At 49.0% G+C, this 70,573-nt stretch overlaps 4 protein-coding genes and 1 pseudogene across 4 annotated transcripts; 2 read left to right on the top strand and 3 right to left on the bottom strand.

The window, feature by feature from the left end:
- The first annotated feature begins 10,248 nt into the window (after window positions 1-10,248).
- LOC142068841 (cathepsin G-like) lies at window positions 10,249-15,928 on the top strand. Its single transcript, XM_075118912.1, has 5 exons — window positions 10,249-10,306; window positions 13,542-13,689; window positions 14,230-14,365; window positions 14,536-14,808; window positions 15,147-15,928. Exons 1-5 carry the CDS (start codon window positions 10,249-10,251, stop codon window positions 15,294-15,296), a joined length of 765 nt encoding a protein of 254 aa, XP_074975013.1. The 3' UTR covers window positions 15,297-15,928.
- Window positions 15,929-34,231: 18,303 nt separating this feature from the next.
- LOC142068898 (olfactory receptor 10S1-like) lies at window positions 34,232-35,176 on the bottom strand. The gene has a single exon (XM_075119022.1). It carries the CDS (start codon window positions 35,174-35,176, stop codon window positions 34,232-34,234), a length of 945 nt encoding a protein of 314 aa, XP_074975123.1.
- Window positions 35,177-37,500: 2,324 nt separating this feature from the next.
- On the bottom strand, window positions 37,501-38,436 carry LOC125622556 (olfactory receptor 10G6-like). Its single transcript, XM_048820632.2, has one exon. The coding sequence runs from the start codon at window positions 38,431-38,433 to the stop codon at window positions 37,501-37,503; it is 933 nt and encodes a 310-aa protein (XP_048676589.2). The 5' UTR covers window positions 38,434-38,436.
- Window positions 38,437-45,182: 6,746 nt separating this feature from the next.
- Window positions 45,183-46,113, top strand: LOC125622554 (olfactory receptor 10G6-like; annotated as a pseudogene).
- A 5,233-nt stretch (window positions 46,114-51,346) lies between these two features.
- On the bottom strand, window positions 51,347-52,345 carry LOC125622553 (olfactory receptor 10D3-like). Its single transcript, XM_048820630.2, has one exon. The coding sequence runs from the start codon at window positions 52,343-52,345 to the stop codon at window positions 51,413-51,415; it is 933 nt and encodes a 310-aa protein (XP_048676587.2). The 3' UTR covers window positions 51,347-51,412.
- Between the last annotated feature and the right edge of the window lie 18,228 nt (window positions 52,346-70,573).

Here is a 70,573-nt window from a genome sequence, read left to right as displayed (position 1 = left end):
CTGGGCTTGAGGATCTTTGGTGTGATTCCGGTGCAATGAACTGTAATCTGTTGGGGTTCTTGGGGCAGTTGGCCTTTACATGCCCCAGCTCGTTACATTTAAAACATCGTCCAGCTGACGGGTCACTGGGGCGAGGTGGGTTGCTGGAGAACGGGGTGGTGGGACGATAAGGTGTCTGGAGGGTTCTTTGGGAGGTAGGTGGGGCCTTGGGCAGCCCCCGGTAATAGAGTGTGGTCTGGGGTTGTCCCTTCTGGTCTCCGCTCCAACTGCGACCAGTTTTCTTCTTCTCTGCCACCTCCACCCATCTGGCTCCAATCTCTCCTGCCTCGATTACAGTTTTGGGCTTCCCATCTAGGATGTATCTTTCTATTTCCTCAGGAACACCCTCTAAGAATTGTTCCATTTGCATTAGGAAGGGCAAATTTACTGGAGATTCAACACTTGCTCCCGATATCCAGGCATCCCAATGTTTCACAATGTGGTAGGCATGTCGGGTAAATGACATGTCTGGTTTCCACCTTAGGGCTCTGAACCTCCAATGAGAATGCTCGGGTGTTATCCCCATTCTGACTCTCGCCTTGGATTTAAACAGTTCATAGTTGTTCATGTGTTCTCTAGGCATTTCAGCCGCCACCTCAGCTAAGGATCCACTGAGCTGCGGCCTCAGTTCTACCATGCATAGATGCTGTACCCAAGGCAGGCCCTTTTGAAGTTTTCTAAGAAGGCCTCAGTATCATCGCCTGCCTTGTAGGTGGGGAACTTTCTGGGATGGGAAGTGGTACCTGGAGAAGGATTGCTAGGGTTTGTTGGTATATTCTGCTGAGCCTTTACCTTCTCCATCTCCAGTTCATGCTTCCTCTCTTTTTCCTTCTCCTCCTCCACATGCTTCCTCTCTTTTTCCTTCTCCTCCTCCACATGCTTCCTTGCCTCCATTTCCCTCCTGTGGGCAGCCTCCTGTACCTCCTTCTCCAGCCGCATGAGCTCTATCTGTCTTTCATGTTCCTTTTGTTTTTCCTCAGCCTGAAATCTGGCTAATTCCAGCTCTTGTTGAGCCATGGATTCTGTCATCCTAACCTCTCTGTTTTTAACTAACTTTACACCCGAGTTTATTTTCGAGGTTTAGAAATAAACAAACAAAACTTGGCTGTAAAATTTTGCTGTGCTGGAATAGGATACCTATTCTCTGATAGTGAGTGTCAGCCTACAGAAAAAGACAATTCCCTTTGTCTCTGCTCGGCCCCAAATCAAAGCAAAAAACCTCCAACTACTTGGAAACCTGCTTACCAGCAGCCCAAAGGAAAAAAAAATTCCTTTTCAAACCTGTGCTCCTTGTAAAAAAAAATCAAAATCCTATAAAAAAAACAAAAAACCCTGCCACTTTTGTCTCCAGGCAAATGGGTAGAACACCCCCCCCCCCTATTTACTTTTAGGGAAAAAAAACCTCAGGTTTGTGAAGACTGTGAATTTCCCTGCAGGAGATTAACTACTCTGCCTCCAGGCAAAGAAAACCTGCAATTCACAAAGATAATCCCCTTTTGTCTCTGCTCTGGCCCCAAAGCAGAGAAAAAAATAGCTGCTTTCAGTTGGACCTCCTTTCCAGCAACCCCAAAGGAAAAAAAAATTTCCTTTTTAAGATCTGTTTTTCTGGTTCAAAAAATCTCAAATTGATCTCAGAAGGATTTCAGGTTAATCCCACCACTCTGCCACCATGTCAAGGTTCCTTCCCCACTCTGAACTCTAGGGTACAGATGTGGGGACCTGCATGAAAACCTCCTAAGCTTACTTTTACCAGCTTAGGTTAAAACTTCCCCAAGGTACAAATTAATTTTACCCTTTGCCCTTGGATTTCCACTGCCACCACCAAACTTTATCTGGGTTTACTAGGAAACGTAGTTTGGACACGTCTTTCCCCCCAAAATCCTCCCAACCCTTGCACCCCACTTCCTGGGGAGGTTTCGTAAAAATCCTCAGCAATTTGCATACGTGACCACAGACCCAAACCCTTGGATCTTAGAACAATGAAAAAGCATTCAGTTTCCTTACAAGAAGACTTTTAATAGAAGTAAAGGAATCACCTCTGTAAAATCAGGATGGTAGATACCTTACAGGGTAATTAGATTCAAAACATAGAGAATCCCTCTAGGCAAAACCTTAAGTTACAAAAAAGACACACAGACAGGAATAGTCATTCTATTCAGCACAGCTCTTTTCTCAGCCATTTAAAGAAATCATAATCTAACACATACCTAGCTAGATTACTTACTAAAAGATGGGATGGGGGTGGTACCTGACATATCCCATAAATGCTGGCACATGATGGCGTAGATTACATTAGTGGACCGGCAGGTGAATAAACCGGTGACAGTGTGGCTGATCTGGTTAGGTCCTTTGATGGTGTCGCTGGTGTAGATATGTGGGCAGAGTTGGCATTGAGGTGTGTTGCATGGATTGATTCCTGAGTTAGAGTTACTATGGTGCGGTGTGTAGTTGCTGGTGAGAATATGCTTCAGGTTGGTGGATTGTCTGTGGGCGAGGACTGGCCTGCCTCCCAAGGCCTGTGAAAGTGGGGGATCGTTGTCCAGGATGGGTTGTAGATCACTGATGATGCGTTGGAGAGGTTTTAGCTGAGGACTGTATGTGATGGCCAGTGGAGTTCTGTTGGTTCATTCATTCACCTGCCCGTCCACTAATGTAATCTACGCCATCATGTGCCAGCAATGCCCCTCTGCTATGTACATTGGCCAAACTGGACAGTCCCTACGTAAAAGGATAAATGGACATAAATCAGATATTAGGAATGGCAATATACCAAACCCTGTAGGAGAACACTTCAACCTCCCTAGGCACACAGTAGCAGATTTCAAGGCAGCCATCCTGCAGCAAAAAAACTTCAGGACCAGACTTCAACGAGAAACTGCTGAACTTCAGTTCACTTGCAAATTGGACACCATCAGCTAGGGTTAAACACAGACTGTGACTGGCTCGCCAGCTACAAAAGCAGTTTCTCCTCCCTTGGTGTTCACACCTCAACTACTAGAAGAGGGCCTCATCCTCCCTGATTGAACTAACCTTGTTATCCCTAGCCTGATTCTTGCTTGCATATTTATACCAGTCTCTGGAAATTTCCACTACATGAATCCGATGATGTGGGGATTCACGCACGAAAGCTTCTGCTCCAACACATCTGTTAGTCGATAAGGTGCCACAGGACTCTTTGCCACATTAACATTTAGCCATGTTAAAATGCATAAAGTTTGCTTGTGCCCAGTTTACCAAACAATCCAGATTACTCCTTATCAGTGCCTGTCCTCTGCATTATTTATCACTCCTCCAATCTTTGTGTCATCTGCAATTGTTATCTGTGATCTTTTGTGTTTTCTTCCAGGGCATTGATAAAAATGGTAAATTGCATTGGGCCAAGTACCAATCCCTCACCTCACAAGAAAAACACCCATTTGCTGATGATTCCCCAATTACAATGTCATTCTGAGATCTATAATTAAGCCAGCTTTTAACCTATGTTAAACCTATGTTAAAACCTACCATGGATCATGGTAATCTTATATCATTCTAGATCTTTCTTCAACCTGTGTAGTATCAAGTCACCTAACAGTATATTACTCCAATACTGTTATCTGTATCAACCACACTTGTAATCTCATTAAAAATAAAAAAGACAAGGTGGTTATATCTTTTATTGGACTGACTTCTATTGGTGAGAGAGACAAGTTTTGGAGCTTACATAGAGTTCTTCTCAAGGGCTGGAAAAGGTTCTCCGGGTGTCACAGCTAAGAACAAGGTGGAACATATTGGGTGGGTCCCATCTCTTCCTAGCACTCCTCCTTCCTGGACCAACATCCCATGGTCGAAGAATCCAAAGCCAACACCACCAGTGCAACCACACATTTCCCTCCAGAACTCGATGGTCCCTACCTGGGCCTTTTCCTTCAATGGGGAGGATGGACGAGAACACGACTTGTGCCTCAAACTCCTTTATCCTTCTTCCCAGAGCCACGTAGCCTGCAGTGACCCGCTCAAGGTCATTCTTGGCAGTATCATTGGTGCCCACGTGGAGAAGCAGGAAGGGGTAGCGGTCCGAGGGCTTGATCAGTCTCAGCAGACACTCTGTCACATCCTGGATTGTCGCTCCAGGCAAGCAGCAGACTTCTCACGTTTCCCGGTCTGGACGGCAGATGGATGACTCCGTCCCCCTTAGGAGCGAGTCCCCGACCACCACCACCCATCTCCTCCTCTTGGGAGTGGTGACCATGGAACCCCCATCCCTAGGACAATGCATCCCCTGCCTTCCGGGCCATGGGGTCTCCTAATCCCTTCCCTCAGATACCTCTGGGAAGTGGATGGGAATCTGGGAGGCAGTGACCATGAGTTGGTTGAGTTCAGGATCCTGACACAGGGAAGAAAGGTAAGCAGCACGATACGGACCCTGGACTTCAGGAAAGCAGACTTCGACTCCCTCAGGGAACGGATGGCCAGGATCCCCTGGGGGACTAACTTGAAGGGGAAAGGAGTCCAGGAGAGCTGGCTGTATTTCAAGGAATCCCTGTTGAGGTTACAGGGACAAACCATCCCGATGAGTCGAAAGAATAGTAAATATGGCAGGCGACCAGCTTGGCTTAATGGTGAAATCTTAGCGGATCTTAAACATAAAAAAGAAGCTTACAAGAAGTGGAAGGTTGGACATATGACCAGGGAAGAGTATAAAAATATTGCTAGGGCATGTAGGAATGTTATCAGGAGGGCCAAATCGCACCTGGAGCTGCAGCTAGCCAGAGATGTCAAGAGTAACAAGAAGGGTTTCTTCAGGTATGTTGGCAACAAGAAGAAAGCCAAGGAATGTGTGGGCCCCTTACTGAATGAGGGAGGCAAACTAGTGACAGAGGATGTGGAAAAAGCTAATGTACTCAATGCTTTTTTTGCCTCTGTTTTCACTAACAAGGTCAGCTCCCAGACTGCTACGCTGGGCATCACAAAATGGGGAAGAGATGGCCAGCCCTCTGTGGAGATAGAGGTGGTTAGGGACTTTTTAGAAAAGCTGGACGTGCACAAGTCCATGGGGCCGGACGAGTTGCATCCGAGAGTGCTGAAGGAACTGGCGGCTGTGATTGCAGAGCCATTGGCCATTATCTTTGAAAACTCGTGGCGAACCGGGGAAGTCCCGGATGACTGGAAAAAGGCTAATGTAGTGCCAATCTTTAAAAAAGGGAAGAAGGAGGATCCTGGGAACTACAGGCCAGTCAGCCTCACTTCAGTCCCTGGAAAAATCATGGAGCAGGTCCTCAAAGAATCAATCCTGAAGCACTTGCATGAGAGGAAAGTGATCAGGAACAGCCAGCATGGATTCACCAAGGGAAGGTCATGCCTGACTAATCTAATCGCCTTCTATGATGAGATTACTGGTTCTGTGGATGAAGGGAAAGCAGTGGATGTATTGTTTCTTGACTTTAGCAAAGCTTTTGACACGGTCTCCCACAGTATTCTTGTCAGCAAGTTAAGGAAATATGGGCTGGAAGAATGCACTATAAGGTGGGTAGAAAGCTGGCTAGATTGTCGGGCTCAACGGGTAGTGATCAATGGCTCCATGTCTAGTTGGCAGCCGGTATCAAGTGGTGTGCCCCAAGGGTCGGTCCTGGGGCCGGTTTTGTTCAATATCTTCATAAATGATCTGGAGGATGGTGTGGATTGCACTCTCAGCAAATTTGCGGATGATACTAAACTGGGAGGAGTGGTAGATACGCTGGAGGGGAGGGATAGGATACAGAAGGACCTAGACAAATTGGAGGATTGGGCCAAAAGAAATCTGATGAGGTTCAATAAGGATAAGTGCAGGGTCCTGCACTTAGGACGGAAGAACCCAATGCACAGCTACAGACTAGGGACCGAATGGCTAGGCAGCAGTTCTGCGGAAAAGGACCTAGGGGTGACAGTGGACGAGAAGCTGGATATGAGTCAGCAGTGTGCCCTTGTTGCCAAGAAGGCCAATGGCATTTTGGGATGTATAAGTAGGGGCATAGCGAGCAGATCGAGGGACGTGATCGTTCCCCTCTATTCGACATTGGTGAGGCCTCATCTGGAGTACTGTGTCCAGTTTTGGGCCCCACACTTCAAGAAGGATGTGGATAAATTGGAGAGAGTCCAGCGAAGGGCAACAAAAATGATTAGGGGTCTGGAACATATGAGTTATGAGGAGAGGCTGAGGGAGCTGGGATTGTTTAGCCTGCAGAAGAGAAGAATGAGGGGGGATTTGATAGCTGTTTTCAACTACCTGAAAGGGGGTTCCAAAGAGGATGGCTCTAGACTGTTCTCAATGGTAGCAGATGACAGAACGAGGAATAATGGTCTCAAGTTACAGTGGGGGAGGTTTAGATTGGATATTAGGAAAAACTTTTTCACTAGGAGGGTGGTGAAACACTGGAATGCGTTACCTAGGGAGGTGGTAGAATCTCCTTCCTTAGAGGTTTTTAAGGTCAGGCTTGACAAAGCCCTGGCTGGGATGATTTAACTGGGAATTGGTCCTGCTTTGAGCAGGGGGTTGGACTAGATGACCTTCTGGGGTCCCTTCCAACCCTTATATTCTATGATTCTATGATTCTATGATTCTTCCAAACCATTCTCCGCCATAGTACTTGGGCAGCGAGCCTGAAAACAGTTTCTTACCTCTGTCTGCACTGGGGATACCTGAGTTCTCCTCCTCCTGGAGGTCACACGCTGCCACTTTTCCTCCCCGTTCTGCCCTCTCTGACTCCTCAGCATGCTGTGCCTGCAGGACTACACGCCGGCTTCTATGCAGAAACTCTTCATTCTCTCTGACGCATCGCAGGGTTGATACTTGGGTCTCTAGTCCCTTAACCATCTCTTCCAATATGGAGACCAGCTTGCATTTCGTACAGATGAAGTCGCTTCTATCCTCTGGGAGTAAGACAAACTTGGAACATCCTGTGCAGGTCACAACAGCTGATTGCTCACTATCCATATGTTGTGTTTACTGCACACAGAAGCCTGAAAGGCAAACAACTCCGTGGGAACTCCCACCAGGCGAAATCCCAGGCAAACTCCCTCTGTTTGCCTGTCCTGCTGTTCACTGTCCTGGGCCATGGCTGGGGCACATAGGTGCTACCGTAGTACACCTAATAAATAATGTACAGCACCTGGCACAATGAGATCCTTTGCCATGACCTGGTCTTCTACGCGCCACCATAATAAATGTAATAAATATAGTACAGCTCCAGCACAATGGGGCCCTGCTACTCTGACAGTCCCGGCCACGCTGAATGTCTCAGGTTGAACACCCAAAACTGGCATCACCCCAGTGTCTGAGCTCAAGCTGCCATCAGTTCTGTGAGTGCCACAGGACCGGGCAAAGTGGTATGACAAGGCAGGGGCACGTACAGGGATCAAGCTGGGACGCTTGGTGATCTGAGCCCAGTCACACACCAGGGTGGTGAATCCAGCCAATGAAATGTCCTCCATCTTGGTCCAAGAGACCTGGCCACCTCCCCAGAGCTGGAACTCTGTCCTGGAGAACTGGGGCTCTACAAAGGATCTAGGAAGGTACACAGTGAACAAGCAGTGCCGTGAGCTCCCCACACACCGCTGGGGCAAAACTGGCCAGAGCCTGGGCTGTAAAACCAGGGGCATAGGAGCAGGGAGGGGATTTTGCCTCTCTATGCAGCATTGGTAAGACTAATACCAGCCCTGGGATGGGGGAAAGGCTGGCTCCGGGGGGTGGGGAATACACATGGGACCTTTGCCCTATAGGGATTGCCTGCTGTGAGCCAGCCCCATGGCAGGGGACTGGCTGGTTCAGGGGGTGAGATGAGATGTGGGCCATTTCCCCTCTAGGGCATCTCTGTCCTGCTGTCACTGTTCCAAGCACCAAGTTCTGCCCTTCCCCAGCTCGCCTGTTTCCGTGGGCTGTGGGTAACACTGATTGGCATTGATGCAGGGTGAGAAAACACACCCCTGTCCCACTGCGTGTGAGATAAAAGCAGGTGGCTCTGAGCACCCTGATACCGATGCCCCACCCCAGACATCGTGGACGTGACCCCCAAAATACCTCTGACACCCCCCAACAGATTGTAAGAGAAAGACAACTCCCCGGCTTCTGCTGCAGAGCTGTCCTTGGGCTGTGAGCCCCCCCCCGCCCCGCCCCGATCGGGACAGTGGGCCAGAGCCCAGCTGGTGTCAATGGGATGTAGCTCCACTGATTTACCCAGTGTTGGATCTGGACCACGGTTTGCAGAGGCCCCGAGAGACACTGCAATGCCCCCTCAGCCCCAGGCTCCGCTCTCCCAGCCTGTCGCACAAACTGAGCTTTGTTCCCTTCCGTTGCCCGTTATCTGGAGACCAGCTAGCCAGGGGCCAGGCAGTTATGAAACATCACACCGAGAAAACAAAGCTGGTCTTGAAAGTTTTCTAAGAACCAGGAGAAGAAGGAAATGACTCAGCCCATGGGGAGTGGAGAAATAACAATTTGCAGAGAAAGATGTAGACATTTAACAGTCTTGCTGGTGCAGGCCAGAGGCCGTTCAGTGTGGGGGGATGGTATGTGACCACAAATGCCCCCCCAGATTTGCTGTTTAGCTTATACGGACCATGCTCACATGGACTGAGCATGCTGGATAGCACTGCTGAAACCTGCTGCCCTCATTCTGTGCCCCCACTATGGGCAGGCATGGGTCATCTCTGCCGGTGACCTGCAATCCCGTCCTGCAGACCCACCATCCCAGTCCTGGACTCAGGCCCTCAGAGAGCTCCGTTTGTGCTCCCTAACATCTGACTCTGAGAACTGTTTCCATTCGTGACACGGCCGTGTGTGGGGACACACCTTTCACTGCCAGGGAGACAGGGAGATGTCCCTGCTCAGATGCTGAGCTTGTCAGTCAGGCCTCAGGGCTGACAGCCTGCTGCAGATGGGAGGGTTTCACCCTCCAGGCCATTGCCACTGTGGGTACGTCAACTCCACAAAAAAACCCCACGGCAGCAAGTATCAGAGGCCAAGTCAATTGATCCCGTAGGGCGGACCAGACTGGACACAGCCCCAGCTGTGCAGAGCCCAAGACGCTGAGTGTCTGCAGGTGTTGGGGGCCCGTCCTTTCTTCCTGCCATGTGGCTGGGTGTACATGCCCCAGGACAGCCTCGCACCCACCTATGCACTGGGAACCTGACCCTAAGGTTTCCTGTCCCCACTCAGCTGGGGCTGCAACTCTTCTGGGCCCAGGCAGAACTGCCGCCCCCTCCTTAGACAGGCCATGAAGATGCCGCTTGTGGGCGATTAGAGGACGTCCTCTGAGAGAGAATAGGGGGTTCTCATGCTCTGTGGGTGCTGTCTCAGTCGTATTAGGGCACCCTGAGGGAGTGGGATGGTGGAGGAGAAGACCAGGGGGCTTTATACATTTAGGGATCATGTCTTCAAGCTCTTCTCTGCAGCTTCGTGGGCTCAAAATGTCCAATTTACCACAAGAGAAGCCGAAATTCGCAGGTGATCCCATGACTCCTGATGCTGGGGCTTTACGAAATACACCAAGGCATTTCAGGAGAGCTTGGAGCTTGATGGAGAAATGGGGCCAGGGCCTCAGGGCAATTTGAAGCCACTTTCTGGGGCCCAGAATTGTAGGCACGTGAGATGTTCAAACATCTGGACAGCCAGAGTCACATTTCCAAGTGGTCACCCCTGTTGTGTGGGGACATTTGCACCGCCTGTTTAGGGCCTTCCCCATCGCCCATCACCATGGTATCTGTGCTCCCCCATGTCCACCATGGGTGGACTATGTGCTCCACATCCTCTGGGAGAATTTCTGCCGTGGGCTCGGTGGCTGGGCTACAGGAAGTCCCAGCATGGCCCCCATCCCCTTCTTACTGCTCTGAGACGCACGCTGGGGCAGAAGCGGGGAGCTGAGCCAAGCCAGCGGGTGACTCAGCATCGGCTGCACTCCCCACTAGATGAGCTGCTGGAGCAGAGGAGACGGGCGAACTCCAGATGAGCCCAGCACCAGGTGAGAGATGCCCCGTCCCAGGCTCCTTCCCCTCGAGAGAGGTTATTTTCCAGACCCAGCTCCCTCCCTCGTGCCCCCATGTGTCAGTGGCATGATGCTGAGGTTTCTGAGGGTGCCTGTGTGTGGTCCCAGCTCCCTGCGAGGGGGGCGCGTACGTGACCTGTGGTTTGCTGCTGGCTCTATAAATCCCCCAGGACTGGGGCTTGAGCACTGTCACTTTCCCCAGACGGTGACGATGCTGATCCTGATCCTGCTGCCGGCGGCCTTTCTCCTGCCCCCCTGGGCTGGGGCTGGTGAGTGCGGGGGCATCAGGGATCATGGGGAGTAGAGCCGGGAGCTCCTCTGGGCTGTTTGCAAATCCTGGATCCTCCCCAGAGTCAGATGCTTCTGCCAGGGTGATCGCTGGCTCCCAGGACCTGGCTAGGGACGGGTTTGGAGGTGGGGGTGAAGGAGTCTGGGTGGTGGAGCTGGTGCTGAGATAAAGCCCCCGAGAGACACACAGAGAGCTTGAGAGCAGGAGAGAGACACTGGGGTATCTTAAGTGGGGGCTGGGAGCCAAGACGCCTGGGTTCTATCCCCTGCTTGGGAGTGGGGTCTAGTGATTAGAGTAGAGCTTGGGGGTGACAGCCAGGACTCCTGGGTTCTCGCTCATTCTTCCTTTGTCTGTGCTGTCATTTTAAATCGAAGTTCTTTAGGGAAGGGACTGACTTTCCCTGAGGGTCTGCGCAGGACCCGGCAGAACGGGGCCCTCCTCTGGGTTGGTGGCACCATATGCAAATAACAGCACCAGACTGTCAAAACAGCCTCCTTCATATGGACGTCAAACTAACATCCATGAGTCGTCTGTTAAAACGTTCAGATGTGAGCTGCACACAAACTTGTATGGCTTTAATTAACCTGATTTTAAACCACATCTGTAGTTCAACTGGGTCAGCTCTGCCTGTGGCTGCCCTGATATTGATTTAAACCTGGCCAAAGCATCGGAAACTTCCCAGGGGCCAGTTAACCTCAGAGAACCAGCCTTCAACCCATACAAGTGTCTCAGGACGTGCATTTGCACAAGGTTAAAACAAACCATGCAGTCTGGCAATTCCTAAGTCCTACATCCCTCTGATGGTTAGAGACCCTCTCACTTCCACCTCCATCTATCCCTGCCCAGTTTATCTCCATTTCTTCTTCTACCTACGTTGTCCTTCAGCTTCACCAGCTCTTCCCTGCCCCTCCTGTCACCTCCACCCTGATGTCTTTACACCAATTGTCTAGCTTTGACTTCATCCACCTGGGCTGAGATGTGTTCAGAGTTGGTCTGAAAAGTTTTTCCCTGGGAAATTTCAACTTTTCAGTGAAGACCCCCAAAGTAATTTGTTTTTCTAATAACTTTTTATTATTTTTTAAAAGATATATAGAGAGAGTGAGAAAACAAACAACAAAATATACATAAACTTCTCATAATGCATAAACACCTCATAAGATATTAAGTATTTGCTACCTCACCTTTGCTAAGCTTGAAACATTTAGTTATCTATAATATGAATGGTTAGAATATCAATCACTTATTGTATTCCACAATTTACAAACAAAATATGCTTTATAAAAATCCCGCTAGTTAAAGAAAAATTATTAAAGTAAGATAAAGGCTAGAAGCAAAATTCAAATGAGAGGCATAGATACAGGGAGTGGAAGGAAGTGGGTAGGGAAGCGGGGTGGTGAGGTGGACCCATGAATTTGACAGGATGATCAGATACTTCTAGGAAAGCATCTCATATCTCTAACAACTTCTCTTGGGAATCTCTGTAACAGTCGATAGCTCTTTCCCTTGGCAGCCAAGCTTAGGATGTCTACGCTCTAATCTTTGATTGTTGGTTGTTTTTTTGGATTTCCGTTTTGGCGGTACTTGCTTTTCACTGCTGTTAGTGCTCTGCTTAGCCAAAGCCTTTCTGTTTTATTCTGCTTCCAGTTAACACCCACTAGGTTGAAAATTACAGGTTTAATTTTATTTGATGGGGGGAAAAAAAACACTGTCCCCTTCAGTTCTGCCCAAAGCCTACTGGTCTATGAGCATATGGGTGAAGTCAGCACCTTCTGTGTCACAGCTGACTTAGCAGCACGTGCATTGAACAGTTGAAGAGGGGTCCAATGCATCCTCCATAGGATTTCCTGTGGAATTCATCTTAAATGTAGCTCCAAGGAGCAGTTCGGAGCATGGGCTACAATTTGTTTCCGTTTGGTTAGCAGAAAATTATTGGCCTAGTTCCTTCTCCCAATGCTTTTTCAGAGGATGAGTGTTTAGTTCAAATTTGCTGGCCAGGTCTGCATAACGTTGCCATAGATCCTGGCAATCTTGGTAACATTTGGAGAAACAAAAGCAGTAATGGCTGAAGGGCTGCGAAGGCAGCAGGGCTAAACAGATGGGGGGCAGCATGTTTCCCTTTCATACCTTGCCTCTCCATCTTCGTTTGTAGTGTGACCAAAATTAAAATTGTTTTGGTGACTAAAAACTCACACATTTTCAGCTGAAAACTGGCAAAAACTGGGGGGGAAATAATCAGTTTTCAAAAAAAAAAAGCCAAAATGTTTGAGGAGAGGAGACGCTTTCTGGGAAACTTTTCATTGTCTAGACAATCCGATTTTCTGTACAAAAGCAGTTTGGAGGGGCAGCTTTGGACCAGCCCTGGCTTGTCACTAGGGGTTGGTGGAGAAGGTGAAATGTCAGCAGGGGACCTGTCAGTGGCGTTCTGGCTGACGTTGACACCCAAAGCCGTTACCTCAAGGCAATGCGATTACTGACCCACTCCCGGTGCGTTTTGCACCAATTCTCCATCTCGCGAGGTCAGAGCTTTAGATTTACCCTCCGGCCCCATGGGGTGTCCAGTCTGGGGCAGAGCTCAGGATGTGAAGGATGTGGAAAAATTGGAGAGAGTCCAGTGAAGGGCAACAAAAATGATTAGGGGTCTGGAACACATGACTTATGAGGAGAGGCTGAGGGAACTGGGATTGTTTAGTCTGCAGAAGAGAAGAATGAGGGGGGATTTGATAGCTGCTTTCAACTACCTGAGAGGTGGTTCCAAAGAGGATGGTTCTAGACTGTTCTCAGTGGTAGAAGATGACAGGACAAGGAGTAATGGTCTCAAGTTACAGTGGGGGAGGTTTAGGTTGGATATTAGGAAAAACTTTTTCACTAGGGGGGTGGTGAAACACTGGAATGCGTTACCTAGGGAGGTGGTAGAATCTCCTTCCTTAGAAGTTTTTAAGGTCAGGCTTGACAAAGCCCTGGCTGGGATGATTTAATTGGGGATCGGTCCTGCTTTGAGCAGGGGGTTGGACTAGATGACCTCCTGAGGTGTCCCTTCCAACCCTGATATTCTATGATTCTATGGGGCAGAGTTCCAGGCACAGGGATCCCCCAGGGAGAGCACCACAGGGGGTGGTTTGAGGCTGTGGGGACTCCCCTTTGGGATGGGGAGCTCGGTCCCAGCTCGGCCCAAGGAGATGATGAGACTCTTTATATGAACCTGGTCCCCCCCACAGGTGAGATCATCGGAGGCCGGGAAGCCCAGCCCCACTCTAGACCCTATATGGCCTGTCTGCAAATAAAACACGGAGCCATGAGTTTTCGCTGTGGAGGGTTCCTGGTGTCAGAGAACTTTGTGCTGACGGCCGCTCACTGCAATGGAGAGTAAGCGCCTCTGTGCTGGGGATGTCGGGGCAGGTCGGGGTTAGCGGGTGATGGGGGAGCCGGGAGCTCTGGTGCTGTCACAGGTTGCAGGGAAGGAGCAGTTAGTGTGACAGGCTGGGAGAGCAGAGCCCAGGGGTCTGAGCTGCTCAGGGGGCGTCGCCGTGTCTCTAGGGGCCTCTGCAAACCATGGTCCAGATCCAGCACTGGGTAAATCAGTGGAGCCACAGCCATTGGCACCAGCTGGGGTCTGGCCCATTGCCCAGATGGGAGAGGGAGGGGCTCACAGCCCAAGGACAGCTCTGGGGTGGCGGGAGCTGGGCATAGACCCCTGTCTGGATCTAGCTGGGCGGGGTCCCCTGGCTGGAGGGGAGCTGAGACCCAGGGGTCAAGGGGAATGAAGGTGTCTGAGATCACTGCCTGAGTGTCCCATGCTGCCCTGTCCCCACAAGATCAGTACTTATGTCAGACCAACATGTGCCCACCCCCCACCTCAGTACACTCCTGCCCCAAGTGCCCATGTCTTGCTCTTGGCTTTTACAGCAAGATCACTGTGTGCCTGGGAGCCCATGACATTAACCAAGGGGAACTGAGCCAACAGAAACTCTCCGTGCGCCGCCGGATCCCCCATCCGCAATACAACAGAGAGACCCATAATAATGACCTCATGCTGCTGCAGGTAACACCCCACCCCATCACCCCTCCCGCAGTGACCTCACACTGCTGCAGGTACTACCCTCATCCCATCTACATTGGCTGTAGTTTCTCTCTTCTTGGAGTCTCTCTCTACCCATCATCAGCTCTGACCTTCAGATTGACCCTGGTGCTTGTGTCCTCTCTTGTTTGTAGCTGGAGCACAAGGCAAAGCTCAATGAACAGGTCGGGCTCATCCCGCTCCCCCTGGCTCATCAGGGAGTGCAACCAGGGACCGTGTGCAGTGTCGCCGGCTGGGGCCGGACGAGCGCACAGAACAAGGAGCTCCCCCATAAACTCCGGGAGGTGGATTTGAAGGTGCTGGATGATCAGACGTGTCTGAAGTATCCTGGTGGGACATATTCTATATATAACAGCTACACGATGATGTGTGTGGGGGACCCAAAGGAGAGTAAAGCCTCTTTTAAGGTGAAACTCCCAAGCGTCCTTGATAAATCCTTATTATTAACGAGGCTCCTGCTGTTGCAGCTGGGCCCACAAGCTAAGATCAGAGATCAGGCCCTGCTGCGCTAAGTGCTGTACGAACCAATGGAAAAATATCTGGTCTTCTCTCGGGGGGTGGCGGGGGACAGAGACTGACTGGGAGGAGTTGGGGGTTTGCTGAGACAGGCTGGGCTGTGGGGGGGCCCAAGCAGAGACCATCTGGGTAGCAGGGGGGTGTCACTAAAGTGTCCACCAGTGTTTGAAGAGCGGTGGGAAATGACTCACTGAGCTTTTCGCCATCTGTGGCTTGTTTTGTTTCACAGGGTGACTCTGGGGGCCCCCTGGTGTGTGGGAAAACAGCCCAGGGCATTGTCTCTTGGGGGTCTGCCAGTGGGAGCCCCCCAAGCGTCTACACAAGAGTCTCCACCTTCATCCCCTGGATACAGGCCACGATGAGGAGGCTGCAGCCCTGAGCCGTGCTGGGAATCGCTACATGGGCTGGATCTGCACCGCTTCTGCCCTTTGCATTGGCCCAGATGAAGGGCCTGCTTTGCAGAGGGGCTGAGTCCCCCAGGCTGATCTCCCCCACCCCAGACACCGCTCCTCTTAGGCAGTGCCCCACCCATGAGCATCAAGGCAGGGAGCCTCGGGGAGTTAGGAGCCATGTTCAATTCGAACTCCCACAGCTCCCTTGGCAATCCCAACCCAGGCCCTTAGGCTGCGTCTTTGCTAGGGAACCAGCTGGTTTATTTACCCCGGGGTAACGGACACGATCCAAACCCTGGGGCAGACCCGGCAGTTTGTAGCCCTCCCCCATGTCAGCCAGTCGAGTGACCATTTATGGGAGATCCTCATCATTACCTGACCTGCTAACTTCTGTTAAAACTGCAGCCTGCCCTATCCTCACTGGGCCTTTTCCACATGTTATTTCCCCCGGGGTAGCCACCGCCCATTTCAAAGACACCTGTTCCCTGCGCTGACAAGGAGAGCGGGAGTTTGTTCATGGGAAGGGAAATTGGAAAATTATGCACCGAACTGATTTCAGCTGAAATGACAGCTCTGAGCACCTCCCCCTAACCTCCACTGCCCTGCCCATCCACGCGGCCTGGTGCATTTCGCTCGCTGCTTCTTAGCCAGCAATGAGTAAAAATGAAGTTGCAAAACAATGAATTGGTGCCTTCCTGGGAACTGAATGAATGCCCCCCAACCTCGGACTCCCAGCTAAATTGTACCTAGCAGGTGTAACCAGGGTTTTGGGCCTGGTGGTGAATTCACCCCCTGGGTTTGAGTAATTCATGCCGGATCTGCTAGAAAGACAAGGAAAATCACCAGTGAAAAAGCAAATCACTGTGTGACTGATATTTACTCTGGTATCCCACCACTGACACCTAGGCCAACTCCCTGCCAACAGGAGTGCACTTTAGGCCCACTGGAGGAGAAATCAGTACCAAGGTATTCTTAGTTTCCTTTGTACGTCATTCCCCTTCCACTCTGCACCTGTCTGGGGACAGAGGGGTCACAAACAGCTGGCAGGCCAGTCCCTCTATCAGGCATCTCAGCCCAGATGTCAAGGCCTGATCCCAAAGAGACTCTGTGTGTCCTCCCAGCCTGACTGGCTCTAATCAAGGGCTATTCAGGCAGGAGGCAAACTCCATTGCTGTTTGCAACAGCTCCCCTGCAAAGAAAATGCATCACAAACCTAGCCCAGTGCAGCAGGGATCCATGGACCAGCTCTGATGCTCTGGGAAGAGACGTCTCAGACTGGGATACGGCACCATCTGCCAATGCCTATTAGTGTCATCTCATTGTTCCCCTGGTTCTTCCCTGTCAGCCTGTCTGTAGCCACTTGTTTTCTCCTGTCCTATACCTAGACTGTGAGCAACTGGGGACAGGGGCCATCACTGTGTTTTGTGTTTGTACAGCACCTGGCACACTGGGGTCCTAGGCCATAGCTCAGAGTCCACCTAGGTGTTACTGCAATACACCTAACAAGTCACCTACAGTTGCAATGGGATTATTTGCCCTGACTGGGTCTTCTAGGCGCTACCATAATACACCTAATAAACAGTGTACAGCACCCAGCACAATGCAGCCCTGGTCATCTGACAGTCCTGGACCTGCTCAGGTTGGACGCCAGAAACCAGAGTCACCCCAGGATCCCAGCTCAAGCTGCCACCAGATCTGTAGATGTCACAGTACTGAGCAGTGTGGTAAATGCTGACAAAGCCAGGGCAGATGCAGGGAGCAAGCTGGGGCACTTAGTGAGCTGGGCCTAGTCACACCCCAGCGGTGAGAATCCAGCAGATGCAGCATTCTCCATCTCAGCCCCAGGGAAGTGGACACCTCCCCAGATCCGGGACTGTGTCCTGGAGAACTGGGGCTCAACAAAGGATCTGGGGGGCTTACAGTGAACAAGCAACACCATGAACTCCCCATGCACCACTGTGGCAAAACTGGCCAGAGCCTGGGCTGTAAAAACAGAGGCATAGGAGCAGGGAGGGGATTTTGCCTCTCCATGCAGCATTGGTGAGACTAATACCGGCCCTGGGATGGGGGACAGGCTGGCTCAGGGGAGTGGGGAATGGACTTGGGGCCTTTCCCCTGCGGGGGTGGGGGCTAGCTCTGATCCAGCCCCATGGCAGGGGACTGGCTGGTTCAGGGGGTACAGAATGAGCCGTGGGGCCTCCCCTCTAGGGCATCTCTGTGCTGCTGTCACTGTTCCAAGCACCAAGTTCTGCCCTTCCCCAGCTCGCCTGTTTCCGTGGGCTGTGGGTAACACTGATCGGTGTCGGTGCTGGGTGAGAAAACACACCCCTGTCCCCTGTGTGTGAGATGGAGGCCGGTGGCTCTGATCACCCTGATACTAGTGCCCCACCCCAGACATTGCGTATTGTAAGGGACTGCGGAAGACTCTGTGACGGCCTAGCTAGGGAGGAACGCTTCCTCGTGCAGACGGTTACTATCGGTCAGTGGCGGACATGAGGAACCGGTCGAAACTGCCCACAACCGGCCTCGACTGCCTCGTGTGGCCCCTTGCCAGTAAAGAAGCACAACCCCTTAGTAATTATACATGAGCTAATAATGTTAAATGTATATTAATGCCTGCTATCCGGCCCTTCGTTGGACTTCGTCCCAGGCATTGCTCCGGTGCGCTGGGCTCTCCGCTTCCGTGACAGCAACACTTGGAGTCCCCGTTGCGGGTGTGTCACTTACCTTCAGTAAAACCACGAATTCGCCGCTTTGCCACGTTTGAGCCTCGCTTTTTCGGAGCACCCCTGCCAGGCCTCCTGGGCCTAAAACAGAACATGTATGTGACACCCAAAGTGACACTCCCATTGAGTTTATCAACCCCCAAGGGGGCTCAGCCCCATCCCCTGTCCATGGGGTCCCTGGCCTGTCAGGGGAGGTGCTCTCCCCCTACAGGGATTCAGACACAGAGAACCAGGAGCATCGCTGGTTTAGTCATTCTTGCATCCCACCTTTTCAGGGACCAGACATGGATGCTCCCAGCCAACCCCCCTGCTGGCCCGGAGTCAGGTCGGTGATCCCGACTGTAGCTACCGGCAGGGTACAGACAGCGGGTGGGTCTGGTACTGGTAGGGTGGGGAGATGGATCTAGAATGGATGTATGGGGGTCTAGATGGATCTAAAATGGATGTAGAGGGATGTGCATCAATCTAGAAGGGATCTACAGGTGGCTATGGGGGTATGGATAGATCTAAAATGGAACAGCATCAACTGAAATGAATCCAGCATGAATTTAAATGGAGTTAATTGGGTATTCATGCATCTAAGAACACAAGAATGGCCATACTGGATCAGACCAAAGGTCCATCCAGCCCAGTATCCTGTCTGCCGACAGTGGCCAATACCAGGTGCCCCAGAGGGAGTGAACCTAACAGGTAATGTTCAAGTGATCTCTCTCCTGCCATTCATCTCCACCCTCTGACAAACAGAGGCTAGGGACACCATTCCTTACCCATCCTGGCTAATAGCCATTAATGGACTTAACCTCCATGAATTTCTCTAGTTCTCTTTTAAACCATATTATAGTCCTATCTGTATTGATTTTGAACGGACCTAGAGAGGTTCTGGAATGGTTCTAGATCGTGACACTGATATCTGGTTGGACATATCCCACACCTCATCCATCAGACATACCAATTTCAAGAGAGGGATCCAGAGCCAAATAATGGAATGGCTGAGATTGGATCTACCAAAAGGCTGATACTAAAACAGGAAACAGAGTTAATGCCAGTCGAAATGGGTTTGTGGAGAACAGTCCATGTTCAATGACCATTTTGTCATTTCTGAGCAACATTAAAAGTCTGGTTCATTAAGGTGACTGTGCTGATGTGATATATATGTGGATTCTTTTAGGGAGTTTGCCCAAATACCACACAACATTCAAATTAAGAACATGGCTCCAAAACGGGCTAACTGATTTTCCTCAAAGTGTGATCTTCAAAGGGGAATCAGCATCCACATGTGTGTTGCTGGTGGGTCCCACAAATATCTGTTCTGGGCCTCAGGTTATTCAGTATCTGTATCAATGATCTGGAAGTTCATGTAAAATTGTTGCTGGCAAAGTCTGCAGAGAACACAAACTTTGGTGGGTGGAGGACATCTCCAAGCTACAGAGCTACCTGGGTCACCTGGTGAGTGGGCTTCAATTAGAACTTCATGTGAATCCATCCAAATGCAAGGTCAAACATCAAGGGACAAGGGATGTTGTTCACACTGGCAGGATGGGAGCTGTGACCTGGAGAGCAGGGGCTCTGAAAGGGAGCATGGCGGAACCCATCCAAACAAGAGGTTTCAGAGCAATTCTGGAGCTAAGCAGGCAGATACCGTCCTTGGGTGCATAAACCAGGGGATATTCAGCAAGGAGGTGGAGTCATCTCTGGATTTGGCCCTTGTGTGACCATGACTGGAGATTTTGTCCAGCTCTAATGTTCACACTTCTAGAAGGACTTTGGCAATTGAAAAGAGCTACAAGAACAAGCTGGTGGGGAGAGCTCCAAGGAGAGTGATCTCCTGAGGGTATTGGAGGCGAAGAAGGGACTCGACCCCCTCTGTAGGAACCTCCATGGGGTGGGGGTTTGTGAGAGCAGGGAGCTCTTTAACCTCTCTGGCCAAGGAAGGGAAAGACCCGACGGCTGACAGCCGGAGTCAGAAAAGGTCTGGCTGAGACTAATATGCAAACATTAAACATGGAGCCATGGGAACAACTGACCGGGGGCCGTGGTGGAGGCAGAAGTGGCTGGGTGGGTTCTGGATCTGGGGTGTCCACCAGGGGGTCAGGTTGGAAGGTCACAATGGTCACTCGTGCCTTTGAAATCTATGGGTCTGGGTATCTCAGTGCAGTCCAGGGGAACAGACTTGTGCTCCACCCCTGACACTGAAGGCTGGCTCTGAGTTAAAGCGTTTTCCTGGTGCAGCCTGGCACAAGGAGAGGGTAAGAGACAGGCTAGTCGGAGGATGCTGTCCCTGATTTGAGTTCTTGGGTCAGGGATTTTGGAAGGAGCTGAAGGGATTTCATGGAATCACAGACATGGAGGGTTGGTGGGGACCTCAAGAGGCCAGCTGGTGCAGTGGTTCTCAACCTCTTTTCATTTGCAGACCCCTAAAAAATTTCATTGGAAGTATGGACCCCTTTGGAAATCTTAGACTTAGTCTGTGGACTCCCTGGGCTCCACGGCCCACAAGTTGAAAACCACTGACAACCTTTCACGGGCCCCTCACACACCATCCCCCTTATTTAGGCTCTCAGATTCCATTGAAATTCAATTCCAGTGCCCAAGAGCATCCCTTATGGGAGAAGAGGAGGAGGAGAAAGGTCTGTTTAATGTCTCAGCAGCAGTCCAGAAAGGGGAGGCACCTGGAGAATCTTTCAGAAATGGGAACTGGAATATTACTCACTGAAAAGCAAAATCAGCACCATGGCTGAGCCTGGGATCTTGGCCATTGCCCCAGCATCCCGGCTCTTCTGCAGGACACAGCTGCTTTTCTCTTGCTTGTTCTCCACCTGCAGCGCCAAGTGGAGGAAGGAGAGAGAGCTGTGGTCTGAAGGGTCAAGATTAGAAATCCAGCAGTGATGTCACACAGGAGTGACTCCTGCTGCCAAGTGTAATGCCGACAGACCCGGGGTGTTGGCAGGTGGGATTGAACCTGGGAACCTTTGGAGCTAAAGGCATCGGCCTCTACCGCATGAGCTAAAGGCCAGCTGGCACTTAGCTAAGGCTGTAGAGCGGACTCACTCATCTCCCTCAGTGGTCTCTGTGCCTCTGGGTTACACAAGCATGAACCTTACCTCCCTTCCCCTCAATACCTGCCCTGCAGCTGAGTCCCCCATACCCCTCACCACATAGAAAGGGGGCTGGCAAGAGAACTAGAGCATGGAAGAACCAGGGGCTGGAATGAACTGGTGTGCCCTGTCTATAGAGAGCATTGCTGTTTGTAGCGCAGCGCTGTCTGGAGGGCAACAGCCTGAACTGCAGAGAGATCCAGGACCAGCAGACACCTTACTCACCATCGCTTTCCCAAGGGATGTTCTTTCCAAAAGGTGGCATGGTTTTCTCTTTGCTGCCGGTTGATCTTTCCATGCCGGAGCCTGGGCGGCCAGGCCGAGGTGCTGGCTCCAGGACTGCTTTGCTGGGCAGCCACAAGGTTCCCCAGAGCAGGCAAAGGGGCTGTGGCCCCAAGGATGGGAGTGGGGGTGTTGCCTTAAGTCCCTACTCTGACTCAGAGCTTGGGGACTGCATGGCCAGGGAGGGGTTTCCTCACAAGGTCCTTTGGGACTGCAGCTGCTTCAAAGCAAGGAGAAAAGAGAGTAGCGAGAGCCAGCCAGGCAGCAGCTCTGTTGAGCTAATACGCAACCTAAATCTCCCTGTCTGCAGATTTAGCCCATAACTTTTTGTCTCAGCTTCAAAAGCAGACGGTGGCCAATTATTGTCCATGGCTAAATAACAGCCCCACATATTTGAAGACTAAGTCCATCCTCAACCCCCTGAGTCTTCTTTTCTTAAGACTAACCAGACCCTCACAGGTCAGGTTTTCTAAACCTTTTATCATTTTTGCTGCTCTTCTCTGGACTCGAGTCAATTTGTCTACAACTTTCTAAAAGTGCGGCAGACAGAATTGGACACAATACTTCAGCTGAGGCCTCGCCAGTGCCAAGTAAAATAGGACAATAACCTCCTGTGTCTTACATTTGACACTGCTACTAATACCTCATAGAATCATAGGGCTGGAAGGGACCTCATGAGGTCATGTAGTCCAGTCCCCCTGCACTCATGCCCAGGACTAAGTGCTAGAGAACATAGCGGGGAAATAAAATCAGAATCTTACATGTCTGTATAGTAATGCGAGAAGTATGGGAAATAAGCAGGAAGAACTCAAAATGCTAGTTAATAAACAGACCTATGACATAGTTGGCATCACAGAGACTTGGTGGGATAATATGCATGACTGGATATTGATATGGAAGGGTAAAGCTTGCTCAGGAAGAACAGGCAGGGAAGAAAGGGAGGAGGTGTTGTCTTATATATCAGAAATACACTGGGACTGAAGTTGAGGTAGAAATAGGAGACAGACTTGTTGAAGGTCTCTGGGCAAGGGGAATAGTGGTGAAAAACAAGGGAGATGTCATGGTAGGTATCTACCACAGATCACGTAACCAGGAAGAAGAGGTAGATGAGGCTGTTTTTAAACAACCAACAACATCATCCAAAACACAGGACTTAGTGGTGATGCGGGATTTCAACTACCCAGACACCTGTTGGGAAGAATCATATTAACCTGTTTCACAACTGCATCCTATTATTGACTCATATTCAGTTGGTGATCCCCTATAAACTGAAATAATAATATAATATCATGCTGAAAAAGAGCATTACAACCACCTAGCTAGATACTCCCCATTTTGTAGTTGTGCTTTTGATTTTCTTTCCTAAGTGGAGTACTTTGCACTGGTCTTTATTGACTTTCATCTTGTTGATTTTTAGACCAGTCTCTAATTTGTCAGGGTCACTCTGAATTCTAATCCTGTCCTCCAAAGTCTTTGTAAACCCTTGGTGTCATCTGCAAATGTTATAAACATAAAGAGCTGCCAAGACTTTACGTCCCTGTCTTCCTGAGCTCTGAGGAAAGCCCAGGGGACACTCTATCCACCGCTTCTGCACTTAGGGTACAATTCTCAAAAGCACCTAGGCCATTTAGGATCCTAAATCCCATTGACCATCAGAGGCTTAGGGTCCTAAGTCCAGGTTTTTAAGGGGATTTAGGCATCTAAAAAAGCAAATCCGCATCTAGTGGGATTTTCAAAAGTGTGTAGGAACCTTAGGTGCCTACTGAAGATAATATCTCCATCTTTAGGCACTAAATCCCTTTACAAACTTGCCCCTAAGCCCTTTGTGAAAAGGGGGCTTGTCAGGGTTCCTTCCCCACTCTGAACTCTAGGGTACAGATGTGGGGACCCGCATCTTATTGCAACCAGCTTAGGTTAAAACCTGGTACACTGCCACCACCAAGCGATTTAACAGGGAATCAGGGAACAGCCCACGTGGAGACGTCTTCCCACAAAATATCCCCCCAAGCCCTACACCCCCTTTCCTGGGGAGGCTTGAGAAAAATATCCTAACCAACTGGTTACAAAATGATCAAAGACCCAACCCCCTGGATCTTGGAACAATGGAAAAATCAGTCAATCCTAAAAGAAGGATTTTATTTGAAAAAAGAAAGGTAAAAATCATCCCTGTAAAATCAGGATGGAAAATACTTTACAGGGTATTCAGACTCAAAACACAGAGGATCCCCCTCTGGCCAAAACCTTAAAGTTACAGAAAACAGGAACAAACCTCCCTCTTGACACAGGGAAAATTCACATAAAACAAAAGACAAACTGATCTGCCTTGCCAGGCTTACCTATACTGGTTGCAATATTGGAGACTTGGATTAGGATGGGTTGGAGAAGATGGATTTCTGTCTGGATTCTCTCAGTCCCAAGAGAGAACAACCACATAAACAAAGAGCACAAACAAAAGCCTCCCCCCCCCGCCAAGATTTGAAAGTATCTTGCCCCCTTATTGGTCCTTTGGGTCAGGTGCCAGCCAGGTTAGCTGAGCTTCTTAACCCTTTCCAGGTAACAGGATGTTGCCTCTGGCCAGGGGGGATTTTATAGTATTGTATACAGGAAGGTGGTTACCCTTCCCTTTATATTTATGACAGGGCTCCTAACGCACTTCGGTGCACAACTGTCACTGAACTTCAAAGGGATTTGGGTGCCTAACCCCCTTTGGCACCTTTGAATACACCAGCCTGCAGTTTTTGCCCAGGCTGAGCTGCCCTTTGTGGCACTGCACAGAGGTAGGTGGCTGCGTCTTGCAGCTGCGCGTCGCTAATGTTCAGGTAGCTGTGCTTCTCTTTGGTATGGAGCTCAGCTCTGATGTTCATCCCCGGCATGGCATGCTCGTTCTTGAACAAAATCCCCAGGAAGGCAGCGTGTTCCCCTGGGTCCTGGGTTCCCCTGGGTTCTCTCCATGCTGGAGTAACGGCAGGTGAGGCTGGAGTCCTGTCCTTCAGAGCCACTCAGGGTCAGCGGGCTCTGCTCCTGTCAAGGTTCCTTCCCCACTCTGAACGCTAGGGTACAGATGTGGGGACCTGCATGAAAACCTCCTAAGCTTACTTTTACCAGCTTAGGATAAAACTTCCCCAAGGTACAAACTATTTTACCTTTTGCCCTTGGACTTTTGCTGCCACCACCAAATGTCTAACACCGGTTACTGGGAAAGAGTTCGCTTGGAAACGTCTTTCCCCCCAAAATCCTCCCAAATCTTAACCCCCTTTTCCTGGGGAAGGTTTAATAAAAATCCTCACCAATTTGCATAGGTGACCACAGACCCAAACCCTTGGATCTTAAGAACAATGAAAAAGCAATCAGTTTCTTAAAAGAAGAATTTTAATAGAAGAAAAGGTAAAAAGAATCACCTCTGTAAAATCAGGATGGTAAATACCTTAGAGGGTAATTAGATTCAAAACATAGAGAATCTATCTAGGCAAAACCTTAAGTTACAAAAAGACACAAAAACAGGAATATCCATTCCATTCAGCACAGCCTTATTTCCTCAGTCATTTAAAGAAATCATAATCTAACGCATATCTAGCTAGATTATTTACTAAGTTCTAAGACTCCATTCCTGTTCTGTCCCGGGCAAAAGCATCACACAGACAGACCCAGACCCTTTGTTTCTCCCCCCCCCGGCTCCGGATTTGAAAGTATCTTGTCTCCTCATTGGTCATTGTGGTCAGGTGCCAGCAAGGTCATCCTAGCTTATTAACCCTTTACAGGTGAAAGGGTTTTTCCTCTGGCCAGGAGGGATTTTAAAGATGTTTACCCTTCCCTTTATATTTATGACAGCTCCATATTAACCTGGCAACTTACACCTAGTGGGAAAGGGACTATATGTTTCTAACCAGAATGATCAACGAATCAGGTCCCTGTATCATCCTTAAATCCCAGGAGAACAGAAGACCGCACTGTTTTCATGTTGTTCTGGCATTCATTGCCTCCCCAGGGTTAAGATTTACAAAAGTGACTCGTGGTTCTTGGGTGCCCAATGTGAGGCACCATCGAATCTGATTGCCAGCCGGTCAGAAAAGAGCTACAAGAATGATTTGAGGTGACTTTCAGACTGTGATCCCAAGAATGACTTACGAATGGGATGTCACTGTGAGCCGTTGTCATAAATATAAAGGGAATGGTAAACCCCTTTAAAACCCTCCTGGCCAGAGGAAAAATACTCTCACCTGTAAAGGGTTAAGAAGCTAAAGGTAACCTCGCTGGCACCTGACCTAAATGACCAATGAGGAGACAAGATACATTCAAAAGCTGGGAGGAGGGAGAAAAACAAAGGGTCTGTGTCTGTCTGTATGCTGCTTTTGCCGGGGACAGAACAGGAATGGAGTCTTAGAACTTTTAGTAAGTAATCTAGTTAGGTATGTGTTAGATTATGATTTCTTTAAATGGCTGAGAAAAGAGCTGTGCTCAATAGAATGACTATTCTTGTCTGTGTGTCTTTTTTGTAACTTAAGGTTTTGCCTAGAGGGATTCTCTATGTTTTGAATCTAATTACCCTGTAAGGTATCTACCATCCTGATTTTACAGAGGTGATTCCTTTACTTCTATTAAAAGTCTTCTTGTAAGAAAACTGAATGCTTTTTCATTGTTCTAAGATCCAAGGGTTTGGGTCTGTGGTCACCTATGCAAATTGCTGAGGATTTTTACCAAACCTTCCCCAGGAAGTGGGGTACAAGGGTTGGGAGGATTTTGGAGGAAGACGTGTCCAAACTACGTTTCCCAGTAAAACCACATAAAGTTTGGTGGTGGCAGTGGAAATCCAAGGGCAAAGGGTAAAATTAATTTGTACCTTGGGGAAGTTTTAACCTAAGCTGGTAAAAGTAAGCTTAGGAGGTTTTCATGCAGGTCCCCACATCTGTACCCTAGAGTTCAGAGTGGGGAAGGAACCTTGACAGCCGTAGTCTAGGCTAATTAGATTGTAAGGTCTCTGGGACAGGGAATCTTTTGTCCCATGTTGGACAGCGCCTAGCACAATGGGGTCCTGGTTCATGGCTCGGGCTCCTGGGTACTAGGGTAATATAAATAATGAATAATAATAGTTACATCTGATTTAAGCTCTGGAAAATCAGGTATAGAGCAATGCTCTAGTTTGTGACTACAAGAATGATTTAAGAATTAATACAAGAATGGCTGAAGGCAGTGGTTCTCAACCAGGGATACCCCTGGGGATACGCAGAGGTCTTCCAAGGGGTACATCAATTCCTCTAGGTATTGGCCTAGTTTTAGAAAGCACTAGCAAAGTCAGTGACTCGTTTATAGTGCTCTATGTATCATACATGTAAATACCCAGTGCAATACTTATATTCCAATTGATTTGTTTTGTAATTATAGGGTAAACGTGAGAAAGTCAGTAATAGTGGGCTGTGACACTTTTGTATTTTTGTGTCTGATTTTGTAGGCAAGTAGTTGTTAAGTGAGGTGGAACTTGGGACTACCCAAGGCAAATCAGACTCCTGAAAGGAGTAGAGTAGTCTGGAAAGGTTGAGAACCACTGGCTTAAGGTAACTTTATCCCAGTCTCCCTGCAACTACATGGGAAGGAGATTTCTGAGCAGATGGCTCTTTAATCTAGCAGACAAAGGCATGACAAGAGCCAATGGCTGGGAGCTGAAGCTAGAGAAATTCAGGCTAGAATCATAGAACCATAGAACTGGAAGGGACCTCAAAAGGTCATCCAGTCCAGTCCCCTGCACTCATGGCAGGACCAGCACCATCTATAACATCCTTAACAGGTGTTTGTGCAACCTGTTCTTAAAAATCTCCAATGATGGAGATTCCACAACCTCACTAGGCAATTTATTCCCGTGCTTAACCACCCTGACAGTTAGAAAGTTTTTTCTAATGTCCAACCTAAAACTCCTTTGCTGCAATTTAAGTCCATTGCTTCTTGTCCTATCAGCAGAGGTTAAGGAGATCAATTTTTCTCCCTCCTCCTTGTAACAATCTTTTAGGTATTTGAAAACTGTTATTATATCCCCTTTCAGTCTTCTCTTTTTCAGAGTAAACAAACCCAGTTCTTTCAATTTTCCCTCATAGGTCATGTTTCTCCAGACCCCTAATCATCCTTGTTGCTCTTATCTGGACTCTCTCCAATTTGTCAACATCTTTCCTAAAATGTGGTGCCCAGAACTGGACACAATACTCCAGTTGAGGCCTAATCAGCACAGAGTAGAGTGGAAGAATTACTTTTCGTGTCTTGCTTACAACACTCCTTCTAATACATCCCAGAATCAGTGGTGAGCTGGAGCCGGTTTGCACTGGTTCGTGCGAACCGGTTGTTAAATTTTGAAGCCGGTTCAGAACAGGTTGTTAAAGGGGTGGGGAAGCTCAGACGGAACGGACAGGATCTGGCCCGCGGGACCGTCCTGTCCGCCCCACCTGAGCTCTCGGCTGGGGAGGCTCCCATGTGAATTTGTACTGACCCGGCGGCACTTTGAGCCTTCGGAGGTGGGTCCTTCACTCACTCCGGGTCTTCGGCGGCATTTTGGAGGCAGGTTCTTCAGTGCCACCGAAGACCCGGAGGACTGAAGGACGTGCCGCCAAAGTGCCACCGAAGACCCGGAGCGAGTGAAGGAACCGGTTCTTGAGCTTCTGGCAGCTCATCGCTGCCCAGAATGATGTCTGGTTTTTTTGCAACAGCGTTACACTGTTGACTTATATTTAGCTTGTGATCCACTATGACCCCTAGATCCCTTTCTGCAGTACTCCTTCCTCGGCAGGAGTTCTGTAATCGTGATTAGCCTTTGGAGCAACTTACCTAAGGAAGTGGTTTAAGGAATATTGATGTAGCGCACACACACCGACATCAGGGGAGCCATACAAATGGTTATAAGCAGCTGGCCCATGAGAGTACAAGGCGAAACATCAACCTGTCTCACTGTCAGGCAAAGAAATGCATCAGGAATTTAAAACAAAAAAAGACAAGGGGAAGTGAATGCAAACAGAATTTCAGTGAAACGCAGATTGACACGGCTGTAAGTGGTTGGATTGGAATAGCCACTAAGGGGCAGCAGAGGGTAAGGGATATGGAGAAGGGGCTGGTTTTACCCTAAGGTTTAGCCTGAGAATGGCTTGGAGGATCTGCTGGGCCCTAGTGTCCCATCTCCAAAATAGGCTAGTGCCATACTGTGATTATTTCAACAAGCGCCTAAGGGCCTCATGGAGGATAGGCACATCAATGGCTATTAGTCAGGATTAGGGTGACCAGATAGCAAGTGTGAAAAATCGGGACAGAGGGTGAGGGGTAATAGGAGCCTATATAAGAAAAAGCCCCAAATACCGGGACTGTCCCTATAAAATTGGGACATCTGGTCACCCTAGCCAGGATGGGCATGGAAGTGTCTCTAGACTCTGTTTCCCAGAAGCTGGGAATGAGCGACAGGGGATGATCACTTGAGGATTATCTGTTCTGTTTGTTCCCTCTGGGACACCTGGCATTGGCCACTGTCGGCAGACAGGATACTGGGCTAGATGGATCTTTGGTCTGACCCAGTCTGGACGTTCTTATGTTCTTATGCCTCTATAGGGAGCCTGATGGGTGCTGTAAAAACAGATAGTGACAAAGGCTCCCTACGCCCAAGAGATTACTTATGCAGCAGGGAAAGGCAGACCAGAAGTGGGAGGGAAAACAGACGCACAGAAAGCAGAAAGGACTTGCCCAAGTTCATACAGCCATTAGTGGCAGAGTCAGGGAGTCACCCTTAGACTGTCGGTTCTTTAGGGAAGAGACTAGACTGTGTGTCTGGGTGTCTACACCCCCTCGGCACTACTGCCAACAATGATAAAACCCTTCCACGGTCTACACCGAAGCTCTGTCCGCCAGGCCAAGTTGTTTTCCTATGTTCTTGCCGAGAAAGGCAGGATGAGAAACAATAGCTGGATGTTACAGACAGACAAATGTGAAATAAGTAGGGTTGGCAGAATTCAGGTTTGATGGATCCTGTCCATGGGTATTTTTAAGCATTTTTAAAATTATATTATCTATTTGTACAAAATTAGTAGTGAGAGGGTCGACATCACCTGTGAAAATATAAAAGGTCAATATGCTTAAACTTTCCTTACTTTTGTCTATCGGTAAATTTCAGTTTTTATGGTTAGAAATATATTCCATTGGTTTGTGTGTGTGCATGGGGAAATTGATGTTTACCAACATTTACCAATAAAAATCTGATCCTTCCAAGCTCAGAAATAAGACCTACAGTTTTGTTTTGTTTTAACAGTGAAAGCGATTAACTATTGGACTCAACTATCAAGGGACGGGGTGGATTTCCCATCTCTTGAAGTCTTCAGATCCGCACTGGAGGCTCTTCAGGAAGATGTTTTAGCCATGCGCAATTTATTGAGATTAATACAGGGGCTACTGAGAGAACCTCTCCAGCTTGTGTGACGTGGGCGATGAGACCAGATGATCTAAGGGTCCCTTTTGGCCTTAAACTCCCTGTTTCAGAAGGTGTCGGTCCGTATCGTTCATTGTATAAAACTAACCTGGGGGAAGGAATTGCATCCGGGTGTTCAGCTTTGTCCAGAGCGGATGGGGTGCTAATAGCAACCTTGTAGTTAAAACACAAGGCCGGAGCCTGGGAGATCTAAGACGTGAGTCTCATTGTTATTAGTGGCCTGCTTTCCCGAGGCACACCCTGGCTCCCATCAGCAGTGTCCTTGTTCTCATTTAGTATCACCCCTCCCGCTTTTTTTATATGGGAGGTGCTGAGACTATGGAGAAAAGTAACAGAATAAAGCCCTCAGGCAGTGGCCCTCCACCTTTCCAGATGACTGTACCCCTTTCAGGAGTCTGATTTGTCTTGTGTACCCCCAAGTTTCACTTCCCTTAAAAACAACTTGCTTACAAAATCAGACATAAAAACACACAAGTGTTGCTGAAAAAGGGCCAACTTTCTCATTTTTAACCATAAAACAAATCAATTGGAATATAAATAGTGTACTGACATTTCAGCTGATGTACCCCCTGGAAGACCTCTGCCTGCCCCCGTGTACCCCTGGCTGAGAACCACTGCCCTACGGAATGGAACCCTGGTAGTTGCAGCAACAGTAAAAATGGACAGTCTGTCATCTCTCTTCTTATTTTGTGTGAGACACTTTATCCTTCTACACAGAACAGTTTTGTCGTCATAAAAAGTACATAAGAACATAAGAACGGCCAGACTGGGTCAGACCAAAGGTCCATCTTGCCTTTGTCCTGTCTGCCGACAGTGGCGATCCCAGGTGCCCCAGAGGGAATGAACAGAGCAGGGAATTTAGAATTAAGGGCCCAGAATAGACAGGGGCCGGATGACCCGTGGCTGGAAATCGGCCTCGCACCATTGGAGTCAACGGGCCACACCTGGAGCTGGGCGCACTGTTGTAGTTATAATAAACTCCATGGTGCCAGATCCCCAGCTGGTGTAAACCAGAGTAGCCACAATACGGCTGCTGAGCCTCCGGCCCGCCGCTGGCTGTGAAGCAGACAGATCCGCAAAGCTGCACAGCTGTAACTAGAGTTTTAAGGAGCTGTGAGGTGTGTTTCCCTGTTGCTTGGTCAAAGTGTTACCACGTGATTTCTGGTACCCACTGAGGCTCGTTAAAAAACTTGCAGTTCCTCCCTGCTTTGACTTTTTAATTGTTGCCTTTGCTCCCTGCTTGCAAAGTGTGTAATCCCCAGGGCTAATTAGGGAGAGCTTTGAATTATTGTCCCTATGGGGCTTGTTAGCCACAGCAGAAATGTTGGCAAACAGTGAGTGTAAATGAAACCCGACTGCGTGCAGAGGGGAGCTAAGTCAAGGTGAGACATTAGTAAGGCCAAAAATCCCTGGAGAACAATTACAATGTAACAAGCAGAAGCAGACATCTAACACCAGATCCCCACCTGGGGTAAATCAGCCAAAGACCAGTCGAGTTCAGTGGGACTCCGCTGATTTACTCCGGCCAATGAAATGGACCCGGGTTCCGTGGAGAATTTCTCAGCAACAATCCCTCACAAATGGATGGTAAAGACAAGTACAGAGTAGCACATCACAGCTAAACACCCTGTGACAGCCAGATGGCTCATGGGTGGTCTGGAAATGGGATACGGGGCCTTCCCCCTCTTGGGGGCACCAGCTTCAATCCGGTCCTAGAGCAGGGGGACGGGCTGGCTCGGGTGGTGGTGCAGGGTGGGGAATGGGATATGAGGCTTCTCCACTCTAGGGGCAGCTGGCTCTGATCTGGCCCAAGGCCACGGGGTCTAGCTGGCTCAGGGCGTTAGGAATAGGATATGAGGCCTTTCTCCATTAAGGGTTGCCACCCCAGCTCCAATCTGGCCCTGAGCTAGTGAATATGGGAATGGCATATGGGGCACTGGTTCCAGTCCACTAATGGCTGAGGGTCATTAGCGCAAAGGGGGCATTCGATTGGCTCAGTAAAAGTATTTGGCAGTGGCCCACCCCACTCCCAGGGCACGTACTAGTGGAAACACTGAGACATCGGGCACCAGCTCCCAGCCCTGTTGTATTGCTTGTTGGAGGTGCCAAGTGTCAAATGGGGCAGTGACTCTGAACTCCCTTCCCGCTCCTGGCGCGGACCCTGCTGGGGAATGGCTCTGAGTCCCAGTGTGAGGGTGTGCTTCAGGGAGTGAGGTGGGAGGTCCAGTAGGGGGCGCTGGCCCCTCGCAGTCGGTGCTGACCTCAATGCCCCAATGTGGTGCTAGGGGGCATGATGCATTGGGAATTTCCCTCTTTTGGGTTAAACTTGAAACCAACTCTCTGCTCCTAGTCGCCTTGTCACTTTTCCTTAGAGCTGGTGTCCAGCCCAAACTCAGACTCAGTTTGTTTCATTCTGCCTTCTTCTGTTCACTCTTTTGGTCTGAACTTGGTACAGGGCTCTTCTTCCTCTACAGTAATGCACCATTATAGTGCACTGTAAAACAGCCACGGTGTCCCACCTCCGAGGTGGCTACCCTTCAAAAGGCAACGAGGCACCTCACAGGTGGGTTATTTAGTTAACATTTTCCAAGCAGTTTCAAGTCTTTGGGTGAAAAATCCTCAGGACTGGCAATCAATCCAGCTATGATTAATCATTACAAAGAATCAGGCAACAACTGGAAATGCTGTTTAAAGCCTTGCACAGACTTTCTACTGAAAAAAGGTATCCGTTTTTATTAACATTCAGCATCCAATAAATGTAAGACAGGATTCCACGGGGAAGAAATGTACTGCAGTCATTGTTATAGCTAGTTTTCAATTCTCTTCGTATGAGTGAGACGAAATAAGGGAGCTCGATGGATAGATGAGATATTGTTTGCCGTGTTGTAGACATGGTGGCCCCAGGATCTGAGAGAGAAAAGGTGGGTCAGAGAACACCTTTCATTGGGGCAACTTCTGTTGGTGGAGGGGACAAGCTTTTGAGCTAGACAGAGCTCTTGCCCACCTCTGGAGGAGGGAACCAGAGTGTCACAGCTAAATACAAAGAACTTTGGCCCAGATCCTCCCATTGGTTTCAATGGTCTGGAGTTTTATTATTGCTATTTTCCAGATACAACCGAAATAAGTAAAAGAATAAAACCCCAAGGAAGATAACACAGCTTCGGCAATAGTTAAAATGGTCAGACTGTCACTTCTCTTCAGGTCATATGTTGTATGAGATACTTGATCATAAGGGGTTCACACATGTTGTAGGAGACCACCTGCAATGAAAAAAGAAAAGGAGGACTTGTGGCACCTTAGAGACTAACAAATTGGTTAGTCTCTAAGGTGCCACAAGTCCTCCTTTCCTTTTTGCTGATACAGACTAACACGGCTGCTACTCTGAAACCTGTCACTTGCAATGAAGCCGTCACTTTTAACATCTCTGCAGGCAAAGGACAAAGGAAGTTTAGTAGGCACCACATTATGTTACAAAATTGTTGTAATGAGCAATAAGACCAGGATCTCTGGTTGTTGGGATTCCTTCCAAGGCCTGTTCCACTTGGCTGATCCAGCTCTGGGAGAGCACTTCATCCAGTTCCCTGGGGAAACTCACTTCTACTCCACATCTCATCACTCAGGTCCCTTTATTCAGAATACAGCAAAGTGACGCTGAGTTGATCCGACTCAGCTCACCCCACTGATGACATGTCTGAGCAACTCGCAAATCTGTCATGGATTTAGCCTCCCAACAACCCCAAGGGAAGCAGAAAAACAACATTAACTGTCCAAAAAGTTGATTAATGCAGAATTCAGTGCAGCCACTCGCCGTGCACTGGGCACCCTTAATTCTGCAATAACAGAGAGTTGGGGTGGTTAGTTTCCACGGCTGTGTCAATCCCAGCACAGTGCTCAATGCTGAACTAGTCCATCTCCATGCCCATGAGACAGCAGCGGGGACTGGCTGGATGGGTCAGTGAACGGTTTGAACTGGCCTGCTTTCTCTGAGGAGTTATAGCCCGAGGAAACAGCTGGTGGGGCAGCCCCGGAGATGATGGTACCAGGCGATTAGATCCTCACCGGTTACACTGTTGTTACAGGGAAACTCAGCTGAGCCCCCACACTGGGAGAGAGACACCTCCTCATTGACTCCTCCACCTTGAAAAACTACCACCTTTGAGCTCAGACTGTGAACAATAATCTAGGTGCTGACTGGAGAGCTTTGGCTAGCCTCAGGGAGCGAATGGCATTGAAGATGACAACCTCCTAAAGTGGCCAGATAGAAGAGAAATTTTGGCTGGCCTACCATAAGGGTCTAGGAGAACCCTGCACTCATGGGAGATGGGCACCTTGTGTCCTTGGGCTTCTTTGCAAGTCTCCCAGGAGTTGGATCTATCTTATGCATGCAGAGAAAGTGTTTGTCCACAAATCAGTTTCCTCAAGGCCTTTTTCATCTCCTTGTTTCTCAGGGTGTATATAAAGGGGTTCAGCAGAGGGGTGACTGCAGTATAGAATACAGCCACTACCCCGTCGGATGCTTGACTCGAAGAGGGATGCAGGTATATGAAGACTGGGGGCCCATAGTACAGCAGCACCAGGGTGAGATGGGCGCTGCAGGTGGAGAATGCCCGCTGCCTCCCTTGGGCCGTGCGGATCTTCAGGATGGCGGAGGCTATGTAGGTATAAGAAACGCAGATGAGCAGGAAGCAGCCGGCCACCACAGCCCCAATGTTGGCCAGAATGACGACTTGATTGATGGCTGTGTTGGCGCAGGCCAGCTTCAGCATGGCGGGGATGTCGCAGACGAAGTATTCCACGTGATTGGGGCCACAGTAGGGCAGGCGAAAGGTCAGGAAGGCCTGGATCATGGCATGGATTGAGCCGGTGAGCCAAGTGCCGGCTGCCAGCCACAGGCAGGTCTTTCTGCTCATCACCACGCTGTAGCGCAGGGGGTGGCAGATGGCCAGGAAGCGGTCGTAAGCCATTACCGTATAGAGGAAGCACTCGGTGCTGCACAGGAAATGGAAGGCGTAGAGCTGCGCCACGCAGCCGCCGAAGGAGATGGCCCTGCCACCGGGCCCCACCAAGCCAGCCAGGATCTTGGGCACGGTGACGGAGGAGAGGCAGGCGTCGAGGAAGGAGAGGTGGCCAAGGAAGCAGTACATGGGCAGGGCATGGAGTCGAGGATCGCAGAGCACAGTCAGGAGGGTGAGGGTGTTGCCCAGCAGGGTGAGCAGGTAGAGGAGGAGGAAGAGGAGGAAGAAGAGAGAGGGAAGCTCCCTGGTGTTTGGGAGACCCTCCAGGATGAATTCCGTCACTGGCGTTTGGTTTCCTGGCTCCATCTGCTTCCCCCCTGTGCAGAGCAAGAGTAGCTAGAGCAGTGCAAATCAGAGCAGAAGTTACCCCAGTATGTGTCTCTCTGTCTGTCTCTCTCTCTGTCTCTCTCTCTCTCTCCCACACTCAGTTCAATGGAGTAACATGCCACCGTAACTCAGAGGTCCTTTCACACTAGTCTCCCACCGGCCCCTCATTGCAAGGCAAAGCACAGCGATTATTCATCCCCTCCGGTATCTATCTAGACCCTGTGACTGTTGCATGTGACAGCCTCAGACTTTTAAATGTATTTTTTCCTCAAAATACCTCTCCCAGGGTTTAGCATCCCTGGATTTACAGCCTATGAGCTGAGGCACAGAACAGCTCAAAGACACACAGGAAGCCCGCATCAGAGCAGGAGATTTAAACTCAGGTTTCTCAGATTCATGGCTCGTGACTTCACTGCTGGACCGTCCTTCCTCTCATCTTGTCTCCTCTCACCTCATCTGTGAACAATGTCCTGCTAATGTAGGTAGACAAATAGCCTGATTACCAGTCTGTCACCTCCTGACCAATCACTATAGATTACCTATCTATCTCTCTATCTACCCCTATACACACCACTGTTCTCTCTTGCACATTATCCATCTAGCCTGGTTCTCCTCTTGTCACCCATCATCAGCCTGCTGGATGCAGGAAGGGCGTGCTGGAGAGATGCCGAGTGTCACAAACCACTGAACGATGCTGGAAGCTGACCCTGTTGGCCCGTGTATCTATTGCATGATTTCAGTTCCAGTTCCAACACTTGCCCACGCAGGAAAGTCAATGTCCAGAGCGCCTGCACAGATGACATCCAGCATGAAATCAGGGGGGTTGTACAAAGCAGGAAGGGGGGTATCCTCTCCTGATCAGGGAATGAGGTGATCCCAAACTGGGAGAGGTTAGGGAGAAAGGACCCACTAGAGGCAGATAAACTCTTAGCTCCCCTCTGCAGGGTTTCTTGTACCGTGCGTCCTATGAAAGAGCTGGTACCAGAGCATCAGATCAGAGCCTGGGCTGGATGGACCTTGGGTTAACCTGGTCTGGCAGTCCCTCTGTCCCTAAAGAAAAGCCGTTCCCCGGCTCAGACACACTCACCACTGTCACGGGACCGGGATGAGGAACAGCCGCTTCGTTGTCTCTGCTGTGGCAAAGTGCCTGAGTCAGCCAAGTATTTGAATGATATTTTCACCCTTGGGTACACTGCTCACCACGCTCCTGGGAGCTAACTGTCTGACACAAATCCAGGCGAAGCCTCGCCCCAGGTGTCCCGTTCCCAGGCCCTGTCAGCAGGGGAGAGCAGGCATCCCATCGGGATTCTTCGCTCAGTGCCTGGCGTTCGCTACCCAGGGCTGCGTGGCTGCTAGCTACACAGAGATCCTTTTAACGTGCCCCTGGCAGCTTCCAGAGCTTTACTGGGATGAGTCTGCATGGAGCATGATCTAGTGGTGAAAACCCGGCAGGGCAACGCTCAAACAGGCCAGGCACTGTGGGGAGAATCCCAGGGCTCAGATTATAGGGGGCTCTGGGTTGGGACTGCGGGGCAGCAGCCCAGCTAAGGTTGGGGGAAGCCCGTTGCTAGAGTAGCAGTGGGTAATCCCTGCTCGTGTAAATCCACCAGAGCTCCATTGGTGTCAATGTGGCCAGACCCCCATCAGCATCGCTGGAGTCATAGCAGCACCTCTGAATCAGGGCAGCCGCAGAGCTGGCCGATGAGAGCAACCTAGATAAATAGGTCTTGCCACATTCATCTTATGTGGGTCTGGGAAGGAATTTCCCCCCAGGCAGTGATGGCGGGGTTTTCTGGCCTTCCTCTGCCATGGCCACCTGGATATGTCTCACTAAATCAAACCCCCACCAGTGCAGGGACCCTCCACCCCAGGAAATGGTGCACCTCAGTCACTCCTGTTTTCTGCCTGTGGATGTAATGTCTTGGTCTAATTTCATGTGTTGGCTTTAGTGGGAGGATGCTGGGAGGGGTTGGTGGCCTGCGAGATACAGATGGGCAGACTGGCTGTGCTGATGGTCCCATCTGGCCATAGACTCTATGGCATGTTACAACAATTCCAGAAGCCTCCATTTTATGTCCCCGTCTGCCTGGACCGCATGTTCTTGGGGGGTTGTATAGAGACCTGTGTGTGTGAGGACTGAGGAGAATGAGCAATGGACTTTCAGCTGTTCCTACTCCAAGCCACTGACCCCAGCTCCTCCACAGAACAGAGGCAGAACAGGGGAGGCCTGATTTCTGTCTCCAAGTCCCTCTCTCCCTGGTCAGTTCTCAGGAAGCTCCTGCTAGAAGCAGGATAATCATAGCTCAGGGCCCCAGCAGTTTCCTGCCCCCCAGTTTCATCAGGGCATCCTTCATCTCCTTGTTCCTCAGCGTGTCGATGAGGGGGTTCAGGAGTGGGGTCAACGTGGTGTAGAATACAGCCACCACACCATCCAGTGGGTGCCAGGATCCTGGCCTCAGGTAGATGAATAACCCAGGCACATGGTAGGTCACCACCACGGTGACATAAGCCATGCAGGTGGAGAAGGCCCGGCGCCTGCCCTCAGCTGAGTGGATCCTCAGGATCGCCGAGACGATGTAGACATAGGATGTCAGGATCAGCAGGAAGCATGTTAAGGCCAGGAAGCCAATATCCACAAATGTCACCAGTTCGTTGAGTGCCGTGTCCCTGCAGGCCAGCTTCGGAACAGTTGGGATATCACAGAAGATGTATCCCACCCTATTCCCTTGGCCATAGGGCAGCTGGAAGTTGAGTGAAGTCTGTATGGTGGAGTGAAGGGAGCCTCCTAGCCAGGTCACTACTGCCAGGCACAGGCAGGCTTTGTGGTTCGTAATGACGCTGTAGTGCAGTGGCTTGTAAATGGCCAGGAAGAAGTCATAGGCCGTGACCGTGTAGAGGAAGCACTCGGTGCAGCCAAGGAAGCAGAAGAAGAAGAGCTGGGCCACACAGCCCTGGAAGGAGATGTCCCCGCCGCCCGGCAGGAAGCCGGCCACCACCTTGGGCACCACCACTGAGGAGACCGTCATGTCCAGGAAGGACAAGTGACAGAGGAACCAGTACATGGGCTTGTGCAGCTGGTGCTCCCAGGCCACCGCCAGCAGGATGAGCAGGTTCCCACACAGCGTCAACAGGTAGATGAGGAGGAAGAAGAGGAACAAGGGAACCTGCAGCTCTGGGGGGTATGGGAGCCCCACCAGGATGAAATGAGTCAGCTGGGATTGGTTCACACACTCCATTCACTCAGCCTGTGTCCCTGAAGGTGAACCCTGGTGTTAATGATTAATGAGCAGAGAAGCAGTGGATGATCTTTGCAGGGGCATTTGGGACAAGAGTCACTCCTGTGCCAGGAGAAGAATCGAGCCCAAAAGCCCTGACTCCCAGCCTCTCCCCCTCTGCTCTACCCCACTTGACCCTGCTCAACTCCAAGAGCTGGGACCTGAACTCAGGAGTCCTGGCAACCAAATACCCTTTCTCTAACCCCCTGGACTCCACTTACCCCCCAGAGCTGGAAACATAACCCAGGAGACCTGACTCACATCCCCTCCTCACCCCTTACCTCTCACTCACCACCCAGAGCTGTGAAAATAATCCAGAAGCCCCACCCCACCCCCAATCTTACCCACTGAACCCCATTTCCTTCCCAGGGCTGGGGTTACAATCCTACAACCCAGGAGTCCTGCTCCTAGCGTCCCCTCCTCATCTTCTAACTCCCTGCAGCCCACACAGGAAGTCCTTCTAAAGCCCCCATCTGAGGACTTTGGTGTCTAGTCCTCATGCTGGCCTCACTGCGTAGGTGTGGATTTCAACCGGGGTGCTCCACAGATCAGAAGGGGATAAAACTTCCCACTTTGGGGTCAAACTCAACTTCTAAGTGACCTGGGATAGGGAAAAAAAACGCTCTGGAAAGTCAATACTGGAACTGTCCCCTGCAGAGGTTTTTGCCCTTCCCCTGGTGTTGCCAGTTCAGGCCACCATCAAGGAGCGAGTGGCTGTTCTGTGGCATGAAGGAGTCACTTGCCATTGGGTGAAATGGGAATTTTCACCATCTAGGAACCTGGCCCTGTAGTGAGGAAGAGCAGCAGAGATAGACTGAAACAGGTGACAGACCCGTCCTGCAGCTGCCCCTCTGGATACAGTTACCTGGAGTGTGTTGCAGCTGGGGTGCGTGGCTTGGTCTTCAAGCAACTCCCATTTGCTCTCTTCCATGCTCTGAGATCTCCCTTAAATCCCCCCAGTCAAACATTTCACACAGGAGGTGGCTTTGGCTCCAGTGTGATGCCAGCTCAAACAGACAGGGACTGGCGGTAAATGTCCCCTGTGGGAGATCATCCCAGAGTTGCTGGCTGCAGAGTTTGTGAACTTGCCTTTCATGGTGGGAGACTGAGCTAGGTGGGTCCCGGTGCTGATCGTCTCTGGCAGTTTCTCTGTTTCTATGCATCGTTGCTCCACTCTGTTTAATTTTGCCCTCAGCTCTGGTGTATCCTTTCTCTCTGCAGCTTCTTTTAACCTGGCTTCCCTCCTGCATTTGTCTCTGTGCTCTCGCCTCTTCCCCCTCGTGTATTTCTCTCCCCCCCGTGCCACTCATATTAAACTGTCGACATTTGCTGTATTTTCAAGCAAGTAATGACGTCACCCATTGGCAAACCCCAATGGTCATCATTAGAAATGGTGTTTGGGGCAAAAATGAAGGCGACAGAGCATTGACTTAGCTGTTAAAGGAGACCATGGATCTTAAAAGAATGGCCCCGTGTGGGACTTCAGGGTGTGAGGTACAGGCTCAGCAGGGGGTGCTGTCCCCTCCAGTCAGTGCTGACCACCATGCTCCAGAATGGCACTAGGGGGCGCTTTGTTTCATGCAATGGGATGAGGGGGGTCAGCAGGGGTTGCTCTCCCCTCCAGGTCCATTCTGAACCCAAGGTGGCATTAGGGGGTGCTGTGTTGCAGGAACCAGGGTGGTGAGTCTGTTGGGGGGTGCTCTCCTCTCTGAATCAGCGCTGACTGCAATACTCCAATATGATGCTAGGGTGTGCTGTTCTTCAGGGAAGTGGGGCAGGGTGCTCAGTAGAGGGAGCTGTCCACTAGCAGTCAGTGCTGAACCCAATGCCCTGGTGCATTGCTATGGGGAGCTGTGCTTCAGGGAGTGGGGCAGGGGCTCAGTATAGCAGGGATCCTCTCACATACACACCCCACCAATATCCCCTTCCCTGCTATACTCCACATTCTCCTACGCAAATACACACCTGTTCCACCCCCCTCCTGCACCCCACATTCCCTTGCACACACATAAATCAGTTTCCCCTCCCTCCTGCACCCCGTGTTCACACACACACACCAGTTCCTTCCCTCCAGCATCCCACATTCCTCTCCACACACACACCAGTTCCGCTCCTTCTTGCAGTCCTCTTTTTTCTGTCTACGCACGTACAGTGTTTCCTTTCCCTCTTGTCCCTGTCCCCCCACAATCTAGGTTTCCACTTCCTTCCCTCTGAGTTCCCTCTCTCTCTCTCTCTGTATATATATATAAAAATGTTAATTTTGACTATTTTTCATAACTGGCATTTTATCTGCCAGCATATAAAATCTTCTCCTTTTGAAGCACTCACAAAGAATTTCCATCTTTCAAAATGGCCTCACTCCCCTTAGCTCTCAAGGGAAGTGAAACAACAGCTTCTCTCAGATGACTGCCCTTTTCCAAAATGGCCACTCCTCCCCGCTTGTATCCAGCAAGAAGGAAGCCAGCAACCACCGCTGATAAAGCTTTTATGAGCAGCCCAGGAAATTTACAGACCAGTCAGCTTATCTTCTGTATCAGGAAAGATAATGGAGGAAATAATTAAGGAATCAATTTGCAAATGTCTAGAAGATAATAAGGTGATAAGCAATAGCATGGATTTGTCAAGAACAAATCATGTCAAACCAACCTGATAGCTTTCTTTGACAGGGTAACAAGCCTTGTGGATGGGGGGAAGTGGTGCATATGGTTTTTTACAAATGGACAGCGACATTTGCGCCTGCCAAAGATGCTCATAGAATCATAGAATATCAGGGTTGGAAGGGACCTCAGGAGGATATCTAGTCCAACCCCCTGCTCAAAGCAGGACCAATCCCCAACAAATACTCATGGGGGAGACAAAACGGCTGGTTGTGTTACAAGAGTGCTCTGTAAATGGACCATCTCTGTCTGTATGTGGATGTTTGCATTGTTGTAGCTGCATACCTCTCCCAGACCTGGAGATGAGCTCTGGGTAGCTAGACAGCGTGTCTCTTTTTTTCACCAACAGAAGTTGGTCCAACAAAAGATATTCCCTCCCCTGCCTTGTCTCGCTGCATGTCGATCGTGTGTTATCAGACAAAGTGCAGGTAGATGGTGCTCAAGGACACACAGCGTCACTCCTGGTCTTTGTAGGACCAGTCAAACTCACTGTTACCCTGTGTAAATGGTTTACTGTGGGCTAGCTGTGACTCAGGAGACCAGGACTCACTTCCCGGTTTGGCTGTAGGCTCTGTGGCTGATCACTGGGCACTTCAAAGGGGCCTAAGGGAGTCATGAACCATGCCAGGATGTACCAAGTCTTCATGGCCTCCTGCTGGGTCCTCAATTCCTGCCTAGAAAAGCTGCACAGAAGCAGCCAATCTCAGTCCATGGGCTCAGATAAAAGGAGCGGCAGGGCCTTGGTGGGTCAGTTCCCAGCTGGGACCAGAGGATCGAGGATGGCAGCTCTGCTCTGGTTGCATTTGCTGGCTCTGCGAGTGAGAAGACCTGAGAACTATAACACGAAGGTAACAAGTGGAGGGGAAGGGAGGAGGTGGGAAGGGGCCCTGGGAAGCAGCAGCAGCAGCTAATTAAAGGGAGCAGCACATGGAGGCTGGGAACAGGGTCCCTGGGCTGGAACCCGGCGTGGTGGGTTCCTCCACTGGCCACTGGCAAAGGGGCCTAAGCCCCAACATGGGGACAAGTCTCTTTTAGAAGCCGGAGCCAAGGGTGGGATTTAAAAGGCCCAGCAACCGGGCTGAAGCCCCGGGTGAAGGCAGACGGTTTGATGGACTCTTTGCTACTCTGGAGCAGGTCTGTTTTTTCACTGTGTGACTTGGCCGGAGGGCTGAACCACTGAAGACCTGGCAAGGGGGTTGGCCAGCTGGGAGTGCGAGGGAGGAGAGGTCATGAGCGGAAAAAAGATTGCAGTACCACACCTAGCTTCTAGGAGGTGGGTGGCCCCAATCCCAGGAGTCCAAGTCAAACTTAATGTCTCTGGTGCTCAGCCTGTGAAATGGGGACAATAACCCTTCCCTACCTCATAGCCGTGAGGATAGATTCCCTGGTGTAAGTGAATTGGGGGATGGAGAGGGAGGGTCATAGAGGAACCGGCGAGATGCATGCCCTCAAAGTCTCCAGACTCCAGCCCTAGGTGGCCTTAGCTCAGCCAGATGCCAGGAAGAAGGACCTTTGAAATAGGAGATCTGGATGGAAATTTTCTGGGGAAATGTTCTTAACCTTTTTATTGGAAAATGCCAATTCAGCAAAATGAAAACTGCTCGCGAAGCAGTTTTGCATTCAGTGGAACACCCAACTCAAAATATTTTTGGCTAGAAAAGTTTCAACGATAGTCAAAACCTCCTGTCAAACCAGAAAGTTTGGGGGTTTTAACTTCATTTTGAAATTGCAGTAAATATACACTAAAAATGTTTAAATGGGAAAAAAGGTTAACATAGAAATAAAACATTGTGAAATTATCTAAAAACAATTTTTTTTTATTCACCCAAACTGATTTTTTTCAGATTTTTAACTCACAAACTTTTTGACTTTTCATCCCGATTTATAACAGGAACAATTTAAAAATGCCAAAAACTTCCATGGAATGGGAAAATCATCTGCTGCCCAGGCCTGCTTTGAAAGCAGACCTGCTCTCGTATAGTCCGAGAGCCATGCACCGAGGGGACTACATGTTACAACCAAGAGTCGAAGTGAATTTTCTCAGTGTAAGAAGACAGAGGGGCAATAACTCCCATGGTGCCTTGACGAGTTACTCCAGCTGGGGGTACGACCTGCTCTACATTAGAGCTGCCTCTGTAACTGGAATGGAATTAACAAAGTTAGCATTTAGCCAGAAAGTGAAGGGTAAAATATCTGCTTTGACCAAAAAGTGCCATGAGATTTCCAAACACTCCCTGCTGAGCCCCACAAGACCACTCTCTGCAGCAGAGCGCCCCTTGCTGCCATGCTGGGACATGGGGGTCAGCAATGACTCAGAGAGGACAGGGCCATCTACTGAGCCCCACACTGTCCTTCCAGCAATACAATGCCCCCCTAGGAGCTTGCTGGGACACTGGGCTCGGCACTGACTCCAAGCAGAGCGCACATCCTAATGGGTAACCCACTCCACTCTCTGCAATACAGCACCGTCTCACAGAGCCCTGGGTTCAGGACTGGCTCAGAGCGGGAGGCCAGGCCTGGAATATCAGGGAGAGCAGTTTTCTGTGAGAATTGCTGCATTACATTAAAGAAACACAGGACCTTTGGTATAATGCCCATAGTGATCACCAGATGCAACCTGCACGAGCCACCCGTTCTAGCATGGCCACAGACTTTCCTCTCTGATGAAATACACGAGCTAGCTCTTTCACTTTGCCCCAAACAACGATTCTAATAAGGGCCATTGGAGTTTGCCAATGGGAGGGCATCATTATGTGCTTTAAAACACAGCCAATGTCAACATGTTTAACACTGACCTAGCTCTGTGTGACCAGGGGAGTGAAATACACCGGGGGGAAAGTGGAGAGAGAACAGAGAAGGTGCAAGGTTATAAGAAGCTGCAGAGAGAAAGGACATGTCCAAGCTGAAGAAGAAACTAAACAGAGCAGAGAAAGGAATAGAAATAGAGCAACTACCTGTTAGGATTGGCATCCCACAGTGCCTCATGCCAACCAGGTGTCCCACAGTGCCTGGTACCAGCTGTGTCAGAGGCAGGGGCAAGGACCCTGAAGTGGGCAACTCTGGGCTAATCTCCACAAGCAAGTTTCCCCTTAAGCCCTTCCAGGCTGAGGTTGGCTTCACGTGGAGGACAAGGCTACATTCTGTGTGAAGGGTTGGGTGTGGGAGATATAGAGGGGTGAAGGCCAAGGGAGATCTCAGGGCATGGCATGGAGCAGGTGAGAATGGCTTAGCATGCTGGCCATAGCAGCCCAGCTTGGATGCATAGCCAGGCACCACAGCCGGATGTGCGGATTCATAGACTGATAGATTAATGCTGGAGGAGACCAGCAGCAGCATGTAATCTGACCTCCTGGATACCACAGAATGTCAAGTCCAATAACTCATGCCTCACTAACGCCTATTTCAACAAAGGCCATCTTGACTCGAAGATCGCAAAAGTCAGAGCGTGCCTTACTTCCCTTTAGAGTCCATTCCGACGGCTTATCACCCTCACACGTATCAATGTGAACTTTGTTTGTAATTTGAATGTGTCTCTGTTTAACTCTGGGGTTCTGTTCCTGGGTGTGGGAGAAGAGCAGGGCCTAGTGGGCTGAAGCAGGGGAGCTGGGAGCCAGGACTCCTGGGTTTAGGCTGACCAGATAGCAAGTGTGAAAAATGGAGACGGAGGTGAGGGGTAGTAGGAGCCTATATAAGAAAAAGCCTCAAATATCGGGACTCTCCCTATAAAATTGGGACATCTGGTTACTTTACCTGGGTTCAAAGCTGGCTCGGGGAGGCAAATGGGGTTCAGTGGGGGCTGGGATTCGGCCCGTGTAGGAATGGGGAGTGCGATCTAGTGGATTAGAGCAGGGCAGGCTAGATGTCAGAACACTTGGATTCTATCCCCAGAGATGGGAAGGGATTGGGGTCCCCTAGATTGGTGAACAGGGGTTCAAACTGGGTTCTGCATAGCAGAGAGTTTTAGCTCAAACACCCCTGCAAAGATCACCCATTGTTCCTCCTTGGTTAATCATTAACACCCCGCGTACACTGGCAGGGACACAGACCGAGTGAATGGAGTGTGGGAACAGATCCCAGCTGAGACCTTTCATCCTGGTGGGGGTCCCGTACCCCCCAGAGCTGCGGGTTCTCTTGTTCCCCTTTTTCCTCTCCTCTACCTGTTGACGCTGTGTGGGAACCTGCTTGTCCTGCTCGCAGTGGCCCGGGAGCCCTGGCTGTACAAGCCCATGTACTGGTTCCTGTGCCACTTGTCCTTCCTGGACATGATGGTCTCCTCACTGGTGGTGCCCAAGGTGGTGCCCGGCTTCCTGCCAGGCAGCAGGACCATATCCTTCCAGGGCTGCGTGGCCCGTTCTTCCACTTCCTTGGCTGCACCAAGTACTTCCTCTATACGGTCATGGCCTACGACCGCTTCCTGGCCATCTGTAAGCCACTGCACTACAGCGTCATTGTGAACCTCAGAGGCTGCCCGTGCCCGGCAGCGGGGACCTGGCTAGGGGGTTCCCTGCACTCGCTGATAGAGACCGCACTCACCTTCCAGCTGCCCTATGGCCAGGGGAACCGAGTGGGATACATCTTCTGTCATGTCCTGGCTGTGCTGAAACTGGCCTGTGGGGACATGGCACTCAATGAGCTGGAGACATTTGTGGACATCAGCTTCCAAACCTTCACCTGCTTCCTGCTAATCCTGATGTCCTATGTCTACATTATCTTGGCCATCTTGAGTATCCACTCTGCCGAGGGCAGGCGCCGGGCCTTCTCCACCTGCAAGGCTTACGTCACCATGGTGGTGACCTACTATGTGCCTGTGGTCTTCATCTACCTGAGGCCAGGTTCCCAGCACACTGTGGACAGGGTGGTGGCTGTATTCCACACCACGGTTACCCCGCTCCTGAACCCCTTCATCTACATTCCGAGGAACAAGGAGATGAAGGATGCCCTGATGAGTCTTGGGGACAGCAAACTGCTGGGGCCTGAGCCATGATTGTCCTGTGTCCAGCAGGAGCTTTCTGAGAACTGGACAGGGAGAGAGGGATTTGGAGATTAGAATCAGGACTCCTGGGTTTTCTCACTGGCTCTGAGAGGGAAGTGGGTTCTACCGATTGAACTCCAGGTTCCTGGGGTCTACTGGAGTTTGTTCCAATTCTCTTATGGGTAGAGACACCCAGATTTGCCCTTGAGACTCTTGGGTTGTATTTCTGTTTCTTGCAGAGGAGTGGTGTCTGGTGGTAAGATCAGGGAGGGCTGGGAGTCAGGACTCCTGGGTTCATTGTTTACACCTCTGCCACAGGCTCCTGTATGACCTTGGGCAAGTCACTTGGCAACAGTTTCCCCATGCGGGTCATTTGCCTACTGCCTAACACCGAGGGTTGTGAGACCAAAGTCATTACAGACTGGGAGGAGGAGGAGAGGCTCCAGTCACAGAAGCTAGAGAAACGCCATTTCAAGCTCATGTAAGAAGGGATCCTGGGGCAGAATCCAAGATGTTGGACTTGCTTTAGGAACACAGCAACGGCCAAACAACATCAGACCATTGGGCCATCCATCCCATCAGCCCAGCCCTCGGAACTGTCCAAGCTCTTCCGCTCATAAAAATAACATGACGGCATATGTCACCACCTGGTCTTATCTTTGTAAACCCCACTCCTACCCCACCCCTGGTATACCACATGCACTTGATTTGTCTTGTCTCCGATTAGAACGTCCTCTCTTCAGGGCCTCTATCTCTGTGCAGCACACATGTGATCCTTGCCGGGGGCCTGTAGGCACGTCGGTGTTATGAAAAATAACCTGCAATGATTCCCAATGAAGGAAGGGTCTGTGGTGAGGCACTGGAGTGGGACTCTACAGAGGCACCGACTCCATGGGTGCTCTGGGGCTGGAGAAAAATTGGTGGATAATGAACATCCATCGGCAGCCCCTATATTAGTTGCCCCCACCCACTGCTGTTCCCCACTGCTGTTCCCCTTCACCTCTCCCTCCCTCCCTGTGCCTCCTGGCTGCTGCAATCAGCTGTTTTTCCCCGTAGGTGCTCCAGCCCCAGAGCACCCATGGAGTCGGCGCCTATGTGGAATCCCACTCCAGTTAATGTTGTTTTTCTGCTTCCCTTGGGGTTGTTGGGAGGCTAAATCCATGACAGATTTGCGAGTTGCTCAGACATGTCATCAGTGGGGTGAGCTGAGTCAGATCAACTCAGCGTCACTTTGCTGTATTCTGAATAAAGGGACCTGAGTGATGAGATGTGGAGTAGAAGTGAGTTTCCCCAGGGAACTGGATGAAGTGCTCTCCCAGAGCTGGATCAGCCAAGTGGAACAGGCTTTGGAAGGTTTCAGAGTAACAGCCGTGTTAGTCTGTATTCGCAAAAAGAAAAGGAGGACTTGTGGCACCTTAGAGACTAACCAATTTATTTGAGCATGAGCTTTCGTGACCTACAGCTCACTTCATCGGATTAAATCCCAACAACCGGAGACCCTGGTTTTATTGCTCATTACAACAATTTTGTAACATAATGTGGTGCCTACTAAACTTCCTTTGTCCTTTGCCTGCAGAGATGTTAAAAGTGACGGCTTCATTGCAAGTGACAGGTTTCAGAGTAGCAGCCGTGTTAGTCTGTATCAGTAAAAAGAAAAGGAGGCCTTGTGGCACCTTAGAGACTAACCAATTTGCAAGTGGTCTCCTACAACATGTGTGAACCCCTTAGGATAAAGTATCTCATACAACATATGACTTGAAGAGAAGTGACAGTCTGACCATTTTAACTATTGCTGAAGCTGTGTTATCTTCCTTAGGGTTTTATTCTTTTACTTATTTCGGTTGTATCTGGAAAATAGCAATAATAAAACTCCAGACCATTGAAACCAATGGGAGGATCTGGGCCAAAGTTCTTTGGTGGATAATGAGCATCCATCAGCAGCTCCTGTGTCAGTTGCCCCCACCCCCCACCTGCTGCCGGGCCCCGCTGATCAGTGCCTCTCCCTCCCTCCCTGTGCCTCCTGGCTGCTGCAATCAGCTGTTTCGCAGCATTCGGGAGGCTCTGGGGGCGGGGGGAAGAGCAAGGACGTGGCACGCTCAGGGGAGGGGAGTGAAATGGGGCAGAAAGAGGCAGGGTGAGGGTGGGGCAGGGAAGAAGAGGCAGGGTGGGGGTAGGGCCTTGGTGGAGTGGGGGCGGGGCCTGTGGCAGAGCCGGGGGTTGAGCACCCCCCGGCACTTTTGAAAGTCGGTGCCAGTGGGACTCCAAACAACCTATGTCCCTTGCACTGTGCATGCCTTGGTTTCCCATCTGTAAAATGGGACTAGTGCCACTCCCTTTAGGCTGTTTAGATCCCAGGCACTTTAGGACAAGGACTGACTCTGCACAGTGCCTGCCACAGTGAAGGCAGATCCCCAGCTGGTGTGAACCTGTCTTAGTTCCATTGGAATCAATGGTTCAGATTTCCAGTTTGTGTGAATTGAAGTCAGTGGGAACATGTCAGTTTATACCAGTAAGGGGCTGGTCATATGGCCATATCTATATGTAGTGAGATTTCTATAACTTTCTGGCCCAGTAGAATTACTTTCCTTGGTGCTCAGTTCATTGTGTGTCGACGTAATCAATTTCTCAGTCGTAGAGGTTCACGTTCCCATGATGGGTGATGATTTCCCCTGTGCAGGTCTGTTGAAAACCCAATTTTCCACCAAAGAAGAGCTTCAACGGATCATTTATTACTAGTCCTTAATAATGATGACAGTGGTTGGCTTTTATATAACTCAAGAGGTTCTCATCATCTGTACACTTGTCTGATCCTTTTTTGAAATTTAAAAAGCTCTTGGCCTCAATATCTTGTGGCCATGAGTTTGTGAGGCTAAGTGTACAAATATAAAAAACGGTTTAGGGCTTAAGTGGTATGTAACCAGTGAGCAGACCATCTGCGCACTCTGGTGAACTTCCTATCACACTTTTACTTTAGGTTGGAAATTTCAAAGACACCTCCCAGGGGCTAAGTGTCTAACTGCCATAGACTTTTGTCTTCCTTTGGAAATTCCTTTTTCATTTCATATTTTTACTGTTCTCTTAAATTTCACTTGTTCTCTGCCGGTCTCGTAAATGGCCCAGTCCTCTCCAGACACCGGTTTCTAGATTTATTTTTCATTGGAACGCATAGAAAAAGCACAGAAAACTTAGAGACAAGTTCCAATCAAACAACAGCTGAGGGCAGGAAACAAGAAAAAAAAATTATTCCCAGGTTAGGTTTATTCCCACCGCATATTACTCAAACTTCAAGCACAACCACATGCAGAAGACACAATACATAAGCAGCACAAACCCAAAACACATTGTGTGTGATGAGTGTAGAGTCCTCACATTTGTTAAATCTTCTATTAGCATTTTTATTCCTTTTTTTACTTATCTTTCTAGTTCTATCTAAGCAGAGGATGAATTTAAAAAAAAACACCTAATTAACTGAGGAGAGTAGGTCCCATTTTCAAAAGCCATTCAGGTGCCCAGTTCTCACTGAAATTCCATGGGGACATTGGCCAGATTTTCAAAGGTATATCGCCACCTACAGGTGCAGATAGGCAACTAGTGGGATTTTCAAATGGGCCTTGGTGTTTAGGTCCAGATTCTTGTCACAGTTCAAAGCAACTGCACTGGTATTTCTCCATAGTGGTCCAGCAGGGGCATCTCCCTCAGGCTTCCAGCTCCCTACCTGTAGGCTTCCTTGGGTGGAGACCCATGTCTCTCTCCCTCCTGACTGGGGCTTTCCCAGGCTTAACAGTTCCCTTCACCATGTTATTCCCTCAAAAACCAGCCTACCTAAGCAGCCCTGCATTGCTTCTTCCCTCTGGGTGGTGCACGGCGTAATGGCCTCAGTTATAAGTTACCATACAGTTCTTCCTAAGCAAGCGTATTTTATTCTTAAGGTAAAAGCAATACAGAGAAAAAACATAAAAGAACCTGCATGCACAGTAATAAGCTTAGCAGAGATCACCCCAACTCCAACATGGGCTCTGTCAGGGGATTAGTCCTTCAAACCGCACAACCAGCTCTCTTCCGTGGTCACCAGCTCATAACAGCCTCAGCTCAGAACTAGCTCCAGCATGACAAGTTTAGTTCATTCTTTATGCGGGATGGGGGTCTTTGATCTGGAGTTTCCAGGGGCAGGTAATCCATAGAGAATGTTTTTTTTCTCCACGCGGCATAGCTTTGAAAGACCTGCAAAGTACTCCGTGACCCCCTTCACATGTACTGTCCCAAACAGTTCTTTGAAGTTTCTCACATTTCCCCAAGATTTCATTCATCAGTCTCCTAGAAAAGTTACATTCAGTCCACAATAACGCATGCACAATTGTATTTGTAATACAACAGACCCCAAAGGGATTAAACTTAATTCAATAAGGTTTATTCAGGAAATTCCCGTATCTGTCACACCTTTAAAAATCTGGCACTGGACATCTAACTCTCATTGATTTCTATTAGAAAATCTTTTGAAAATCCCACTAGGTGCCTAATTATCTTTAAAAATCTGCCATAAGGTGTAGATTTATGAAGGGGTTAAATAAATTCCACTAGGCACAAAGAGCTTCTAAATAGGCTAAGTGTTTAACTCCTATGGAAAGTAACTGGGAGTCTGGTGCCGGACTCACTCAAGGTGCTCTTAGAAACCTTATTAGGTGTCTAAAAAATGCCTTTGAAAATCTGGTCCTCAGACACGTACTTCCCACAGCCTTTCAGGGAGAATAAGACTCCTAAATGCCTCCATCAATTTTGAAAGTGAGAGTTAGGTTCCTAAATCACTTAGGTGGTTTTTGCAAATTGTACCACAAATAAGTTGATCTTTAGGGCGTGGTGAAAAATCCAGTGGTTCTCCCAGGAATTTTAGGCAGCTACCTAGGGCAGGTGCTTGGTGAGCTGTGGTTCATGCCAGAAGATGAAGGGAATTTTTTTCCTTCCCCTTTGGTTTGCAGAAGATGCTGCACTTGCTTCTGCAGATCTGTGTAATAAAGATGAGATTTTCAGAGTCTTCTACAAAATTTGGCACTCCAATTACTTTTAATTTTGATGTAGACTGAGTATGATGGGCCCTTAGGCAGCTTTGAAAATGTCAGCCTGACCGTATGTTAAACGAGAGGAAGGGATTTTCAGGAGCGTTTCTGCGATTTGTAGAACTCCAGATAGATAGAAGGGGCTGTGTGGGGATGGGGAGACACACCGGGGCTCACAGAAGCCACGACACAAGCATGCAGATGTATTTGTAGATGTATTTCCATGCAGACTCACGTGCAATTCCTGCAGCTGCTGCACATCAATGTGCAGGCATTAGACCCCCTCTCAGTTTTTTCAGAGCTGCTTTCATCTCCTTGTTCCTCAGCGTGTAGATGGCTGGGTTCAGCATGGGCGTGACCGCGTTGCCGAAGATCTGCACAGCAGTCATCAGCACTTTGCTCCGCTGGGGCTGAGTGTAGATCAGGGCACAGGGACTAAAGAACAGTGTCACCACTACCAGATGCGAGGCGCAAGTGGAGGCCGCTTTGCGCCACCCTTCGGCTGAGTTCATATTCAAGACGGAGTAGATGATCCTGATGTAGGATGCGAGGATGAGGAGGAAGCAAGTCATGGGCACCAGACCAATGTCTGTCAAGGTCACGGTCTCGATGATGTACGTGTCTGCACAGGCCAGCTTGACCACCGGGAAGATGTCACAGAAGAAATAGTCCACCACATTGGACCCACAGTAGGGCAGCGTGAAGGTCAGGCTGGTAAGGATGGTGGCGTGGAAGGAGCTAGTGATCCAGGTGCCGGCGGCCAGGAGGGCACACACCCTCCGGTTCATGATGAGCAGGTACCGCAGCGGGTGGCAGATGGCCACATACCTGTCATAGGCCATGACAGTGTAGAGCAGGCACTCGGTGCTGCCCAGGAAGTGCCCAAAGAAGACCTGGGACATGCACCCGCCCAGCGAGATGACTCTGCTCTGACCCCAGAGGATGGTCAGATATTTAGGGATGATGATGGAAGAGATTCCAATGTCTAGCAAGGAGAGATTGCAGAGGAAGAAATACATGGGGGTGTGCAAGCGGGGGTCAGCGAGGATGGCTGAGAAGATGGTCAGGTTGCCCAGTAGCGTACAGAGGTAGAAGGCTAAGAATATGATGAAGAGGATGGTCTGGAGGCCATCGGCATTGGGGATCCCTAAGAGGATGAAATGAGTCACCACAGTGTGGTTGACCAGCCCCATGTGAGATTTATTCCTGGGTAGGGGAGAGAAATAATGACAGTGAGTTACTGAAACAAAAAGACCTATGTCCTATAGCTGCAATGGTCACCCTTCCTTCCACTGCCCCCGTTACTCACTGTCATTCGGAGTGGTGTATATTTCTGTCACTGGGTTGCCAGTTGGGATCACGTCGTCACTGGGCTGGCGCTGATCATAGAGAGAGAAAATATCTGCTTGTTCTTACCATCCAGAGAAGAACAGACAAAGGGGACGTCTATTCTATTCTATTCTATTCTATTCTATTCTATTCTTCTCTTCTCTTCTCTCCCTACTTACTCCAATTTCTTCAGTTCTTTTCTATCTAGGCCCTTACCCCCCATTCTCACCACAGTACCTCAGAGCCTTCCATTTGTGGCTCACATTTCTCACTAGTGGTTTGTTCTCTCTCTCTCTCTTTCTCTCTGCAGAGGAATGGCCGTGTGTGCAGTGCAGCGCTGTGTTTTGGTCGGCTTTTTGTTGTTATAAATGCATGAGCTGCGACGGGTTTGTGTTAAGAAAGAGGGGGCAGATGGAACATACAAACCAATGAATGTGGTGATGAATGACCTCAGCTTTGTTCGTGCTGTGAGTTGTTTGGGGGTATTTATGGGGGTTAGAGAGAGAAGGAAAAGGAAAGAAGGAGAAGGGGAAGAGCCACAGCCAGAGGTGGTGGAATTGGGGCTTGACATAGTTTCCATCATATGCAGGGTTCACAGTTTGGTTGAATGGCCCTCAGCATCCTCACTCCCCATTGTTCCAGGGCCCCTAGACACAGCTTGTCATCACTCTGCTGTGAACAGCAGGCTGGACTCTGCGGATGTGACAGGGGGCTTTTTAAGGTGAGATTTGAAGGACAATGGCGAAGTGTCTGTCTGCATTTTGCCAGGGAGTTTCCCAGGCAGGAGAGGCACAGGAAGTGGAGATACTGGTGGGTTCAGGTCTGACAGATGGAGAGAGGAAGATAAATGATACAGAGACAGGCAGGCAGGTACTGCACAGGGAAGGATGGATGGGCGGCTGGATCAACTTCTCTCTATAGAAAATATTTGTCTGACACCTTTCTCGGCGCAAGGCAGAGACTGACAGGTTCAGAGACAGACACAAACTGAGGGACAAAGAGAGAAGAACTTTACCAAAGCAGGAGCCTTACATTGGCTGCATTGGGAGAGGCCGCTCCAGCTGACGGGAATTCTCCCTTTCTGTCCCCCGGCCATGAATCTTGTCGAGCACCATCCAGCTTTCTTATCCCAAATGGCCCATCACCCAGGACAGGTGCACAGCCTGGGTGCTTGGTATCCAAACGGGAGACCTAATCTGCAGCATATCACCCCACGCTGCTGCAGATCCCACTTCTTTCTCACAGCTTCCAGCCTCCTTACGGCTCTCCCTGGTCTTTAAATCTCCTTCGGGCCCTTCAGGACCAGGGCCCTCAATTCCCAAGAGGAACTGAATGCAATTCAATTCCCAATGAATGGAGATTTGGCATCGTTTCAGCTAATGCTCATGGAGCTCTGGGACCAGGCCCTCAGGCAGCATCAGTAAGTGTAGCGCCATGGAACTGAATCGGCCAAATCCCCACCTCCACCAGGGTCCGGATTCAAGTCTTGCTCCCCCTGACCTGACTCCTGAGCAATTCCATTGGATTCCCTGGGGCTCTTTCCCCTAGCCACGCACCTGGTGTAAATCAGGAGTTACACCACTGGAATCAAGGGAGCTGTGTAGATTTCTACCAGCTGAGAATCTGGCCCAGCCATTGAAGGGGGGATGGGACATTCATGCTCGTCTAGGCTCTCCGGCTCTGTGACACAAGCCAGGGAATTCCTCTCCCCCCCCCGCCCTGCGTGGTGTGAAATAGGAGTAAACTGGGCCAGAGGTTCAGCTGGAGGGCTCTGTATCCAGCACAGCTTTCTCCTGGGTTTGTATGTCCTGTTCCCCTGCCCTCATCTCTGTGTCTCTGTATGCACAGGGATGTATTCATGCAGTGGTGTGGTTATGTGTGAGGGTGAAATTCACCCCTGTGCAGATGGAGGACAGCCTGCGCACGACTTCACATTGCTTTTTACAAGATACTAGAGACTCCAAGAAGAGCATTGAGTCGTTTTGAGACGTACAGTAGTTCCCAGCAACTCCAGCTAGATCCTGGCACTGTTATTCTGGATGCCGCTCAGACACAGGGCGAGACAGATTCTGCCTGTCAGAGCTCACTAGCTAACTAAACCAAACACAGTGAGAGTTATCAGCCACATGTTACAAGGGGAAACTGAGGCACAGTGAATTTCAGGGTGGGATTTGCAAAGGAGCCAGGCTCCCACAACTCATTCCAGTTCACTGGGCATTGGACACCCAATTCCTACTGGCTGCTGAAACTCTCAGTCAGATTGAATTGTCCAAGGTGGCAAAGGGAGGTTGTGGAAGAGCCGGGAATCTGGTCCAGATTTCCTGGGTTCCAGCCCGAGCACTGGGCATAACACCCTTCTCCTTCCATTGGGATGAACCTCGCTCTGCATCTCTCTAAGCCTCAGGCCTGTTCTCTTACCCTCCCCTTTGTGCAAGCAGGGTTCAGGAATCGGGGCCTTTAGAGTATTGGGGCTGATTTAACTGAACCAAAGCTGCTTCTTTACGAGCCAAGAAAGTGGAATAATAGACCCACGCCTTGTCTCGGACCCCTACTGTGCGTCTGCGCTAAGTGGTTAGCTAAATAGGTGTGAAGTACTTTAATGTGGACATATCCACAGACCCCTGCACAGAGAGGGATGTGAGAGAGACAGGGCTAGATTAGGGGGGTTTCCAGCAATGATCTCATCCAGCCATTTGCTGGTGTCCTAGCACCGCAGTTGTAATAAGGTCCCTTGTGATTCCTCTAATCTCTCTCATTTCCCGCTCTTCCTCTGGGGGGCACCGTACTTGGGAGCCAGAACGCATGGGCAGAAGCAGACATGATAATTAATCTCTGTAGATGTGTTACCCCAGCCCAGGCATAACATCCCATGAGATGCAATGGCCACTGAGATTAATTAAAAAGTTGATATTTCTAACGAGCGTCCAGGCTGAGTCTTCTCACTGCTCTGGAGACCAGGCTCAGACGTTACTCTTGGCTTGCATGAGCTGAGTTCAGTGTGTCGTTGCCACAACCACCAGAGCAGGAACTGCCTTTGGGTATTTTAGTTTGTATTATCACTATTTTTATCATCGGTATAATGGTAGGACCTACAGTCTGGAACTGAGATGTAGGCCGCTTCTTGCCATACCTGGCAGAGACACAGAGTAAGAGACAGCCCCCGTCTGAATGTTATAGACATTTAATAGCTGAGAGTGACAAAGGATTTAACTAGCCATGTATAAGAGATGGGGAAACTGAGGCACAAAGCTATTTAGTGAGTTACTGAAGGGCAAACAGGGACACTTCTACAGAGACTGTACTGGAACCCAGATCTCTTGTGTCCCAGGCCTTTGTCTTACCCACAAGATAATGCTTTGCAAATAATTCCCACGGGCTCTTTAAATGTAGGTGTGTTGAGTTAGGGTGACCGGATGTCCTGCTTTTATAGGGATAGTCACAATATATGGAGCTTTTTCTTATATAGGCACCTATTACTCCATGCAGTGAGATGTCTGGCTGCATGCGTGTGTTCCTTGTGTGTGCCACCCCAGCCCCATGTAGACACCTGGCACAGCAGATCTCGAGCGAACCACCCAATGTCCACAAGATCTGTTAAGGGACGAGGGCACTCAGCCAGGTTTATTTTCGACAAAACACGGTACCAGTATCCCGCAGACCCTATCAGACTCCTAATACATGTGTGCCCGTAACAATGTACCAACTCAGTGAACGGCGGGACTTTCCGTTCCTCCCTAAGGACTGACAAAGACACTCCCTCTGAGATACATCTTTATACCCAGAAACAAACAAATTCCATACTGCCCCTATGACATAGTTAGTTACTGCCCCCGCCTCCTTGATTTGGCTAGTTATCACCCTCACCTGGTATATGTTGGTACGATCAAAACATTTCTATTATGTACTGTCATCGAGACCTTAACTTTTAAGAGGGGTCAGTGTGTTCCTGTTATCCTTGGGGAATGCTTTTGTACCATCCTGATATCGGGATGCTCTGGCACCACGTGATATCGGGATGGGTTTGCGTGAGTGCTCTGTGTCTAGCACTTCTTAGGAACCTGTATTACTGCGATATCAGCCCTGTTCTTGCCTGATTCGATGAGCCGGTCCTGCCTCTTCCTCACAGCTAGTCTGTACTTTATATCAATACTACTTTAGCCCAGGCCTCAGACCGGGCCTCTGCTACAACGGCTTATGTCTCAGGCTCTCTTCCTACTTCACAACCCACCCCCTGAACTGATTTTTCACCTTGCTGTCTGATCACCCTGCTTGAGTTGATACAGTTCTCAGTTACAAAATACTGTAGCCATCTGCTCGCCCTGCTTCTCCCTCTACGGCCATGCAGTGCCCATGGCTTGGAGGTAAAGAGAGCTTTCCCACTGTCCATCAGAAGCTACTGCGGTTTTTGAAATCAATGGGCACAATTTCTGCACTGAACTTCCATTCCAGGTTTTCATTTCTCAGGCAGCATAGTCTGGATTTGTGGCTCTGTGGAAATTGGTTCCCTGGAGAAAGACAAAGAAACAACAGAGAAAATTCAGGACAAACCCCCACAGTGCAATGGGGGCGCTGCAGCGCAGGGGGTGGTACAGGAAACTCAGTAGGGGGCGCTCTTCGCTTCGAGTCAGTGCTGTTTCCGGGGCCGTGGTGTTGGGCTCGCATGTGCTGCTCTGCAGGGAGAAGGGCCAGGGGCCAGGCTCACGGCATCTCCCTCAGGTTCCTTTCACTTCCTTTATTGTATTACTTTTTCAGTTCAAGGCACAAGGTTAAAACCCATATCCTATGTGTCAGGGATAATTCTGAACAATGCACTATTGTTTCTGTTGTGTGGAAGCCAAGTTGCAGTAAGGGCTGCACCCACACATGGCCAGAGACAGCCCCTACCCCAAAGAACTTACAAGAGAAAAGGAATAATTTTTACCACAGTAAAAACAACAAGGAATCCTTAAAGACTAACAAATTTATTTGGACATTTATTTGGACATATTCGTGAGCTATAATCCACTTCTTCAGATGCATGGAGTGGAAATTACAGTAGGCAGGTATAAGAACATAACAATGGCCCTTCTGGGTCAGACCAAGGGTCCATCTAGCCCAGTATGCTGTCTTCCGATAGTGGCCAGTGCCAGGTGCCCCAGAGGGAATGAAAAGAACAGGTAATCATCAAGTGATCTATCCCCTATCGCCCATTCCCAGCTTCTGGCAAACAGAGGTTAGGGACACCATCCCTGCCCATCCTGGTTAATAGCTATTGATGGACCTATCCTCCATGAATGCATCTAGTTCTTTTTTGAACCTTGTTATGGTCTTGGCCTTCACAACATCCTCTGGCGAGGAGTTCAACAGGTTGACTGTGCATTGTGTGAAGAAATACTTCCTTTTATTGGTTTTAAACCTGCTGCCTATTAATTTCATTTGGTGACCCCCTAGTTCTTTTATTATGAGAAGTAGTAAACAACACTTCCTTATCTACTTTCTCTACACCAGTCATGATTTTAAAGACCTCAATCATATCTCCCCTTAGCTGTCTCTTTTCCAAGCTGAAAAGTCCCAGTTTTATTAATCTCTCCATACCCCTAATCATTTTTCTTGCTCTTTTCTGAACCTTTTCCAATTCCAATATATCCTTTTTGAGATGGGGCGACCACATCTGCACACAGGATTCAAGATGTGGGCGTCCCATGGATTTATAGAGAGGCAACATGATATTTTCTGTCCTATTATCTCTCCCTTTCTTAGTTATTCCCAGCATTCTGTTCGCTTTTTTGATTGCCACTGCACACTGAGTTGATGTTTTCAGAGAACTATAAACATACTAACACATGAAAAGATGGGAGTTACCTTTCCTTCCTGATTGAATTTGCCTCCTTAGCACTGGTCCTCCACTTGGTAAGGTAACTCCCATCTTTTCATGTGTTAGTATATTTATACCTGCCTACTGTAATCTCCACTCCATGCATCTGACAAAGTGAGTTATAGCCCAATAAATGTCTTAGCCTTTAAGGTGCCACAGGATTCCTCATAGTTTTTTGCTGATACAGACTAACACGGCTACCCCTCTGAAACTTTTTACCGCAGTGTTTCAGGTGAGGAACTGAACCCCAAGGAGATGACGTCATTCACCTAACTTTCTGCCTCGCCCTCATAAACCCTGGCATGAATGTATTCAGTTCCTGCCACACCCCGGCCCTGGGTAACTTTATTGATTGCACGCATCACCTGAACCCTAGCGTCACTTAACTGCCCTGCCTCAATCTGAGCAGAATTCCTTTGACCTTTTCCCGAATGCTAACCCTAGGATAACACCGGTGCCCTCCTCCCTTGCCCTGGGAAAACTCCACTGACGTCCATCCAAAGTGTTTTACCCTGTTATGTTATTATATAAAACAGGAGAAAAATATAACAATGTTGAATATATTGTGTGTGTTTGTGCTGTTTCTTGGGAGTCTCCAACTATCTGGCATGTAAGTGGAGGTTTCCTTGTGCTTAGAATTTTTCTCCCAAGCTGCCCTGGTGATCCTGCCAGGAAGGCGTGAGGGGGTGGAGGCACTGCCAATAAATTCATATGGGAAGAAAATAAAGAATTGACATCCTGCTGAGTGGGAGGCAGGGTCCAGAAGAACCCAGGCCTGTGCATCAAAACCCAGAAGGGAATTGGTGCTAAAGGAGGTTACCGGGTGGATAGGGGGTCCTACATATAATAGTTAAAAGCTCATTTTAAATAATTTTTGCTTAGTTGCTTTCATCATATGATACTTTGATGCTAATTTTGGCTGAAAACCTTGCTCATGTAAAGGATCAAGTACTTCTGCTGCTAGCTTCTGTTGAAATGTTTGGTCATGTTCCCACAGCGTCTCTCTGTCAGCTGCTTTCAGAAGAACATACCAGTCCCAGACATCGCTGATCCCGTGCTGATTCCACCACTTGCCTTCAGGGTCACTGTTGCCCCACCTTGGCAGGCTCGTGCATTTCAAAAGTTTCCATTTTTTGGCCCTAGCATCTTTCAGTGGTTTGTAAACATTGTAAATAGACAGCAAACGGGTGAAATTTAACACTGGGCCTATTAATAAACTCAATATCTTAAAAAATAGTTTCAATAAATGTAACCATAAAATATTGGTTGGATTTGTTCTTTAATCTAGGGCATTTCAATCTTTGATACAATTGCTTAGTTTCGATACAATTATTCTTTTTCCAGTTACAAGTCGCTACCGCCTGGGTTTTTGTTTCCTAATAACGTTTACTCGACATCACCTCCAAACAGAACTTTTGTATGGGAGTGTTAGTGCTGAAGCTCCATGTCTTATATTCACTGATCTGTCTTGGTGCTGGGTTGATTTTTACTTCTGAAGCAGGCAGCCTCCTGAGAAGTAAACACAAGCTTTTGTGGCTTCTTGTTGGAAGCTGTATGTGTTTTTAATTAAACAGCCTGTCTTATTGACAGTTGTTTTGTCCATTTGCGATAAACTCTACATATTTCATGGGAATGTGTCTTCTTTCCATAGTACAGCCCTTACCCTTTGTGTGAAAATCAATATGGCTGATATGATTTTATGGCACATAAAGTGTAACTGTTTGTTTTGAGCTGACAGTATTTTCTTGTAGCCCTATCTAAGTGATTTTCTGCTCACAAAGAGCCAACTGAAGGCTTCACGTTCTTAACATTTCTATTTTTATGCCCCCCACTTTGAGGTTACTCCTTACTCATTGAAAGGTCTTCACTGAAAGATTGCAAAAAAGAATGATGTCTCATGATATGAGATCTGCTTTATTTACTTTAATATAGAAGATGAACAAAGGTGGTTGCAACTGTGGCGACTTCCGCCCCCCATCTCTATTTGACACATATTGTAAAATAATTGCAAACATTTTAGCGACATGACTGAACACCATCATCCCATCAATTGTACACACAGATTAGGTTGGTTTCATTAACGGAAAATTGGTTGCTGATAATATTAGAAAAGTTTCTGAGTAGCAGCCGTATTAGTCTGTATTCGCAAAAAGAAAAGGAGGACTTGTGGCACCTTAGAGACTAACCAATTTATTTGAGCATAAGCTTTCGTGAGCTACAGCTCACAGCTACAGTACTCCTTTTCTTTTTGCGAATATTAGAAAAATCACTCATTTGATCCAGCAATCCTGAGATGTCAGATGTGCCCTCCGTCGCTTTATCTCTCGATGCAGAGAAAGCATTTGACAGGGTTTTACAAATTTTCTTGTTGGCCCGTACCAAAGGGAACTCTTGTGTCCATTCGTTATCTGGTAAAACCACACGTGATATCGCTTTGCAAGCTCCTTTGCTTAATCCTCCTGAAATCACCGGCTCGCTCACCATCTCTGTCTCCCTCTTCCACAGCCAACCTCCTACCAGATCAATTGCCCGTTTCTCCTGCTGTACCACATCTGCACCTGAGATAGGATTTTCAGTCATGCTATCACAGACCACGGTATCTGTCCAAAACTTACGGTGTCCTAACACCCACGACAAACTCTTTAATAAAATCCCTTTCACTCCTTCACCCTGAGATCCAAATAAAGGAACAGTCTGTCCTTTCTGTACGTCCTCCAGCACCGACTTAATCAAAGTTGCCTCTGCCCCTGTATCAATTAACGCCAGCAGCCATTGTATGTTTCCTCCTGTCTCCACCTGCCCCACCTCCACGTAGGGTCTACCAGTTATGTGGGGCTGCAATTTAGACACTAACATCCAATCTTGGGGGCAGGGGTTGCTAAGGATGGGGCACCCCTACTGAGATGTGGGGCTACCCTGATGAGAAGCCTGCCATGTCCATCTGAGCCAACTCCTGAGACAACACGCCATAAGGGCCCACACCTGTTTCCACAATCTCAACAGCCTTAGTCCTAGGTTGTGGCACAGGCAAGGACTTACTCCCTGCCAAATCACTCACAGCATTCAATAAAACCTCTAAAGGTTGTTCTTCCAAGTGAGCCATATCTACTCCCTTCTCCTGGACTAAAACCCATGTGTGCTCACACTGATCCCCCGCTGGACCCTCCATGTTCTCTGTTGGGTTCTTTCACTCATACCAGCGTGATTGGGACCACTGTAACCTGTTTGCTATAAGAGATTTCACTGACTGCCTTCTAGGAGGAACCACTTATTCTGCTTTCCACCTTTTCTGCCTTTTGGGCCATTTTAATCAGTTTCTCCTGATCCAGCTCCTCTCGAGAACCTATAAACATCTTAATAGGGTCCCTTAAACCATCATATAACAAATCTGTTACCTGCCTTTCCTCCATATCAGCTAGAGAACCTGCCAACAACATTCTAGCACAATAAGCCAGAATGGACTCTCCCAAGCAGGAAAATTTGTAAAAGCAGTTCCTCAATATTCTTATCCTGCAGAAGCTCTCCCACACATAGAGGAATTGCTACAGGATTTAAAAGAACAAGGAGTGAATCATAGAATCATAAAATCATAGAATATCAGGGTTGGAAGGGACCTCAGGAGGTCATCTAGTCCAACCCCCTGCTCAAAGCAGGACCAATCCGCCACTAAATCATCCCAGCCAGGGCTTTGTCAAGCCTGACCTTAAAAACCTCTAAGGAAGGAGATTCTACCACCTCCCTAGGTAAAGCATTCCAGTGTTTCACCACCCTCCTAGTGAAAAAGTTTTTCCTAATATCCAACCTAAACCTCCCCCACTGCAACTTCAGACCATTACTCCTTGTTCTGTCATCTGCTACCACTGAGAACAGTCTCGATCCATCCTCTTTGGAACCCTCCTTCAGGTAGTCGAAAGCAGTATCAAATCCCCCCTCATTCTTCTCTTCCGTAGACTAAACATCCCCAGTTCCCTCAGCCTCTCCTCATAACTCATGTGTTCCAGTCCCCTCATCATTTTTGTTGCTCTCCGCTGGACTCTTTCCAATTTTTCCACATCCTTCTTGTAGTGTGGGGCCCAAAACTGGACACAGTACTCCAGATGAGGCCTCACCAATGTCGAATAGAGGGGAACGATCACGTCCCTCGATCTGCTGGCAATGCCCCTACTGATACATCCCAAAATGCCATTGGCCTTCTTGGCAACAAGGGCACACTGTTGACTCATATTCAGCTTCTCGTCCACTGTAACCCCTAGGTCCTTTTCTACAGAACTGCTGCCTAGCCATTTGGTCCCTAGTCTGTAGCGGTGCATGGGATTCTTCCCTCCTAAGTGCAGGACTCTGCACTTGTCCTTGTTGAACCTCGTCAGATTTCTTTTGGCCCAATACTCTAATTTGGCTAGGGCCCTCTGTATCCTATCCCTACCCTCCAGCATATCTACCTCTCCTCCCTGTTTAGGGTCATCTGCAAACTTGCTGAGGGTGCAATCCACGCCATCCTCCAGATCATTTATGAAGATATTGAACAGAACCGGCCCCAGGACTGACCCTTGGGGCACTCCACTTGATACCAACTGCCAACTAGACATGGAGCCATTGATCACTACCCGTTGAGCCCCACAATCTAGCCAACTTTCTATCCACCTTATAGTCCATTCATCCAGCCCATACTTGTTTAACTTGCTGGCAAGAATACTGTGGGAGACCTTGTCAAAAGCTTTGCTAAAGTCAAGGAACAACATGTTCACCGCTTTCCCCTCATCCACAGAGCCAGTTATCTCGTCATAGAAGGCAATTAGATTAGTCAGGCATGACTTTCCCCTGGTGAATCCATGCTGACTGTTCCTGATCACTTTCCCCTCCTCTAAGTGCTTCACAGTTGATTCCTTGAGGACCTGCTCCATGATTTTTCCAGGGACTGAGGTGAGGCTGATTGGCCTGTAGTTCCCAGGATCCTCCTTCTTCCTTTTTTTAAAGATGGGCACTACATTAGCCTTTTTCCAGTCATCCGGGACTTCCCCGGATTGCCATGAGTTTTCAAAGATAATGGCCAATGGCTCTGCAATCACATCCGCCAACTCCTTTAGCACTCTCGGATGCAGAGCATCCGGCCCCATGGACTTGTGCACGTCCAGCTTTTCTAAATAGTCCCTAACCACTTCTTTCTCCACAGAGGGCTGGTCACCTTCTCCCCATGCTGTGCTGCCCAGTGCAGCAGTCTGGGAGCTGACCTTGTTCGTGAAGACAGAGGCAAAAAAAGGATTGAGTACATTAGCTTTTTCCACATCCTCTGTCACTAGGTTACCTCCCTCATTCAGTAAGGGGCCCACACTTTCCTTGACTTTCTTCTTGTTGCTAACATCCCTTCTTGTTTCTCTCAACATCAACATCAAGAAGTGGAAGGTTAGACATATGACCAGGGAAGAGTATAAAAATATTGCTCGGGCATGTAGGAATGTTATCAGGAGGGCCAAATCGCACCTGGAGCTGCAGCTAGCGAGAGATGTTAAGAGTAACAAGAAGGGTTTCTTCAGGTATGTTGGCAACAAGAAGAAAGCCAAGGAATGTGTGGGCCCCTTACTGAATGAGGGAGGCAACCTAGTGACAAGGATGTGGAAAAAGCTAATGTACTCAATGCTTTTTTTGCCTCTGTCTTCACGAACAAGGTCAGCTCCCAGACTGCTGCGCTGGGCATCACAAAATGGGGAAGAGATGGCCAGCCCTCTGTAGAGATAGAGGTGGTTAGGGACTATTTAGAAAAGCTGGACGTGCACAAGTCCATGGGGCCGGACGAGTTCCATCCGAGAGTGCTGAAGGAATTGGCGGCTGTGATTGCAGAGCCATTGGCCATTATCTTTGAAAACTCGTGGCGAACCGGGGAAGTCCCGGATGACTGGAAAAAGGCTAATGTAGTGCCAATCTTTAAAAAAGGGAAGAAGGAGGATCCTGGGAACTACAGGCCAGTCAGCCTCACTTCAGTCCCTGGAAAAATCATGGAGCAAGTCCTCAAAGAATCAATCCTGAAGCACTTGCATGAGAGGAAAGTGATCAGGAACAGCCAGCATGGATTCACCAAGGGAAGGTCATGCCTGACTAATCTAATCGCCTTTTATGATGAGATTACTGGTTCTGTGGATGAAGGGAAAGCAGTGGATGTATTGTTTCTTGACTTTAGCAAAGCTTTTGACACGGTCTCCCACAGTATTCTTGTCAGCAAGTTAAGGAAGTATGGGCTGGATGAATGCACTACAAGGTGGGTAGAAAGCTGGCTAGATTGTCGGGCTCAACAGGTAGTGATCAATGGCTCCATATCTAGTTGGCAGCCGGTATCAAGTGGAGTACCCCAAGGGTCGGTCCTGGGGCCGGTTTTGTTCAATATCTTCATAAATGATCTGGAGGATGGTGTGGATTGCACTCTCAGCAAATTTGCGGATGATACTAAACTGGGAGGAGTGGTAGATACGCTGGAGGGGAGGGATAGGATACAGAAAGACCTAGACAAATTGGAGGATTGGGCCAAAAGAAATCTGATGAGGTTCAATAAGGATAAGTGCAGGGTCCTGCACTTAGGACGGAAGAACCCAATGCACAGCTACAGACTAGGGACCGAATGGCTAGGCAGCAGTTCTGCGGAAAAGGACCTAGGGGTGACAGTGGACGAGAAGCTGGATATGAGTCAGCAGTGTGCCCTTGTTGCCAAGAAGGCCAATGGCATTTTGGGATGTATAAGTAGGGGCATAGCGAGCAGATCGAGGGACGTGATCGTTCCCCTCTATTCGACATCGGTGAGGCCTCATCTGGAGTACTGTGTCCAGTTTTGGGCCCCACACTTCAAGAAGGATGTGGATGAATTGGAGAGAGTCCAGCGAAGGGCAACAAAAATGATTAGGGGACTGGAACACATGAGTTATGAGGAGAGGCTGAGGGAGCTGGGATTGTTTAGCCTGCAGAAGAGAAGAATGAGGGGGGATTTGATAGCTGCTTTCAACTACCTGAAAGGGGGTTCCAAAGAGGATGGCTCTAGACTGTTCTCAATGGTAGCAGATGACAGAACGAGGAGTAATGGTCTCAAGTTGCAGTGGGGGAGGTTTAGGTTGGATATTAGGAAAAACTTTTTCACTAAGAGGGTGGTGAAACACTGGAATGCGTTACCTAGGGAGGTGGTAGAATCTCCTTCCTTAGAGTTTTTTAAGGTCAGGCTTGACAAAGCCCTGGCTGGGATGATTTAACTGGGAATTGGTCCTGCTTTGAGCAGGGGGTTGGACTAGATGACCTTCTGGGGTCCCTTCCAACCCTGATATTCTATGATTCTATGATCTCTTGCTTGCTGCAACTACAGGTGCGATTTGGTCTTCCTGATTTCACTCCTGCATGGCCGAGCAATATTTTTATACTCTTCCCTGGTCATTTGTCCAATCTTCCACTTCTTGTAAGCTTCTTTTTTGTGTTTAAGATCAGCAAGGATTTCACTGTTAAGTCAAGCTGGTCGCCTGCCATATTTACTATTCTTTCTACACATCGGGATAGTTTGTCCCTGTAACCCCAATAAGGATTCTTTAAAATACAGCCAGCTCTCTTGGACTCCTTTCCCCCTCATGTTATTCTCCCAGGGGATCCTGCCCATCAGTTCCCTGAGGTTGTCAAAGTCTGCTTTTCTGAAGTCCAGGGTCCATATTCTGCTGCTCTCCTATCTTCCCTGTGTCAGGATCCTGAACTCGACCATCTCATGGTCACTGCCTCCCAGATTCCCGTCCACTTTTGCTTCCCCTACTAATTCTTTCCCATTTGTCAGCAGCAGGTCAAGAAGAGCTCTGCCCCTAGTTGGTTCCTCCAGCACTTGCACCAGGAGATTGTCCCCTACACTTTCCAAAAACTTCCTGGATTGTCTGTGCACCGCTGTATTGCTCTCCCAGCAGATATCAGGTTGATTGAAGTCTCCCATGAGAACCAGGGTCTGCGATCTAGTAACTTCTGTGAGTTGCCGGAAGAAAGCCTCGTCCACCTCATCCCCCTGGTCCGTGGTCTATAGCAGACTCCCACCACGACATCACCCTTGCTGCTTACACTTCTAAACTTAATCCAGAGACACTCAGGTTTTTCTGCAGTTCCATACCGGAGCTCTGAGCAGTCATACTGCTCCCTTACGTACAGTGCAACTCCCCCACCTTTTCTGCCCTGCCTGTCCTTCCTGAACAGTTTATATCCATCCATGACAGTACTTCAGTCATGCGAGTTATCCCGCCAAGTGGTGGTGGAATGCCAAAGTCCATACAATTCTCCCATCTGACCTGTGCGAAAACCGGACGGAAGGTGGTGTCTCACGATTGATTATAGAAAAATCAATGTGGCTACAGTCCTGATGGCACCAATAGTAGCTAATCTCCCAGCTGTACCAGCTGGCATATCTGCAGCCACTGAATGGTTCTCTGTGCTGGATATTGATAACTGTTACTTTGCTATTCCGTTAACCCCTGAGAGTCAGTCTCGGTTTGATTTTACATTCCAGAACATTCAGCTCACATTTCAACGTGTCCTAGGGTGACCAGATGTCCCGATTGTATCGGGACAGTCCTGATATTCAAGGGTTTTTCTTATATCAGCGCCTATTACCCCCCACGCCCTGTCCCGATTTTTCACATATGGCACATATGGCACATATGATTTTTCACATATCAGCGCCTATTACCCCCCACGCCCTGTCCCGATTTTTCACATATGCTATCTGGTCACCCTAAGGCTACCATGATGCTCTGGCTATAGCACATGTTCACGTGACAAGGATGTGAGACCAACTCCCTGATTTGGATAAGCCGGGGGTTACTTCTTATGTGGTTTCCCAGGAGGAGTGTAAACACCTAACTAAGCTGGTTTTGGGAATAATGGAGAAAGCAGATTTTAAATGATCATGGGGCAAGTCACAGCTGGTACAGCAAGAAGTTGACTATTTAGGCACTGTTTTGGGACAGGAGGGTTGTACTACCAGGAAACAAAGAGTGGAAATTTTAAGCACCCTCCCTAAGCCACTGGATGTGCATTCAGTTCGGGTATTGTTAGGAGCTATGGGATTTGTCCAGGATTTTATCCCAAATTTTGTTGAAATTTGCAGACTCCTGTGGTCCCTAATAAAGAAAAAATGACAATGGGACTGGAGCCCAGAACACGATGAAGCATTCAAAAAGTTAAAGGAAGCAGTTGTGACTGCACCAGCATTAGCATATCCAGATTCAACTAAATCTTTTTACTTAACGGTATCACACAGCTTGGGAGCGCTGGGTGCAGGACTATTGCAGGAAACATGGAAAGTAACACTCAGGTGCTTACAGAAGCCGCAAATTAACACCCCATGAGTCCAGATTTTCTCCATGTGAACGAGAATGCTTGGCTATGATATGGGCTTTACAGAAATCGGAATACATGACAGGACAAGCTCCTGTTATTGTAATCACAGCTCATATTCCTGTGAAGCTGAGCCTGCAAAGAAAGAGTTCTGATATTAGAGTAAGTGATCATCGTTCGGCAAAGTGGGCCCTAGTTCTACAGAACCGCAGGCTTGTGGTGAATAAAATAAAGGAACCCCCACTACTTCCATCTGCTCTAATAATAGAAGGGCAACACCATGAATGTCCCATACCCGTACAGACACAGCACAAGTGGCCTGTGCAGGAAACCGGGGATTTACTACAGGCACTATTGGATCACGAGGGGGCATGGTTTACAGATGGGTCAAGTTAGTACAAGGACGGTGAACTTGTCTGTGGAGCAGCAGCTGTTTGTTTGTTTCCAGAACAGGAACGAGTGATCCCATGTAAAAGGGTGTCAGCCCAAAGATGCAAAGTGGCAGCAGTCAAGCTGGCATTTGAAGCAACCACCCCCCCGCCCCCGGACTATGACATGGCCGTACGTTCTGATTCTAATGGACGGAGCAAGGAGTGAAGATATGGTCACCCATATGGGAACAACAAGAGGGCAAAGAAGTTGCATACTGGGATTACTGGAAAACCATTATTGATATTGTCCAGAGAAGAAATCAAGCATGCCAAGGCTCATGCTAGACAAAATGCTTTAGAAGGATACGATACTGCTAAAGTGGACAAGAAGGCTAAAGAAGCAGCAGCTGCGTCACCTTCTGTCCACAGTAACGGCAAAGTGGTAATTCAAATTCGGAAGGAAAAAGAAGTAAACCCAGAAAAACTGGAAACAAACACTGATACCACTGATCAAAACCTTCTGGAGCAACACAAAGCATTCACACAGTATGAAGAACAGGAACGGAAACTAGTGGGACAAAGGATAACAGGAGTAGAAGGAAAATGGGAAATAACAAAAGAACAGGATGTTGTTAGAGGGCTTATCCCATCACTCTCCCACTTCCTTGGTCCTTCTCGCGTGATCAGAGAGCAGCAATACCCAAAGTCTGGAGGTGCCAACAATTCAATGTTTATTGGGGTTAACTTTCACAAAGCAATCATAGAATATCAAGGTTGGAAGGGACCTGAGGAGATCATCTAGTCCAACCCCTTGCTCAAAGCAGGACCAATCCTGCCAATTTTTGCCCTAGATCCCTAAATGGCCCCCTCGAGGATTGAACTCACAACCCTGGGTTTAGCAGGCCAATGCTCAAACCACTGAGCTATCCCTCCCCTATGAGTTTAGTTTCCTTCCTCTGTGTCCCCTGTCACCGCAGAGCGATTACCCCATGTTCCATTCCCAGCTCTGACACCCCACAGCGTTTACTCCATGTCCCCCTTCCCATCTCTGACATCACAGAGCGTTTACCCCCCGTCCCCCTTCCCAGTTCTGACACCACAGAGCGTTTACCCCATGTTCCATTCCCAGCTCTGACACCCCACAGCGTTTACTCCATGTCCCCCTTCCCATCTCTGACATCACAGAGCGTTTACCCCCCGTCCCCCTTCCCAGTTCTGACACCACAGAGCGTTTACCCCATGTCCCTGTCATAAATATAAAGGGAAGGGTAACAACCTTTATATATGCAGTAACATCAAATCCCTCCTGGCCAGAGGTACAGAATCACTTACCTGTAAGGGGTTAATCATTTCCATTAACCTAGTTGGCATCTGACCAGAAGGACCAATGGGGAAAGAAGATACTTTCAAATCTGGGGAGGGGGAGGGGGTTGAGGTTTTGTGTGTGCTCTCTGTGTCTCGAGACAAAGAGAGAGACCAAGCAAATAATCCAGCTTCTACTGAAATGAAACATCTAAATTTACAGAAATTGTAAGTAATAGCAAGGAAATGCATTAGATTATCTTTTGGTTTAGCTTGTGAATTTTCCCTATCCTAAGAGGGAGGGTTATTTCTGTTTTTTGTAACTTTGAAGTTTTACCTAGAGGGGAATTCTCTTTTTTTAAAATCTTATTACCCTGTAGAATTACCTTCCATCCTGATTTTACAGAAGTGCTTCATTTACTTTTTTCTTTATAATAAAGTTCTGCTTATAAGAACCTGATTGGTTTTTAGTGTCCTAAAAACCCAAGGGTCTGGTCTGTGCTCACCTGGTTTACCTATTTGGTTGGTATATTATTCTCAAGCCTCCACAGGAAAGGGGGTGAAGCAGCGTGGGGGGATATTTTGGGGAAACAGCAACTCCAAATGGTCCTTTTCCTGAATCTTTGTCTAACTCACCTGGTGGTGGCAGCAGTACCCATCCAAGGACAAGGAAGGATTTGTGCCTGGGGGAAGTTTTTAACCTAAGCTGGTAGAACTAAGCTTAGGCGGTCTTTCATGCGGGTTCCCATATCTGTACCCCAAAGTTCAGAGTGGGGAGGGAACCCTGACAGTCCCCCTTCCCAGCTCTGACACCGCAGAGCCCTGCCTGTGTCCCTGTTCCTGTTTCCCCCCTTAGCAAAACATGATTCCAATCACCTCCCCTTTACTTCCTGATTGACCTCTTACCAGCAGGAGAGTGAGTTTGTGTGTGTGGTTTTTTGGAGGCGGGTGAGGGGGTGAGAGAACCTGGATTTGTGCAGGAAATGGCCCACCTTGATTATCATACACATTGTGAAGAGAGTGGTCACTTTGGATGGGCTATTACCAGCAGGAGAGTGAGTTTGTGTGTGTGTGTGTGTGGGGGGGGGGGGGGGCGGAGGGTGAGAAAACCTGGATTTGTGCTGGAAATGGCCCAACTTGATGATCACTTTAGATAAGCTATTACCAGCAGGAGAGTGAGTTTGTGTGTGTATGGGGGTGGGGGGGGGGGGTGAGAAAACCTGGATTTGTGC

Source organism: Caretta caretta, chromosome 13, assembly GCF_965140235.1.
Source record: "Caretta caretta isolate rCarCar2 chromosome 13, rCarCar1.hap1, whole genome shotgun sequence".
Lineage (NCBI taxonomy): Eukaryota > Metazoa > Chordata > Testudines > Cheloniidae > Caretta > Caretta caretta.
This window is presented reverse-complemented; position numbering and strand designations above follow the sequence as displayed.

Bases quoted from the DNA above. Each gene is read 5' to 3' on its own strand.
- LOC142068841 (XM_075118912.1), top strand. From the start codon at position 10,249: ATGCTGATCCTGATCCTGCTGCCGGCGGCCTTTCTCCTGCCCCCCTGG. The intron at 14,366-14,535 runs GTAACACCCCAC...TCTTGTTTGTAG, and splicing joins ATGACCTCATGCTGCTGCAG to CTGGAGCACAAGGCAAAGCT. The intron at 14,809-15,146 runs GTGAAACTCCCA...TTTGTTTCACAG, and splicing joins AGAGTAAAGCCTCTTTTAAG to GGTGACTCTGGGGGCCCCCT.
- LOC142068898 (XM_075119022.1), bottom strand. From the start codon at position 35,176: ATGGAGCCAGGAAACCAAACGCCAGTGACGGAATTCATCCTGGAGGGT.
- LOC125622556 (XM_048820632.2), bottom strand. From the start codon at position 38,433: ATGGAGTGTGTGAACCAATCCCAGCTGACTCATTTCATCCTGGTGGGG.
- LOC125622553 (XM_048820630.2), bottom strand. From the start codon at position 52,345: ATGGGGCTGGTCAACCACACTGTGGTGACTCATTTCATCCTCTTAGGG.